The sequence below is a fragment of the Mesoplodon mirus genome (assembly GCF_964341445.2).
Source record: "Mesoplodon mirus genome assembly, chromosome: 5".
NCBI lineage: Eukaryota > Metazoa > Chordata > Mammalia > Artiodactyla > Ziphiidae > Mesoplodon > Mesoplodon mirus.
In genome coordinates this window covers 27,492,322-27,564,410 of record NC_138980.1, presented here as the reverse complement: position 1 = coordinate 27,564,410, position 72,089 = coordinate 27,492,322, and the positions used below count along the sequence as shown (strand labels likewise).

The window sequence follows — 72,089 nt, the reverse complement described above, 5'->3', positions numbered from 1 at the left end:
GATTTCTAGAGAAAGCTGCTTTGAAAAGGGAAAACATCAGCTCTCCTATGGCGGGGAGGGGCTGCTGTCTTGAGGAAAGGGCACATTAAACCAAAGACCTGGGTCCAGTCCTGGCTCTGCCACTGGGGGAAGCTGGCGACTCACTTCTCGCGTAAAACAAGCCTGTCACTCGGGAGTGCAGGGGTGATGGTAAGGGGAGGAAATAATTTTCTCACGTTCACTGCCAGCCTGAAACAAACTCAAATGCCGGCAGGCACTGAGCAGGCAGCGCGCTGGGAACTGGTCGGAAAGAAGCAGGAGGGTGGCTGGGTCCAGCCGATGGGGACGATGTGTCCGACCTGTCTCGTTCAGGGGCACGTCAGTGGGATGGCTGGGGGCGGAAGGCGAACAGAGCCAGGGGTGCCCGGCTCTCGGCCCGCCGGCGCCCACAAAGACCCGGCTCGCGTCTCTTGGGCCTGTGCCCCATGCCCCGGCGACGGATCCTCCCGAAGCCCGGTGCTCCCTCCCGCATCCTGCCTACCCCCCGCCGCTCACCTCGCCCAGGCATCGGGGGTTCCGCGGGCCGCAGGCTGGAGGCTCCGGAACTGCCACGGCCGGACAGAAGCTTCCGCTGGGGACTCCACGCGGTGCCGCCCTGGCGGACCTCTGGCGAGTAATTAGCTCAAGCCAACGGCAAACGCCCGACGCCCGACGCCACACGTAGCTCCGGGAGGGGCGGGGCAGGGACAGTCGCGAGCCCCTCTGGGAAATGTAGTCCATGCGAGAACAAAAGATTCTGGGAAATGTAGTTCTTCGAGCTTGTCTGCGAGGAGAGCCCTGGCTGAGCCTATCACTTGTCCAGACCCCATTCTGGGTTCGTGGTCGAGCTCCTTGGGTTGCTGGCTCCTGGGTTCCCGGTTCTTCCAGGAGGAAACCGAGGTTCCTACAGGGCAGTGACTTGTAGCTCTGCATGTGCGTAAATGAGAGCAAGGCAAGTAGACAACCGCCAAGAACAAACCTATTTCCCCGTAAGTCTTTCAACAAGAGTGTATGGAGGACTTCCCTGGTGACTAAGTGGTTGAGAATCCGCCTGCCAATGCAAGGAGCACGGGTTCGAGTCCTGGTCCCAGAAGACCCCACATGCCTTGGAGCAACTAAACCTGTGTGCCAGAACTACTGAGCCTGTGCTTTAGAGCCGGTGAGCCACAGCTACTGAGCCCATGTGCCACAACTACTGAAGCCTGTGCACCTAGAGCCCATGCTCGGCAAGAAAGAGAAGCCACCTCAATGAGAAGCCCACGAACCTCAACGAAGAGTAGCCCCCCTCACACCACAACTAGAGAAAGCCTGTGAGCAGCAACGAAGACCCAACGCAGCCAAAAATAAAGAAAGAAATTTATATTCGAAAAAAATGTATGGATCACCTGCTATGTGCCAAGCCCCATTGTAAAGGATTTGAAATACCTCAGTGGGCAAAAGAGAGATCGTTGCTCTGGAGAACAGTTTTGGGAGGTGGGGGTGGGGGAAGGAGGTAGAGAGCAGACAATAAGCCATGAATATCATTATATAACATTTTAGGAGATAAGTGTTATGGGAAAAAGTGAAAGAAGAGCAGTGTGGTGGGGATTTGGGGCTCATTTGGGAAAGTGAGTAGGGTGGCTCCTCGCAGGCCTCACTGAGAGAGTGAGAATGGAGGGAAGAGTCAGAGGCAGTGCAGGAGAGGAGGGCCATTTCAGGCACCGAGAAACCAACAAATTTTTTTTTGGGTAAAGAAACACATGGCCCATTTAGAAGGTTTGATAAATAAAATAAAGAAAGATGCACTTGATGCCACCACACAAAAAGAAATGGTTAACATTTTGGTGAACATCTTTTAGCAGCCCTTTGAACTCCATATTAATCTCTCTGATAGTAACACCAATCTGTTTTTAACAAAATGGAATATTGCAGATAGCAATTGTAACCTATGTTGGTTACATTTATGTGTGGGTTTTTTCCCCACTTAAGAATATGCCTTGAATATTTGAACTTGCCAATAAATATTATCCATCAGTAGTGTTTTCAGTGACTTCAGTACAAACCATTGCATTTAAATAAATTCTTTTGTTAAACATATTTAAACTTATTTATTTAAATGTATTTACCTAATATTTTACCCCTACTGTTAGTTATATTTTTTCTAGTTTTTTGCTCCATTAATATCCTTGTAGCTATATCTTTTAAAATTATTATTTATTTATTTATTTATTTGTTTGTTTGTTTATTTATTTATTTATTTATTTATTTTTGGCTGTGTTGGGTCTTTGTTTCTGTGCGAGGGCTTTCTCTACTTGCGGTGAGTGGGGACCACTCTTCATTGCGGTGCGCGGGCCTCTCACTATCTCAGCCTCTCTTGTTGCAGAGCACAGGCTCCAGACGCACAGGCTCAGTAGTTGTGGCTCAAGGTCCCTGTCACTCCGTGGCATGTGGGAACCTCCCAGACCAGGGCTCGAACCCGTGTCCCCTGCGTTGGCAGGCAGATTCTCAACTACTGCTCCACCAGGGAAGCTCGAAAATTCTTTTCTTTTCTTTTTTTTTTTTTTTGCGGTACACGGGCCTCTCACTATTGTGGCCTCTCCCATTGCAGAGCACAGGCTCTGGACGCGCAGGCTCAGTGGCCATGGCTCACGGGCCTAGCCACTCTGCAGCATGTGGGATCTTCCCAGACCGGGGCATGAACCCGTGTCCCCTGCATCAGCAGGCGGACTCTCAACCACTGCGCCACCAGGGAAGCCCGAAAATTACTTTTTAGTTTAAATTCCCTGAAGTTGAATTGCTGGATCAAGAACTGGTAGAATTCTAAGTACACTGACTAGTTGCCTTCCAGGAAGATTTTACAATTTATATTTCCATAAGCAGTTTCTGACACCCATGCCCACTCTGGGTTTTTTCTTTTTAACGATTTAAAAAATGTTCTTTTTTTATTTAATAGAGCAAAATTTTTATATTTAATTTGAAATTAAATATAATATTTATTGAACCATTCAGATATATTAATTGCCTGTATATGTACTTTGCCCATTTCCTATTGAAATGTTAAAACTTTTGGTATCATTTTGAAATACTGTATATGCACAATTTTTTAAAGAGAAAAGTGCTTGGTTGTTTATCCTGTCTATGAAAATAATGCATTCATTGTTAAAAAAATTTACACACAGTATATGGAATGAAGAAACATGTAATAAAGAAATAAATCCAACAGAAACATTGGTTACATGTTTATATGCTATTCATATATGCTGTTGTATGTGCATATACACATTTGTGAGTATGAAACAAAAATAGAATCATATTTCTCCTACTTTTAAAAATGTGAAATATACATACAGAAAGGCAATTAGAACATATAATCCAGTGTAACACATGATTATAAAGAGATCACCCCTGTAAACATCTATCCAACTTGAGAGGTAGCCCCTTACTAACACTCAGTACCTTCTTCCTAATCACTAATCAGCTACTATCATGACTTTTGAGATAGACCTTTTTGTGCTTTTCTTTATGGTTTTACTACCAACTCATACATCCTTACGTAATAGTTTTACTTGTTTTTAACTTTATAAAATAGAGTCATATAGTCATATTTTTTGTGTGCTTTGTTCTCCAAACATTTTGTCAGATTTATCCCCATTATTGCAGGTAGCTTTAATTATTATACTGTCAATGGACATTTGTGTTGTCTCCAAGTTTTATCTTTTAGGAACCGTGATAAAACAAATTTAGTAATATGTTATTGGTAGAATCTAGGTGATGGTATATGGGCGTTCACTGTAAAATGGGGCTACTTCAACCCTCTAATAACATGGGTTGTTCCCTGGCAACCTGCCCCCATCTTTAGGTGTTTTCCAAAAATTAGTTCATTAACATAAGGTCTGGTGTGGTTGACAAGAGCTTGTTATGAATATCAAAAGACACATTTATCTCTCTTACCACTTAGGAAATCCCAAGGGTTTTGGGAGCTCTGTGCCAGAAACTGGTTGAAGATCATATATATATTTCTTATTATAAATCACAATATCACAAACTGGCCAAAACAACAACTTGAAACAGTCATGTTAATGAAGCTTCTTGTCTTTTCATTTATTCTCTTTTTTAAATGCAGATTTGTAAGTGTACATTTTTGTCAAATTTGATAAATTTGTTTGACCCCAAATAAAACATGGAACATTCTCATTATCCCAGAAAGTTCCCTCAAACTACTTCCCACTCAAAACCACCCACCCAGAAGCAACCACTCTTCTGATACCTTTTGCTGTATATTAGTTTTGCCAGTTCTAAAACTTCATATAAATGGAATCTTATAGTATGTACTTTTTTGTGTCTCACTTCTCTCCCTCAACATATTATTTATGAGATTAATTTATTATGGTCTGTGTATCGATACTTCTTTTCATTACTGTGTAGTATTTTTTCTTTTTTAAAAAATACCCAATATCAATAGAATTTACATTCTTTTAAAAATATTTATTTCATTAATTTTATTTTTTGCTTCATCGGGTCTTAGTTGTGGCATGTGGGCTCTTCATTGCGGTATGTGGGCTCCTCTGTAGTTGCTGTGTGCAGGCTCTCTTAGTTGTGGCGTGCAGGCTCAGTAGTTGCACTGCACGGGCTTAGTTGCCCTGCTGAATGTGGAATCTTAGTTCTCCATCCAGGGATCAAACCCACATCTCCCGCATTGTAAGGTGGATTCTTAACCACTAGACCACCAGGGAAGTCCCACTGTGTAGTATTTCATTGCACAAATGTACAACAGTATTTATGCATTCACCTGTTGATGCACGCTTGGATTGTTTCTAAGTTATTATGAAGAAAGCTGCCATGAACATTGGTGCACAAGTCTTTTGGTGGGCATCGATTTATTTCTCTTGAATAAATACCTAAGGCTAGAACAACTGGTTGTGGGGTAGGTGTATTACTCTGCTTGGGCTGCCATAACAAAATACACAGACTGGGTGGTTTAAACAACAGAAATTTATTTCTCACTGTTCTTGAGGCTAAAAAGTCCTGGGAAGTCTGATCTGAGAAGTGTAAGGTTAAGGCACCAGCAAGGTAGGGTTTATTCTGAGGCCTCTTCTCTTGGCTTGTAGGCAGCTGCCATCTTGCTGTGTGCTCACATGATCTCTTTGTGAGTGCAGGAAAGAGAGAGAGAGCAAGCTCCCTAGTGTCTCTTCTTATAAGGGCCCTAATCCCATCATGAGGGCCCCACCCTCATGACCTCAACTAGCCCTGATTACTTCCCAAAAGCCTCATTTTCAAATGCCATCCACTGGGGGTTAGGACTTCAACATGTGCCTTTTGGGAGGAACACAAACATTCAGTCCATAACAGAAGGTGACGCTTAACTTTATAACAAACTATTAAATAGCTTTCCAAAGTGGTTTTATCATTTTACACTCCCAGGAGCAATGTAGGAGAGTTCCCACATGTTCACTAACACTTGGTACTGTCATCTCTTTCATTTTAGCCTTTTATTGAGTGTATAATGGCATCTCATTGTACTTTCAATTCGTATTTCCAAGAAGACTAATGATTTTGAGGCCCTTTTCAGGTGCTCATGGGCCACTTGTATATGTTCTTTTGTGAAGTATCAGCTCAAGTCTCTTTCAAGTCACTATCACAGTTTTCAAGGTCTCTGTGAAATATGATTTACTTGGTACCAAAGGATACAAGCAGAACTGAAGGGTGTCAGGAATTGCAGTGATGTGGGATGTCCTCCATCAGAGCTATTTTTCTTATTCTCCCAAACATAAATTAAATTTTACTAAACCTCTAGATGCTTTAAACTATCCCTTAGCCTTTTGGTCACAGTAACTGCTCCTAAACATTCCTTGGTGAATTTAGGTGTGCCAAACAATGGTTCTGTAGGTAGGGAATGCCTCTGAAAGAACTGGCTGAATTTCATCAAACTCAGATTGATAAAATTCATATCAAAACTGATATAAAACTCAGTTCAGTTATTTCATGCTGTTAAGAACTTTTATCCTGGGCTTCCCTGCTAGCACAGTGGTTAAGAATCCGCCTGCCAATGCAAGGGACACGGGTTCCAGCCCTGGTCCGAGAAGATCCCACAGGCCACGGAGCAACTAAATCTGTGCGCCACAACTACTGAGCCTGCACTCTAGAGCCCACAAGCCACAACTACTGAAGCCCGCATGCCTAGAGCCTGTGTTCCACAACGAGAGAAACCACCACAATGAGAAGCCAGCACACTGCCACGAAGAGTAGCCCCCAGTCGCTCCAACTAGAGAAAGCCCGCACATAGCAACGAAGACCCAGCACAGCCAAAAATAAATAAAATAAAATAAATTAATTTAAAAAAAGGAATTTATCCTGAGCACAGACTCTACATTCTCGCTATATGCTATGTTCATCGTTGCTCAGCTGTGTACCAGAGCTGTGGCACAGCTCTGTGTCTTCAGATGACCCCACTTGGAAGCACACTGCTTGCTCTACCACCAGTAGACTTCAGGGGTCACACTGCACGTCATCCCCATGGCTCCAGTCCTTACATCATCTTTACAATTTTTCCTATAAGAGGTTTAATTAATGAATTGTCTAATACATAACAACATGCATGTGTAATCAGTACTGCATACCATTATACCTATACCAATTAATAACATTGAAACCCAAATCTAATCTTGTGCTATAGGACTCAAATCATTGGCTAGGTTTAAGGAGCACATATTTTGAAACATTTAAAATTGATCCAGTTCTAACAAGTAATCCACACTTATTCTATTCTCATTCACATCATTTATGACATTACATTAATACTTTCTTTCATTTCTTGGCTCAGCAATACATCAGCCCAAGAAATGTGACTTAGCAAATTGTGGCATATTAATCTCTTGCTAGCATAGAATATATTTTGTAAAGATTTCAAGATACCCCTTACAGATTTCCTCCTGTGTCTAAAGCACTATGCTCATAAGGCATGTGATTCTGTGTGTTCTCAAGGCCTCCAGACACCAGGTAACAATGGCCCACACAGAAGGACAAATCTGAGAATAGTCTTTAAGTTGAAGTGAGCATTTTCTGTCCCAAGAGGTAAAGGTAAAAAATTATGATTAATAAACGTACCCATGCATCTTAACATACAGAAAAATTTAGATCTTATACCTTCTATCCAAGAATATATAGCTAAGATTAGATAGGTGTAACTTTGGGGCCATTATCCTCCACATCCTCCAAGTATCCAGAAGTATCTTCTGGCCCAGCAGCCATAATTTCAGCTGGCTTCACACCATTTTATTGTTTCATTTATGTTTTGAATAGATACAAGGAGTGCAGTGTGCCAGCTGGTCTTTGTCAGATATTTCCCTTCAGTGGGAGTGGTCTTTCCAGAGGTGCATACAACTATTCAGCAGCTGTCTCCTCAGATGTTTCAAATGATAGCTCAGGTACAAGGAAGCAAGACTCATGATGGCTTTGAAGCCCTAGGCCCTATCAGATCTAATGTATCTTGTAACAGCCTATGAGAACAGCTGAGTTTCCAAGGTTCCTGCAAGGGACTTGCCCAGTGTAAATACACTTTACCAATCAGGAGTCATTTTTATCTTAAGCAATGTTGCCTCATCATGCAGCTGATGAATCTTTTGAGCATGTTACCAAGGCAGTCAGAAACATAAATAAGATTGTTCAGAAACACAGTTGACATACTTTCTTGGGTGGTTACCAGGAGAACAGAGCTAAAATGCTATTCCAAGGTCAAATTCTTTCACAGAGAAAGAGAAAGGATTTCCTTATCTTATTACCTACCACCCATCCCATTGTTCTTTGGTTAATTGTTTTTTTTCATTAAACTGTATTTTGAGATCATTACTGATTCACATGCAGTTGTCAGAAATAACACACAGGGCTCCTGTGTATACTTTACCATTTCCCCAGTGGCAACATCTTGCAAAACTATAGTACAATAATGTGCTTGTTAGCTTTTTTAATACAGAAAAGAAGACAGGTTAGTATATACCTGGTCACCAGGACTTATATTGTAAAATGGGCCATTAACAACCACTTTATTTATTAAATAATTAGGTGATTTTTTTGATCAAAATAACTTTTTAGTATCCATAGTATTTTTATAGGAAATTTTCTACCAAATAATAGTATGACAGTATTTAACACACCAAACAGTGTTATTTGACAGAGTTAACAGTATCTCTTTCACCCTCTCAGCAAGTGTCTCTTTTAGGCATCTCAAACTTAGTATGTTTTAAATTGGATGTTTTATCTTCTCTCCCAAACCAGTTTTACCAACATTTTTAGTAGACTTTACTTTTTTAGATCAGTGTTAGCTTCACAGAAAAACTGAGCAGAAGGTAGAGAGCTCCCATAGACCTCCTACCTTACCCACATACACAGCTTCCCTCACTATTTTTTTTTATATACTGCAGGTTCTTATTAGTCATCCATTTCATACACATCAGTGTATACATGTCAATCCCAATCTCCCAATTCGTCACCTCAACCCTGCCCACTGCCACTTTCCTCCCCTAGTGTCCATACATCTGTTCTCCACATGTGTCTCAATTTCTGCCCTGCAAACCAGTCCATCTGTACCATTTTTCTTGGTTCCACATACATACGTTAATATGCGATATTTGTTTTTCTCTTTCTGACTTACTTCACTCCGTATGACAGTCTCTAGATTCATCCATGTCTCAACAAATGACCCAATTACGTTCCTTTTTATGGCTGAGTAATATTCCATTGTATATATGTACCACATGTTCTTTATTCATTCATCTGTCAATGGGCATTTAGGTTGCTTCCATGACCTGGCTATTGTAAATAGTGCTGCAGTGAACATTGGGGTGCGGTGCATGTGTCTTTTTGAATATGGTTTTCTCAGGGTATGTGCCCAGTAGTGGGATTGCTGGGTCATATCATAATTCTATGTTTAGGTTTTTTTTTTACATCTTTATTGGATTATAATTGCTTTACAATAGTGTATTAGTTTCTGCTTTATAACAGAAAGAATCAGTTATACATATACATATGTTCCCATATCTCTTCCCTCTTGCATCTCCCTCCCTCCCACCCTCCCTATCCGACCGCTCTAGGTGGTCACAGACCACTGAGCTGACTTCCTTGTGCTATGAGGCTGCTTCCCACTTTACATTTGGTAGTATATATATGTCCATGCCACTCTCTCACTTTGTCACAGCTTACCCTTCCCCCTCCCCATATCCTCAAGTCCATTCTCTAGTAGGTCTGTGTCTTTATTCCCATCTTACCCCTACGTTCTTCATGACATTTTTTTCTTAGATTCCATATATATATGTGTTAGCATACGGTATTTGTCTTTCTCTTTCTGACTTACTTCACTCTGTATGACAGACTCTAGATCCATGCACCTCACTACAAATAAGTCAATTTCATTTCTTTTTATGGCTGAGTAATATTCCATTGTATATATGTACCACATCTTCTTTATCTATTCATCTGATGATGGACACTTAGGTTGTTTCCATCTCCTGGCTATTGTAAATAGAGCTACAATGAACATTTTGGTACATGACTCTTTTTGAATTACGGTTTTCTCAGGGTATATGTCCAGTAGTGGGATTGCTGGGTCATATGGTAGTTCTATTTGTAGTTTTTTAAGGAAGCTACATACTGTTCTCCATAGTGGCTGTATCAATTTATATTCCCACAAGCAGTGCAAGAGTGTTCCCTTTTCTCCACACCCTCTCCAGCATTTATTGTTTCTAGACTTTTTGATGATGGCCATTCTGACCAGAGTGAGATGATACCTCATTGTAGTTTTGATTTGCATATCTCTAATGATTAATGATGTTGAGCATTCTTTCATGTGTTTGTTGGCAATCTGTATGTCTTTGGAGAAATGTCGATTCAGGTCTTCTGCCCATTTTTGGAGTGGGTTGTTTGCTTTTTGGTTATTGAGCTGCATGAGCTGCTTGCAAATTTTGGAGATTAATCCAACTGACAAAGTTGCTTCATTTGCAAATATTTTCTCCCATTCTGAGGGTTGTCTTATTTATGGTTTCCTTTGCTGTGCAAAGTTTTGAAGTTTCATTAGGTCTCATTTGTTTATCATTGTTTTTATTTCCATTTCTCTAGGAGGTGGGTCCAAAAGGATCTTGCTGTGATTTATGTCATAGTGTGTTCTGCCTATGTTTTCCTCTAAGAGTTTGATAGTTTCTGGCCTTACATTTAGATCTTTAATCCATTTTGAGCTTATTTTTGTGTATGGTGGTAGGGAGTGTTCTAATCTCATACTTTTACATGTACCTGTCCAGTTTCCCCAGCACCAATTATTGAAGAGGCTGTCCTTTCTCCACTGTACATTCCTGCCTCCTTTATCAAAGATAAGTTGACCATATGTGTGTGAGTTTATCTCTGGTCTTTCTATCCTGTTCCATTGATCTATATTTCTGTTTTTGTGCCAGTACCATGCTGTCTTGATTACTGTAGCTTTGTTGTATAGTCTGAAGTCAGGGAACCTGATTCCTCCAGCTCCGTTTTTCATTCTTAAGATTGCTTTGGCTATTCGGGGTCTTTTGTGTTTCCATACAAATTGTGAATTTTTTTATTCTAGTTCTGTGAAAAATGCCAGTGGTAGTTTGATAGGGATTGCATTGAATCTGTAGATTGCTTTGGGTGGAAGAGTCATTTTCACAATGTTGGTTCTTCCAATCCAAGAACATTGGTATATCTCTCCATCTATTTGTATCAACTTTAATTTCTTTCATCAGTGTCTTATACTTTTCTGCATACAGGTCTTTTGTCTCCTTAGGTAAGTTTATTCCTAGATATTTTTTTCTTTTTGTTGCAATGGTAAATGGGAGTGTTTTCTTAATTCCATTTTCAGATTTTTCATCTTTAGTGTATAGGAATGCCAGAGATTTCTGTGCATTAATTTTGTATCCTGCTACTTTACCAAATTCATTGTTTAGCTCTAGTAGTTTTCTGGTAGCATCTTTAGGATTCTCTATGTAGAGTACATTATCATCTGCAAACAGTGACAGCTTTACTTCTTCTTTTCTGATTTGGATTCCTTTTATTTCATTTTCTTCTCTGACTGCTGTGGCTAAAACTTCCAAAACTATGTTGAATAAGAGTGGTGAGAGTGGGCAACCTTGTCTTGTTCCTAATCTTAGGGAAATGGTTTCAGTTTTTCACCCTTGAGGACGATGTTGGCTGTGGGTTTGTCATATATGGCCTTTATTATGTTGAGGAAAGTTCCCTCTATGCCTACTTTCTGCAGCATTTTTATCATAAATGGGTGTTAAAATTTAAGTTAAAACATGCATAAGCCCTCTGACTTCCCCCATGCCTGAATATGTGCATATTTTCCATCATTTCCCCTTTTGATTGCAAATCTTGATAGAAAACAATGATGCTCAAAATGTCCATCCCTCAATGCTGGGGTGCTGGCTCCTACCTCAGGTTCAGATCATGTCCCTCGCTGTTAGGTCTCCTTTATATTCACCTATTCATTCACATTGGAGGAAAACTAATCTGATCTCAGGAACAGGCTCAGAGATATGTTAATGAGGAAACACTATATATGCTATACGTTTTATCACTTACACTCAATTGTCACACAAGAATTGCACATGTGCTATTAGCAGCAGACTTAAAGCAAGCAGTGTCACATTTCATGAGTAGTCATAATCTGTGAAAATTTCGCTAGATAATTTTCTTTCCATTCAGAACATCAGGGCAATAACATCAGACACAATAACTGTCATAAATACAGACCTTACCTAACAGAACTAGAATTTAACATCCCCTAAAATATAGTCTTTTTTCTCTCTGAAATAACCCTCATCTCCACCAAACACAGCAAATCAAAACTAGTTCGTTTGTAATTGATCATATCAGCTCCTTCAAACTGGCTGAGGTAGAAGTCCTCAGAAGTCTCAGACTGAATTCCCCAAAGGCCTCTCAAGGCCAGGAACACCATGACAAAAGCCTGCAATAAGCCTCCACCTCAGTGGATTTCTGTCTTCTAGAGGTATCCCAAATATCAAGATTCATGCACATGCCAGGAGACAGTCTTTCCCATTCACCTGATAAGGCTGCTCAGAAACCAAGAGTCCCAGGTTTTGGAGGGACTGGGCAGAGAGAAAAGGAAAATGTTTCCATTCTACCCTCAGAAGTAGTTTACCCAATTGCTGTAAGTCACAACTAACTTGAGGGGAAGGGCATCCCTCTATCTGGAAAACACAGATCAAAATTTTCCAGACAAAACCCATAAATATTATAACCATATTCACCAGTTCACTCAGTAACCAATCCTTCCATTAACTTTTTATGAAGCCATCAGGTTTTCCTTTAGGATTATGTAAATTCTTACCCAGTTCTGAACTGTAATCTGAAATTTTTCAGAGACCTGTTAGAGTCAAAAGGTCGTTCCTATGAATCTGGAAGATGAAGCACTTTTGCAAAAGCATCAGAGTACAACAATAACTGTCTACAAAAGACAAAAGACTTAAAAAGTCACAGTTAAACATATTATCACAATGTATGTGATAAAGAATCTTGGTTATAGTAACTAGAATTATGACTGGTTATAATCTTAACCCTTAAAAACCTTAATCTCTCGCAAAAACCAAGAAACAATTGTGCATTTCCTGGTTGGAAAGCTTAATGCTTTAGTCTTATTCTCCTAAGCAGGCAAAAGTAGTTAAACTTAGACCTGCCCAGGAATTAATGTTCCATTATTTTACCTTTTTTGAAATGACTTCGTCAATGAATTCTCTTCATGTAACTTAGTTTAGTTTCAAGTTACAAAAATTTGGAGAGTCTATTTTAGATAGACATTCCCAAAGCATAATTATTCCAATAAAGATTTTTAAAAACCTTGCTCCTTTTTGTTCATTTACTCTTAGAGATCACATATGATTAGATTAAAGTTCCTGAGAACCCAGGTAGATCATATACATCAGGTATATGATACAGGAAGAGAAATACCAATTCCTTCCAGAGAGCTAGCTTAACCAATTACAGAAGGCTCACTTTGATACAATAGCAGAGCCATGAGGGGCCATTGTTCTCCAGATCTCTTGGCAGCCCCCATTCATCATGCACAGCCACTACAGGGTCCCACATACTAGTAGACATCCACTGCAGTACTACCCCTGCAACTTTCAGGATTACCCCCTCAACTTTTGGACCCCACGTGTGAATGGCCGGCCACTCCGGGATAAAACCCACAACTTTCAGGCCCCACAAGCTAGTGGACAACCCCTGCAACATTCCATTCCCCATCCTGTGTTTCCCAACATCTCAGTGCTCACAAGAGTTTCCTTGATCTCCTGGCTGGCTCTGCCAACTGTTGGGCTGCACCCAGCAGGCCTCTAAGGCCTACATTTGCCCAGTTTAAGACCAAAGAAGAAGCCTGGAGTCAGCAACAGAGACATCAGTGGCTTAATGGATGGTAGGGGGTGTAGATTGCCAGTTATAGAGGGAATTACATCAGTTTGGGGCATTAGTTACCAGAACCCATACTACCCCTTTGATAAGGACAATCAGTAGCCTGGGCCTGGGGCAAGCATGTAGGAAGGTCAGTCGTGTGAGTAGGGTATAGGGGAAGCAGGCAATGGTTGAGCAGGGGATGTTCAGAGAGGAAGAGAACCCCTATCCTGAGTGGCCTGACCATATAAATGTCATCAGTAGTATACCATGTCCCTGTTCCCTCCTTCCTGATCCTCTCCTCCCCACTTCATGTAGTAAAGTCAGAGTAATTTATTTACCTATTTGGCTTTGAATGATTTCTTTACCAAAATATTATATTAGATATGACTTCTTGAGACTACTTTTGGCTTCATTATGACAATTTTTAAGGATATAAGCTGAATTTGTTTACGATAGAAATTTCTTGAAACAACTGGATCACTAGGCAGTTCTTTGGTCTTTTTAGGTTCTATAGGGAGTTTGTGTTGTAATCATGGCTTTGTATTGTGGGATTTGATCTGCATCATCAAGTCTGAATCCTTAAGGGACATCTGCAGCTACTTTCATGCAACAAAGATAACCTCACATCCTTCTTGGCAAATATATCCATCCACAATACAGGGGCAAGTTTGTGCCTTTATATCAGTTGTATCTCACATTTAGAAATCATGATGAACCTGAACCAGTAGTTTTTGACGAGCAACAGGATATGCCTGAAGTTTAGAATGAATAAAAGGTGGCCTGTTTTGACGGTGGGTTTGGCAATACACTGTGTACCTCTGTGTGGCTCACAAATGAAAAGTTAATCTAGAAAACCAGATTCATTTGGAATCAGAGTTCATAAGTTAGACATAGCCAGCTTTCAATATTCAAGTGACAAAAGGTCAATGCCTAGAACAAAGTCATCTACTTGAAGGCCAATTGACAATGTGATAGATAAAGTTCATATAAAGCCTAGCTTTCTTCCCTCAAGCACAAGGAGACAAGATATTACAGGCAGAACACTAAGAATATCTACTAGGCTACAATATCCAGGGAATAGCAGGAAGGGCTTCTTCAGCTCATGAGAGATGGTGCTGGACTCGAATGGAAACCGTGGCCTTGGAACAGACACTTGAAGGACAAGTTAGAGGAAAATGTTTCCATGAAACTTGAAAATACCTCCAATGGCTGTGACATGGAGCAAACCTTGTTCCCTCCAGGGAGAACAGTATCTGGGGAAATGTGCCAGGAAGAAGGATGAGCCTTTATTCCAACATCTTTGAGGTGAAGCCAAACTTTTCTCTCCATATGTTTTTTGTTTGTTTGTTTTTGTTGTTTTTTTAAACACCTTTATTGGAGTATAATTCCTTTACAATAGTGTGTTAGTTTCTGCATTATAACAAAGTGAATCAGTTATACATATACATATGTTCCCATATCTCTTCCCTCCTTAATCTCCCTCCCTCCCACCCACCCTATCCCACCCCTCTAGGTGGTTTGTGTCCAAATGGTTTTAATTGGCTCACAAAGAGCTGTTCCTGTTGGCTAACTAGTGCTAGATGGAAGTTGCCTGTGGGGAAGTGGGGGTGGTGTCTTTAGGGAGATTCAGCTGCAGAGAAGAGGCTCCTGGCAGAGGCCTGGCCTCTGCTAACTCAGGCTCTGGAGGGTGAACTCCCAGACACAATCCTGATTTCCTGGCTGCTCCCAGGGGGTCTCTGCCAGCCTGGCACTGCTTTGCTTCTATGGGCAGAGGTCCCTCGAAGCCCTGCATGAGGCTGAGCTTTCATTTATGACCACTTCATGTCATGTGTGACTCTCACATGCAGGAAACCACAACAGACTCTGATTCTACCTGGACCTTAGAGTAAACCCCTTTTCTTATTTCCCCTTCATTCCCCTTAAGTGGTTGAAGTAATGCAAGGAGCCAGTGAAGATGGAGTTGAAGGTGGTCCCCAGAAGTAGGAGGATTAAAGAGTTGAGGCTCTGGTAGAATTAAACAGCATATAACCTCACACCACAGCCAGTCTGAGCAAGACAGAGGCCTTTCCTCTTTCTGCTAACACCACACTGCTGAGATTTCTTTTCCCCTTCAGACAGGATCTTCTGTCTGGTGAATGATGATTTCTCCCTTGAGATGAACGAGTGGGGACCATGTAGATAGAGAGTGATTTTCCCTTTGACTTTGTACCCTATTGTAAGTTCACTGATTTCTCTCTATCCTCATGCTCCTTCTCACAGCCAACTTTTGACTGACAGTTGAGGGAGAGATGGATGAGCAATAAAACTATATCCCAAACATGGCTCTTTTCATTCAACCCTGCTGCTTCTTTGGGTCCCAGAATGCAGTGGAATCTTTCTGTGTCCTGGAGTAACCTTCTCAGTACTTTAGTTCCCTAGATTTAAATTTTTACCCTTCTGATTTTTTGTGTGTCTAGGAATGTTCACTTCCCAGTTTACCATTAGACTTGCCTACCACATCATCAGTGATTTTTCAATACATGATTATTTGGGATGAACAAAAACTCTACTGAGCATTGTATGGGATGTGCCCATGCATAATCTATGGTATTTTATCAAAGTGAATATGTAATGTAATAACCAGAGGAGACATGTATGCAGATATGGGTAATGCAAGGAAGAATATGATGAGACCAAAATGAGTCATGTAACCTTAAACACCAACATTAGTCCATGTTATTATATCTCAAACATTTGCACTAAACTACTTCTAAAATAAAACTTAACAGTTCAGAACACTACATTGATTTTGTCACATGTAGTCAGGTTCCCACTGGCACCAACATACATTTGGGAGTTCATTTACTACATCCAAGAAGAACTGTGTTGTGTGCTCAGTACATGTCTGTGAGATGTAATTAGTAAAGGAGTTAAGGGGAATGCACAATTATTAGAGTCTTTAAAAATCAAGGGAGGGCTTTCCTGGTGGCACAGTGTTTGGAAGTCTGCCTGCCGATGCAGGGGATATGGGTTCGTGCCCTGGTCCAGGAAGATCCCACATGCCGAGGAGCGGCTGGGCCCGTGAGCCATGGCCGCTGAGCCTGCGCGTCCAGAGCCTGTGCTCCACAACGGGAGAGGCCACAACTGTGAGCGGCCCGTTTACCACAAAAAAAAAAAAAAAAATCAAGGGAGTTTTTCAGCAGACGAATGAAAGAAAGAGGAAGAGAATTAGGAGAAAGTCATGGAACACATAATTATGTGAGTTGATGACAAACAAAGTTGTAAGTATGGCTCGGGGCCGAGTCATCTTGGGCTTGTATTTGAAGGTAATACTTGGATTTATCCTGGCCTCTTCAATATTTCTATAAGGAGTGGCTGACAGGATATCATCAATGTTTTAGGGGGATTAAACTGATCCTGTGTGCAGGACAGATATGTGTAGGGGGAAGCAGGAGGCAGTCAGAACCACGATAAGCCTGTTGCTGTGCTCATGGTAAGAGCTGGTCAGTGTTGGGACCAAGTGGGAAAGAAGGTGATAGTGAGGACAATGAGTACTGATTTTTCACGAGAGTAGAGAAGATTGAGAAAGGAGAGAAGGCCAATGAGGAATTGAAGGCTTTTGAAGAATGACCACTGGAGATTCAGGTGAGTGCTCCCTGGACACCAGGGAAGACGAGGTGGGAACCCTCAGGTGTAGAGTAGGAAAAGAGGCAAGGGCTCCTAGAAACTTTCCCCATGGATTGGAACAAACTCTGGACTTGGAGTCAGAAGTTCTGGGTTCTAATCCAAATCCTGTAATTAATTCATGTTTTCATGTTCCTAAGGTGTTATAGGAACTCTGGACAGTTTAGCATTAAGGGAACCTCTGCTTCTCTTAGCCCATCTAAATTTGAAGGGATACCAAGATTTATATGAGGAATTCTAGCTACTGTCTGAGGCTCGCCACCCTCTGATACCCATCCCTGACACCCATGCCAGGCAATAAACCACCAAGAAGTTAGATTGGTTGTGGGGGAAGAAGAATAGTGCAGGGCTAGGTTCTGAGCTGTGAGAGGAGAGGGTAGGCATTGAGCCTAAGACAGAGGAAAAGTTAACTAATTCAGTAATGACCAAAGACCCTGAAAGTAACAGCACCATTTGTAACCAATAATTGCTCGTTGTACAGCCCTGGAAAAGGTAACTTTTCTGTGACTCAGTAAATTGGGGATAATTTAACATCTCCTAATGTGAGGCCATAGAGGACAGGTGACACTGAGGAGAGCCAACTCTAAAGTTTTCTGAAATTCTCAGACCATATAGTAGCCACTGTCTCATAGGGTTGCTGGACCCAATCCTGTCTTTTCCTGAATTTTTGTTGTCTGTAAAATAAGTGTTTTAAAATCACACCTTTTTATACATAACTAATGGTTTTATGACTTATGAGCACCTATCAGCCTCATATTTAAAAGCATGACCATGATCACATATCATTAATTACAGGAATAGTCATGGGTAAATTTACACCTATAGGGACTCAGTTTCTTGGTCTGTAAAATGAAAAAATGTATGCTATCCAAGAGTCCTCTCAGTTCTAAAAGTTTTAAATTATAGAATATGAAATTAGTTTCCTTAAAGCTCCCTTCATGTCATGATTTCTCAAGCTGTAGATGAAGAGATTGATGAGAGGAGTCACCACTGTGAAGATGACAATAGTCACCACATCTTGCACTGAGTACGAGGATGAAGGGTGCTTATAGACCCCCAGGATTGCCCCATAGAACAGGGAGACCACAGTGAGGTGGGATCCACACGTGGACAGGGCTTTCCTTATTCCATGGGCAGATGGCAACTTCAGTACATTAGAGAAGATGGAATCATATAAAATGATGATACATGTAAATGGTGTCATAAATACCAGTTCACCCACAGTGAATACCATCAGGTCATTGATAAAGGTATTCAAACAAGAGAGTTTTAGAATAGGATAAGGGTCACAGAAAAAGTTATACACAGCATTGTTGGAACAAAATGTGAGTTGCACCATGAGAAGAGTCTGTAGGAGAGCATGCAGATTTGTACTGAGCCAAGATGCAGCCACCAGAAGGACACAGAGTTTGGGCCTCATGATCATGGTGTAGTGGAGTGGGCAACAGATGGCAGTATAATCATCATAGGCCATCACACTCAGGAGGAACCCATCTATGTTGATGAAAATGATGAAGAAGTAGATCTGGGTCGTACATTCCATGTAAGAGATAGACTTGCTTCACAGTATGTGATTCACCAGCTTCTTGGGGATTGTGACTGATGAAAAGCAGATGTTGACACAGGAGAGGTTGGCCAAGAATAAGGACATGGGTGTTTGGAGATGACTGTCACAGCTGATAGCCAAGACAATGAGAAAGTTCCCAATGAGGGTGACCAGGTACATCCATAAGAACAGCCCAAAGAGAACCTCCTCCTGCTCTGACTGCCCAGAGAGTCCCAGGAGAATGAATTCTGTGACTCCAGTCTGGTTGTCTCTGCCCATGTCTGCAGGGGAGAAGATGTGGTCAAAAGTAAAAGGAAATATTTATTTAATTAGGCTCCATATATTGTTTAGAGATTACAAGTTTTTAATGATACCAGATCCAAAATGTATTTCTTAATTAATAACACTTCAAATATAAAAGTAGATGAGATTGATAATGTCATCATTTGAGCAAATTTTTTATGATACTGTTTTGTCATTGAGAATTAATTCACATTAGATAATTCTATGAAGCGAGTTTTAATGAAATAAATAGCTGGTTAATTTCTATAATTTTAATTTGTGTTTAATTATCTTTGGTTTCATGCAGCTTAATTCATACTTCACTAACAGTTAATGAATATCTGGTATATACAAGTTATTTTCACATACACAATTTCTCTTAATCCATATCATTCATATATATATATATATATATATATATATATATATATATATTTTGGCCGCCTCACATGGCTTTTGGGATCTCAGTTCCCTGGCCAGGTACTGAACCTGGGCCACAGCAGTAAAAGCCTAGAATCCTAACCACTAGGCCACCAGGAACTTCTGTAATCCATCATTCATAAGTGAGGACCCTGAGAAGAAGAATCAGAGATGAAAAACCTGGGATTCAGAGAAATTAGATGATGACAGATTAGATTGAAAGAAAGCATAACATTTATAGTCTTGAAACAGCTGAAATGCCCTTTTCTTTATATTCCTCCCTAGTTTTACTTCCAAGTTTCAATTATCAACCATTTATTGAGACTATAACCAAGTGCCAGGCAGTGTCTTCCTGCCTTACATACATTTCTTACAGATTTAAAATATGTAAATTTAAAAAATAACAAGCTTCATTAAGCAGAAGGGAAAAATGAAGCAATGAGATTTAGCTATTTGTTTAAAGTCATAAGTTCTTTTACCCGAATAACTTTATACAACTCACTCAAATTCATTCTGGATCTCTCTTATTTTCTCAGGATTATACTAATTCTAGGCACTGAAGGATCTGCCTGGCAGTTTTCCCTCAACGTTGTAACTGGATAGCATCAAAATGTCATTGCAGTAGCTCACAAATGTTGGCTTGGATGAGCTAAGCATGCTAGTGAGTTTGCTATGTACTGCATTCTGTGAAGAGACTTCTTTTCTCCCTGTGCTGGCCAAAACAGGATCACTGGTATTTGGTATTATGTTTGAAGAGGAAAAGGAGATTCATAGAGAAAGTCAAGTTATGGGGGCATATCCAAGTGATAATCCCAGCCTTAAGGAATTCATGCAGGCAGAAAGAGTCAGATAGAGAATTTTGAATATGTAAGAATTCACAGTATTCGAATAGTAAAGAGGAGAGGAGATGGCATTTCAGGGGAGGAGATTTACAGGTTAAATGTCTTGACTGACTGGGATAAAGGGTGTCACAGGCAATACTTTTAGGAGAGTGGTTGCAGGATGTATATAGTATGGTGACTATAAAGTATCCAGCATTTTGAGAGTTAACTTAGTAAAACCAATGTAAAATTCTGAGATCTGAAGCCATTTTCTCATAAATTATATCACAGAATTAACAGGTAGAAAGGCAGTAGTTGGCAGTACCCAGAGCTATTGAAAGAAAGTACTTCAGGGAAAGGATGTAGAATGTAGAAGTGGGGTACAGGGGTTGCATCAAGGAAAAACCAAAACAATATTTGTGCAGACTTTTTCATTGTGCTCCAAAGAGTAGATGTTGATATTAGGGTCTTAATTGTAAGCTATTTCCCATAATGGAAATGGTAGTAGAAGGGGAAAGAAGTATAGCAGGATGGTGTAGGGTTTTTCCTATTGTCTGGGAACTGGCAAAGGCAAAAACAGGTGTACAGGCTCTAAATAACCCAGACTCTAGGTCGAGAGATCTGCCAGCATTAAGGTTAGCCACTTCCTGTCAATGTTTGCTGAGATAGTCCTACCAGGAGTACAATCAACGTTGGCCCCAACCCCCAAGTCAATATGGTAAGAGGGCCTGGTTTCATATATTAGTCCCTTGTGAATCTCTTTAGTTTGTGACTGTCCCTGAGACATCTCATGTTTTGCAGCATTAAGTGTTTGTGTTCCTGGACCTTAAAACTGAGGATGCTTCGTGCTTGGACTCCAGCTCAAGCTGACCCACCTCTGTGGGGTTCCATGTGGCATCCAAGCAACCTCCCTCTGAGACACTTCTCTAATGTGGTCATAGACCACAGTGAAGGTACACAAGGAAGCAACTAATAAAACGGTGGAGCTTAAGGGCAGAATAGGAGGGTCTTGAATGTCTGACAGAAGAGTCTCTTTCGTGAGGAAAGAGGGTGGCTCTTGGCTCTGAGCTTTTAGCCAGAATTTCTAAGAGCCTGCCATCACTGATCTTAGCAATGCTGCCCTTAGTTACCTCTTTCGTTTCCCACTGCTTAATTTTCTGTTTCCACCTTGGAAACATGCTTGCTCTCTTCTGCAATGGGCAGTACATCCTGAAAGAGGAAAGGCTTGTACATGTTAAACCAGGTGATGTTTCCCGTTTGAACTTGGTGAGATGCTGAAGCATTTAGTGTGTGTTTCTCCAAATGTAAATGTATGTGTTTTTGTCTGTGTGAATCTGTCTCTGTGGGAGATAACTGTGTCCTCACCTGCTTTCCCAGATTTTCTTACCTGGCTGCTCTGCTGCTGTGAGAGGCTATCATGGGACCCCTGTCTCCACTGGCTCCTTGCCTGACCCTGAATCATGAGAATGTCACAGCTAGTGGGGGAGTCAGAAAGATTTTCTCACTGGAGGAGAACACTTAGATTCAGACAGGTGGATTCCCCACAGCTCCTCATTAAAGGCACACATACTAAGTGTTCTTTGTTCCTATCCTCTCTGGAAACAGATATCTCAGCCTGAGGGGAATCAGTTTCGTGTTCAGACTTGTTGCTTCCCATTGCATCAAGTACATCTCACACCCATGTCACAGACAAAATATACTTGGTCCCTTGTTCTGTGCTCAGAATTGATCTGAAGAAAAATTGTGAAGCCAGTGAACTTGGCCCACAGATATTCACGGTAGCTCCATTCTTTGCTCTACACTGACTACCTTTTGTATAATCCTTAAGTCTTTAGGACTCTGCACTCTTTCTTCTTTCAAATAAAAGGTTTGTCAATTTATAGTAAGAAAGTAAGGTCTAAGAACAGACCCTCAATTCTGTCTCAATTAATCTCTGTAATAGTTGCTGTGTCCCTGACATAGGAAACCAGAGGTACCACTTAGAAATGCTGGCCTGTGGACGGGGGTAGGGAATACTGGGTGTGGGTTATATATGTGGTCATCTAAATAATATCTGTGGGCTATTGGAACTTGGATGTGTATTTTTAAGTTTCTATTTGTGTGCATATACATAGAAAAATTTTTACAAGGTGAGTTTTAAAACCAATTTTAAAAAATGAAAGAACACAAATATGAAATTGGGCAAAGGTGTGTTAGGCAAGTGCAAAAATTAGAGAACATTGGTGGCATTATTAATTACAGGTAAAGCAATAATTAAGTCAACTGAAAGCATAAATCACAAAAGAGGAATATTTGATGATAACAAAGGACAAATTCATAAAACTTAATCACAGTTATGAAATCAAACAAAACAATGTAGCAACTGTTTGCAATAACAATGTAGAATAGGAATAGGTTAGGCAAAGGTTTAAAAAAATTTTAAAGAAGTTGATTAATGTCTTAATGATGGACTTTAGTATACAATACCCAGAATTTGATAGATCAAGTATTTAGTTAAAAAATATGACAGAGATTTTGTTTAAACAACAAAGAAATTTGATTTGTACACAGGGAAATATATTCAATATTCTGTGATAAACCATAATGGAAAAGAATATTTAAAAATTGCATATATAACTGAATCACTTTGCTGTACAGCAGAAATTATCACATTGTAAATCAACTATACATCAGTTAGAAATATATATATAGGGCTTCCCTGGTGGCGCAGTGGTTGAGAGTCCGCCTGCCTATGCAGGTGACATGGGTTCGTGCCTCGGTCCGGGAGGATACCACATGCTGCGGAGCAGCTGGGCCCGTGAGCCATGGCCGCTGAGCCTGCACGTCCAGAGCCTGTGCTCCGCAAGGGGAGAGGCCACGGCAGTGAGAGGCCAGTGTACCACAAAAAAAAAAAAAAAATATATATATATATATATATATATATATACACACATATAAAATACACATATTTCCACCTTGAAAATAGAAAATATATACTCTTATTTTAAGCCCAGGGAATAATTACAAATGTTGGCCATTTTCTTGACTACAACAAAAACTTTATAATAGAGTTTTTGAAATGAAAACTGAATCAATGAAATCAAACATTGATTTCATAAGATATATTCTCTTATGGCCTTCACCACAAAGCCAAAAATTAGAAACCAGAAATCAAAATGTAAAAAGAAATGTTCAGTTGATAAAATTTAAAACAGTGTTCTTCATAATCCCCATATCAAAAAGAAAGTTTAAACCAAATGATTCATAAATTAGAGAAAAAATATAAAAAGCTATGGGAAAATAGACTTAAATGCTCTTATTAATAATAAAGGAATATAAAAACTGAATAAATCAAGTATTTAATCAAGAATTTTTATTTTAAAATTATTTTAGTCAAATAAATATATTAGCATAGCTTTAAAAGTTAAACAATTCTTTAAATGAGAAAGGTAGTTCACTACCTATCTTTCCACTCCATGATCCAACTTCCCAATATAAATACTTTTATATATTTCTAAATAATATGTTTATAATGCTATTTTTGATCATTGATTTACAATATATTGTCTTCCCATTTTGACAGGTGATGAGTTAATACCACTTCACCATCCCTTTTCCTCTTCCTCAAATGCTCCTATTATAGGCACATCACAATTTGGAGGTATGTCAATATCTATTATTGACTTTCTGACTCTGTTATACACTGTTTGTGTACTAATCCTTTTGTTTATCCTGGCACAAATATTGAAAGTTCCTGAAGTTAATAATTGCCTATTTTTTTCATTTGCTTATTTTTTTTTTTTTTTTTTTTTTTTGCGGCATGCAGGCCTCTCACTGTTGTGGCCTCTCCCGTTGCGGAGCACAGGCTCCGGATGCGCAGGCTCAGCGGCCATGGCTCACGGGCCCAGCCACTCCGCGGCATATGTGATCCTCCCGGACCCGGGCACAAACCCGTATCCCCTGCATTGGCAGGCGGACTCTCAACCACTGCACCACCAGGGAGGCCATCATTTGCTTAATTTTTATGCCTCTTTTCTTTCCATATTTTGAAATTAATTTTGGGGGGGTGAGTTATAATTGATAGATAATAAACATTACCCATTTACGTAACACTTCGATGAATTTTAAAATCATGTTGTCATGTTACCACCACCACAATCAAGAAACACAACAGTTATATCACCTTAAAAAGTTTTCTTGTTTCCCTTTGAAGTTAGCACCCTTCCATGACCAGGTAATCACTGATCTGCTTTCTTTCACTACAATTTTGTGTTTCCTAGAATTTAATATAAATGGAATCATACAGTATGTGGTCTTTTGTGTTTGAATTCTTTCACTTAGCATAATGCTTTTGAGATTAATCCATTTTGTCAATGAATCACAAATTTGTTGCATTTATTAACATTGTGTTCCTTTTCGTTCCTGTGTAGTATTCCATAGTAAGGAGATCCACAAATTTTATAACCATTCAACAGTTGAGGAAATTGGTTTGTTTCCAGTTTAGAACTATTATGTATAATATGTATGCATATCACTATATATGTATACAATGCGCATGTAATACTACCATGTATATTTCTGTAGAAGTTTGTGTGTGGCCATATGCTTTCATTTTTCTTGGAATGTGATTACTGGGTTTTATGGTAAATGTTTTAACTTTATAAGATACTGCAATACTGTTTTTGCAAAAACTAGCTGGACAGTTTGCATTCCTATCAGCAATATTTGAGACTTCTAATTGTTACACATCCTTATCAGCACTGGGTATTGTCAGTCATTTTTTTTTTTCGGTATGCAGGCATCTCACTGCTGTGGCCTCTCATTGCAGAGCACAGGCTCCAGACACACAGGCTCAGCGGCCATGGCTCATGCAGCACGTGGGATCTTCCCGGACCGGGGCACGAACCCATGTCCCCTGCATCGGCAGGCGGAGTCTCAACCACTGTGCCACCAGGGAAGCCCTTGTCAGTCTTTTTAACATTAACTATTCTACTGGATGTATAATAATATCTCATTGTGGTTTTAATTTGCATTTTCCTGATAACTAGTGATGTTGAGTATCTTATACTTATCGCCTATTCATATATCTCCTTTTGTGAAGTTATGTTCAAATATTTTCCCCATTTTTATTCGGTTGTTTGCCTATTTTTATTGAGCTGTTTTTCTTCTCATTTTTTGAGGGTTTTTTTTCTGGACTCAATTGTAAATTTCGCAAATATTTTCTCCCGGTTTGTGGTTTGCTTTTAATTTTCTTATGCCTTATGAAGAGAAAAAAATTAATCTTAATGTTCATCTTATCACTCTTCCCCCTTAAAGTTATGCTTTTTATGTCCTATTCATGAAATCTTTGCCTAAGTCAGTGTAACAAATATTTTGTACCATGTTTTCTTCCAGTAGTTTAATAGAATTTTGTCTTTAACTTTATGATTCATTTCCGTGAGTGAATATGATGTGAGGTAAAAATTAGAGTTAGTTTTTATCTATACTGATAACCAGTTGTTCCAACGTCACCTGCTAAAAAGATTTCTGTTTCCATATTGAATTATACTTGCACCTTTGTTGAAATTCAATTCTATTTCTGGAGTTTCTGTGTGTTGCATTCATTTCTATGTTTATCTAATGCCAATACCACACTGTCATGATTATTGAATCTTTATGTTAAATATTGAAATCAATAGTATAAGTGATCTGAACTTGTTCTTAATTTTCAAGGTTTTCAGTTATTTTAGGTCCTTTGCTTTTCAATATAAACCTTTAAATCAGCTTGTCAATTTCTTGAAAATTGTATGTTAGGATTTTGATTGGGTTGTATTGAATCTGTTGATTAAATTGGGGAGGATTAAATTCTAATCTTTTATTGCTAACATATAGACACACAGTTGATTTTGTGTATTCACCTTGTACTCTGAAATTAGCTTATCAATTCTAGGAATGTTTCTATAGATTCCATTGTGTTTTCTATGTACTTCAACATGTACACTAAGGCAAGAGTCAGCAAATTTTTACTGTAAAAGGCCAGTTACTGAGTACTCTACATGTTGCAATGTCACCTCTCCCATTGTAGAACGAGAGCAGTCATAGAAAATATGAAAAAAATGATGATGGCTATGTTCCAAAGAACTTGTTAAAAAAAGAAAAAAAAGGCAGAGGGCTGAATTTTGCTTATAGGCTGTGCTTTGCCAACTCTTGTTCTTGGGTTTTGCAGAAATGAAATCATATAACATGTACACTTTTGTCTGGCTTCTTTAACAGCATAATTGTTTTGAGATTCATCCATGCTGTAGTTGTAGTTTATTCCTTTTTATTGCAGGTAATATTCCATTTCATGGCTATACTACAACGGTTCATACAGGTGCCTATCTATGAAGACTTGTGTTGTCTCAGAAATAAAGTCACAGGCAACATTCAACTACAAGACTTGATATGGATCTTTGCTTTTTCTTCTCTTGGATTAATTAACTAGAAGAGGAAAGGCTGGATCATTTTAAGAAATTAACATTTTTAAGAAAATGCCAAACTCTTTCCCAAGGTTGTTGTATTGCATATATTTCCTGGTGAATTGCCTGTTCAATTTTTTTGCATTTTTAAAAAATACAATGTTTGTCTTTATATTCTTGAATTTGTATATTGGGCATAGTTAACCTTTATCAGATATATGAATTAACAGATAAATGTTCTTATTACATATATGATTTGCAAATGTTTTCTTCCAGTATGTAACTTGTCTTTTAATTCATTTATCAGTGTATTTTGAAGAGCAGAAGTTCTTACTTTGATGTTCAATTTACCAGTTTGTTCATTTATATATGGTCTTTTGGTGTCATATCTAAGACATATTTATGTAATCCAAGTTCCCAAAGTATTTTGTTTTTTGTTTTTTGTTTTTTTTTTTTTGCGGTACGCAGGCCTCTCAATGCTGTGGTTTCTCCCGTTGTGGAGCACAGGCTCCAGACACGCAGGCTCAGTGGCCATGGCTCACGGGCCCAGCCACTCCGCAGCATGTGGGATCTTCCCAGACCGGGGCATGAACCTGTGTCCCCTGCATTGGCAGGTGGACTCTCAATGACTGCGCTACGAGGGAAGCCCTCCAAAGATTTTTTACGTGTTTTGGAAGTTTTATAATTTTAGATTTTACATTCAGATCTGTGGTCCATTTTGGGTTAATTTTAACATATGATATGAGGTATGGATCCAAGTTCCATCCCCCCTCACCCCATATGATTTAGATAGCCAACTGGTCCAGCACCACTTGTTTAAAAAAAACTAGACGTTCTCTGCTAAATTGCCTTTTTATTTGGGTTTATTTCTGAATTCTTTCCTTTTCATTCATATATTTGTCTATACTGATGGCAGGACTCATGGCCAAGACTGATGGCCAAGAATCATTTGTCTTGAGTACAATCTTTACATAATAATTCTTGAATTTGGACAGTGTAAGTCTTCCAACTTAGATCTTTTTCAAAGCTGTTTTTGCAATGCTAGGTTTTTTGCATTGTTATATAAATTTTAGAATCAGTTGCCAATTTCTATGAAAAAGTCTGATGAAATTTTGAGACCACATGAAATGTTATCAATTTCAGAATTAACAATAATTAGTCTCCTGACCCAAAAGCATAGCATATTTCTTCATTTTAAAAGGTTTTCTTTTATTCCACTCATGAGTATTATTTTTAGTTTTCAGTGTACGGATTGCTCATATTTTTGACAACTTTAACACTAAATGTTTCATATTTTATGCTACTGTAAATGGTACTAAGTTTTTAATTCAAATTATTTATTATTTGTTGTTATATGATTATTTTTTTAATATTGGTTTTGAATCCTGAAACTTTGCTAAACTCACTAATTAGCTATAATAGATGCCTTATAATTCCATCAAAAATTCTGCATGGCAGATTATTGTGTCCACATACAAAGACAATTTTACTTTTTCCTTTCCAATCTAATTGGGTGCCCTATAATTTAATTTAATTCAGATACTAACTATTCTGACCTAAGACAGACCCCAGAGTTTAAGGGCTCAGTCCCACAAAGCTACCCCCATTCAGATGCCAATCAGAAGTACTGGGCCCCCAGGTTACTCATACTCTGTTAAACTTGGTTACACATCGGGGTTTCCATGACCCCATCCTCAAATTGGATAATTTGCTATAATGTCTCACAGAACTCAAGGAAACAGTTTATTTACTATTATTGATTCATTTTAAAGGATACTATAAATGACACAAATGATCAGCCAGAGGAAGAGGCACATAGGGACAGGCCAAGGTCAGGAAGGGTCCTGAGTGCAGGAATTTCTGTCCCACAGAGTTTGGGGTGCACCACCATCGTGGCACATGGATGCTCGTTCTTCTACTTTTCCTTCTTTCTCTGGCCTGTGGTGTGGAGATGATGACAGTACCTCCAGCTGCCACCCTGGACCATAAGATGAGGATGGAAAACTTACAGTAAGATAATGGGGTAGAAATTTCTGAGCTTGGGAGTCTGATGACATCTTAGATCCACTGTACCAGCCTTTGAATACCTACAACTGATCTTATTTTGTGGGTGATAGAAATAAACTTCTATCTTGTCTAAGCCAACATTTTATACATTTTTGTCTTTTGAAGGTAATAGTACTGTTCCAAATGGCCCCCAAGCATAGTGCTGCAATGTTGTCTAGTGTTCCTAAGTGCAGGAGGGCCATGAGGTGTTTAACGGAGAAAATAATCTTTGTTCAAGCATGAGTTATAGTGCTGTTGGCCATGAGTTCAATGTTAATGAGTTTACAATATATATTAAGTAAGGTGTATTTAAACTGAGACACACATACAACAATGTTATGTATTGATTGGTTGACCAAAAATATTGTGGGCAGAGGCTCACAGGAACCTCTTTCCCTTAGTAACAGTGGTTCAGTATTCACCAATTCAGTGTTTATCATGACTTTATGGAACAAAACTACCTACATAAAGAGAATTGACTGTATTATTATCCTTAGATGATAAAGCTGAGGTGCAGAGATACAAAGTAATGAGCCTGGGATCACATAGCTAGTAAGTGGTATAGCTGATATTTGAACCCAGGGCAGCCTGGCTCCAGAACCTGTATTCTTCCCCACCACACCATCCTGCCTCTGGTAGTGTGAGAGAACCCTGGGTATCAGACTTCCTTGAAGGTCAAGTTTGAGTGGGAATTAGGATGCCCTGGAAAAATACTCCTCCCCAGCCTACTAGGAAATAATGGTATCCTGGGATGTCAAGACAAACCTGTAGTGTCTCAATGTCTTGGGGAGCAGGGTAGTAGGTCAGAGTTTCTTTGTAATATCAGAGTGTCCTGGGATCATCAGGCTGCTTTGGATGGCTGGTCAGAGTTCCCTTATAGGGTTAGGCTATTTTGAGGCAGCAAGAGTATTGGAATTCAGTGTGTGCTTGTGGATCCAAGTTGACTACATGAATCTTGGGAGGCAGAGCTGTCATGCAGCTCGAGTTTCTCTAGGAGGTCACAGTATACCCTGGGGTGGGGGAGAGGGGTTGGCATCTTGGATCAGTGTTTTTCGACTTTTATGTTGTTATGATCTGAATGTTTGTGTCTCCTCACCACTTCATATGTTGAGTCCTAACCCCAATGTGATGCAATGATATTTGGAGGTGGGGCCTTTGGGAGGTGATTAGGGTTAAGTGAGATCGTGAGGTTGAGGCCACTAGATTAGAGTAGTGTCTTTATAAGAAGAGAAAAGAGACCAGGACTGAGTTCTCTTTCTGTCTTTTGAAGACACAGAAGGTGGCTGTCTGTAACCCAGGAAAAGTCTCTAAGGAACTGAATCAGCTGGCACATTAATCATGGACTTCTTAGCCTCCAGAACTCTGAGAAATGGATACCTGTTGTTTTAGCCACCTTACCTTTGGCATTTTATTATGGCAGCCAGAGCTGATGAAGACAAGTGTACAGTCAGTTCTCTTGGGGATCTTGTTACGGTGAAAATTCTGATTCAGTAGGACTGAAGTGAGGCCTCAAATCTTACATTTCTAACAAGCTCTCATGTGCTGCTTATACTTCTGATCCATGGAGCATATTGTAAGCCTCAGGATCCTGGAAGATTACTATGTTTTTCTGTCTTGAGTTGTTCTTTTAAAGAATGTGTGTGAAGGATTAGCATAACATTGGGGATCAGACAGTCTTATGAGTACAGTGTGTTCCAAGGGGATTAGGGTGCCCTCATTGATTCAGTCTATTCTGACATTTCAGAACTTCATGGCGGGGGACAGGGATAATCTCCTAGTTGAGGTTGAATACTCTAGGTTTCAGTGTGTCCTAGAGAACCCTAGAGTCCTAGGATATTGGGTTGTCTTTAAAGGGTCAGGATGTCCTACAGATGTCAGAATGTAGTTCCTAGATCTAAGTAATCTCAAGAAGCAGAGTACTGCGTGTGTCAGGGTGTCCTGACTGCTCAGCAATGGTGGGTATGTCAGGGTTTCCTTGAAGAATCAGAATGTCGGGATGTCATGGGAATCTCAGTCTTCTGCAGAGTCCTGAGGTCCAGGGAGATCAGGATGCACCTGGAATACAGATGCTCTTGAGGGTAAGTGTTCTCTGATGGTCTGGGTGACCTTGGAGGGTCAGGGAGTCCTGGGGGGTTCTGAGTGAATGAGGAGGTGACATTTGGGAGAAGAAAACAGAAAGTACTTGAGAACTATGGTGTCCGGGAGACTCATCCTATGGTTCAGGTTGTCCTGACGGGGTGTCCAGTGTATTCTGAGAATCAGGATATTTAGGAGGGGCCAGAATGTACTTGTGTTTTTAGTTTTTTAGTTTCCTGGAAAGAAGTCTGTGGGAATCACCCACGTACTGAGACACAAGGCAGGCCCTACTCCTCATCTCCATTTGCACAAACTCTCCCTCTCCCTCTCCCCTCATGATGAGGTTCTGAGGAGGAGTCTCAGGAGGAATGCATTTTCTCTTCCTTCCCCTGCCTGCTCCCAGGAGGGGATGTAACAGGACAAAAGAATTTGGTCCTCTGGGAATATGAGCTCTTGGCCCCAGTCCCTAGACCCTCCAACAGAGCACCTTCCCTCATCTGGCTTGTGATCCTCCCCTGATGATGGGGGCTCTGGCGACCAGGCAATGATTGGATGGGCTCACAGGGGTGAGGAACAGGTCACTCCTCCAAGGCTCAGGGAGAAAGAGTTAGTGTGGGATTGCAAGCTGGGAAAGTAGGCATCTGAGAGCAAAAGGAGAGAACGGCATCCCAGAGAGAGAAGGTGCAGGCGGAGAAAAGTGCAGACTAAAACAGAGAAACAGGGTGAGGGCAAGGCAGAATGAGATGATACTCAAGCAAAGGAATGGGGAATTAGAAATAGAAAGAAAAGTTAGAAAAAAGGAGAGAGAGAAAAAGGTCTATCTATCTATATCTACACAGGGAGAGAGATTCAGAGAGAGGTATAAACAGGGGGAAAGCAGTGAAATACAAGGCATAGAGGGGAACAGAAACAGAGAAAGACTGATCCAGAATCAGAGACTCAGGGACACGAGACTGGGCTGTCTTTGGTCTTTGTTGTGAGCCATGGATGCAGAAGGGAAGAGTGAGCAGGGTAAACAAAAGAAGGGGCGAGTTTGCAGCAGTCTCTGGCCCGAGGGCTATGCAGCCGCTGGGACTTTGACCTCCACGGTGGGTGAGTGAATCTCTGGGGTGGTCCTGAGGAGACAGCAGGTGTGCATGCTCCATGCCCAGGCTCCGTGGGGCGATGGTTCGCCACGAGGAAAGTGAAGAGGAGAAATAAAAAACCAGAATCCTAGAATGTTAAAAACAAGGGAATCTTAGAACACATGGGCCGATACAACGCCTTTGCTTTACAGAGTGGCACACTGAGACCCTGACGGATGAGGAGGCGGCAGAGGCTGAGCTAAAAGCTGTCTCCTCACTCCTGACCTCAGAGTTTGCTCACTGCACTGCTTTCTCCAAGGAAGAGAGTTGGAGGGGCCAGGGCTTTGGATCCGAGGAGAGCAGGGGGCTAAGGTGGACAGTGAGCACTGGGTAGGGACTACCGCCTGGGTCCCCATGGGGATGGGATCCTCACTCCAGATATCTTTTCTCAGTGTGTGCCTCCCAGGTGTTTCCTTTTGCTCCTATTCTCTATTCCCCAGCTGGCTCTCAGACTAATTAGTGTGGGAGCTTAGTGAGTCTGTAGGGAGAAGAGGCAGGCCTTTCCCACGAGCTCAGTTTCCTGCAGCCTGGTGGCCAGGCCAGGACTGGGATAGGGGAGAAGATGAAATGTATGTGTGAGGAGGGTGTGTCTGAGCAGAAGAGTGAGGAATGTTTCATCTTCCCAGGTGGAGGGAATAGGACAATGGGAACAATATAAAGGTTTAAGTTGCATGTGAACCATGAGAGCAGGGAGCAAGTCATAGGGGTCTTAGACAGAGACCTGGGCAGTTTGTTAGGTTGTCAGAGCGAATAGGAGATCCACAGGGTGAGACCCAGGAAGGTGGTATGTGTGCTGAGAGAGATGAAAGGCTATGGAGGGGCATGCCTTACATGGGGATGCATCTGGGGGAGTGTAATGGGGAGTGGGCACAAGGTGCAGAAGTGAGGCAGAGGGAGCGTGAGTGCCTAGGACAAGTGAGACTGAGGGGCAGACTTCATGTGGAGAGGGCAGCATGGGTTAAGGGAATCAGAAGTGAAGCAGGGCCAAGGCTGAGCTGGATTCAGCTAATTCTGAAAGCTGAAGAATTTCTGGTCAGTGCAGAGTATATGAGCAATACACTGGGTCCTAGTAGAAACTGGGGGTTCCAGCATATGTGGTCTGGGATGGATGGGTGGATCCATGCGGCAGCAAACTCTCCCTCCCCCCTCCTTCTCAGACATGAGCACTCAGCCCTACAGGAACCTCTCTGGTGTAGGAGTGGGGAGACCAAGTCTTTGCTCACAAGGAGAACAGAGGTGTCGCCCACACTCCTGGTGCCGCCAACGCACCACCTTCAGTCCAGCGCACTTGGAACAGCTGGAGTCAGCTTTTGGGAGGAACCGCTACCCTGACATTTGGGCCCGAGAAGGCCTGGCCTGGGACACAGGTCTCAGCTAGGCCAGAATCCAGGTGATGGCCCAGGATCCTCCGCCCACCATCCCCTGAAGAAATGCAGATTCGGTGATTTGGGAACTACTGGGGCATAAATTCTCAGGGCACTATAACCCTAACCCAAATGTTCACCAGAACAGAGTCTTACCCAACAGTCAGCATAACCTCATCTACGTCAGGAATTTCACTGGAGTTTAACCTTGGAGCTAACCTAATCTAACTTGAATTTCAATGTCAAACCCCAACCTTAACAGTGATGTGAACTCCAACAGAAATTCAATCCTAACTATTCACACACGTATGTAACCTTGTCCCTAACCATGGTCTTGAAACTCAACCTGATGCTTGCTCAATTCTAACCATAGAGTTACTTAATCTTAAGAATAAACTGTACCCTAAATCTAACCTGGTCTGTAACAATTAAACTCATCCATAGTCTTAGTCTCTAATAACCCTAGAGGAAATTTCCCATTCTCTGTGGAGGTGAAATGCCACTGTGTCATGTTTATCTCTTTCTTTTTACAAGTTGACATTTCTTACTCACCCAAAGTTGTAGCAGGGCAAATTTAGATATGGATTGGGGGAATGGTGTGGGTCTTGCTTTGTCACTAGTCCTGGTTCAGCTATGCCTTCTGCAAGAGCTTTACTTCCTCTGGGGATGTGGGGGAGTCTTATGCCCTGTACCAGTCTGTAGCTGCATATGACAATGCCACCTATTTGAGAGAGGGGCTCTAATGTGGCTATTCTCCCTCCTCCTCAGGTCTGGTTCCAGAACCGCAGAGCTAGGCAGAGGAAGCAAGAGCGGTCACTGCTCCAGCCACTGGCCCATCTGCCTCCTGCCACCTTCTCCGGTTTCTTGCCTGAGCGCCCTGCTTGCCCCTACTCCTACCCAACACCACCTCCCCCAATGACCTGCTTCCATCACCCCTACAACCATGCCCTTCCCTCACAGCCTTCCACTGGTGGTTCCTTTGCTCGACCCCACCATTCTGAAGACTGGTACCCCACCCTGCACCCAACCCCTGCTGCTCATCTGCCCTGCCCTCCACCCCCATCCATGCTTCCCCTCATCCTTGAGCCACCCAAGTCCTGGAACTAAAGTTAAACAAGTACTGATAAGGTAATTTCCCAGCCTGTGACCCTCACAAAACACAGAAAACTAGGTGGTTTCCTTTCCTTCTAAGGGCGCAGTAGAAATACGGTGAATGACAGCTCAGAGACTGGGAATGTTAAAATGGGAGATCATGATGAAGGCTCACTGAGATGATTAATTGAGTGAATTTAAGGAGGTGAAACTACTGGAAGATATAGGTAAAAAGCCCCAGTGGAGGTGACTGGTGGAAAAGTGACATTGAGGGAAGCAGTGGTTGCTGCTGGTGGCTGGAAATGGTTGAAGGGGATAGAACTTTTGGGACTTCACTCATTGAGATCACAGTTGAGGACCTTCATCCCCATTGTTTCTAGCTGATTTCAATAAGGCTTTTGATTTAATGTCTACCTATACATCCCTTCCCCATCACCACCATCCGAATCCATCATTAAGTTTTATTCATTCTATCCTGGAAATAGCTCTTGAATTCATTCCTCTCCTTTCTGTTCCAGCAGACACTTTTTTTTCTGGCCCCACGTTTTCTAATTAATCCTCCTCCTTGGTTCCCTTAGCTCCAGTCTTTCCCACTTCCAAAAGGCTTTGTAAATCTCATCATCAAATATTAGCTCTCCAGTGTTTTATAAACAATAAATAAGTAATACCTGATTTGCTAAGCCTGTAAGACTCCTCAGTGTTACCTTCAACGTAACTTTTAAGTCACCTGCATGTGGCTTTGTTATTGAGCAAGGGCTCCTGTGACTACAGCACCGAAAGCCAAACTCTGACAGCTGATGTTTGCAATAAAGTAAGGGTTTATTGCAGGGTGCCAAGCAAGGGAGTGGGAGACAAGCCTCAGATCTGCTCCAACTTGGCCTTTGAGTTGGGAGTGTTTTTAAAGAAGAAGAAAAGTGAAGTTGGGATTAACCATCATCTTGTGACATCTCTTAATCATAGTTGTGGAAGTCAGGATGTTTCCAGTTTACAATTCTCTAGCCACCTGGGGGATCTGTGAGCTCATCCTGCTCTGGAGAAACAACCTGATTTTGTGTGTTAATGATGATATCTACAACAGCAATTTTAGTACATTAATGATGTTATAGACAATAGCAATTTTAGTCATCTGATTCTGTTTGATTAGTGTTCAGTTAGCACAGGATTGAGGTCAAAAGAGGCAAACAAGGCAATAAAGTTTTGAGTAGAGAGATTAATCAGAAACTCACAAAGGGAACTCAATTTTAGAGGGGCTCAGTTTCAGTTTGTGATAGAGAAGAAACAATTTGATTAAGGGCAAACTTTTCCAAGAGCAAACCGTGAGTCTTGAGGTTCATAAGAGGTCATTCCCAGAAAAGACTCTGCTGTGAAGTGCCTTAGTCTGAGCTCTCCTAACAGAAACATGCTGTGGCCTAGTTGGTTTGTCATTTATATACCATATTGCTTATCATGTAGTTAGTTTACTCATAATTTACTTATTTATAAGTAGGTCTACCTCACTTATGGGCACATACATAGAAGAATTCTGAGGAAACAAGCCTCTGGGGATTTTATTGGCAGTTTTTTGTATGTATTATATTTTAAAAGTCTGGAATTGAAACCTCTGTGATGCACAATTCCATTTCCATGTAATTATCCCCTTGTGCCAGACTGCCTTCCTGAAAGATAAAACTGGTGTGCATGCCTCCCAAAATGTCAGTGTCAGTTTCAGCACATCCTTATCGACATTGATCATTTTGGACAATTTTTTGACTGAGAGTCATGTCTCCTAGTTGGTTATTTTTTTCAGTTTTCATTTAATCTATTGCTAGTGAATGTTAAAAATAGTTTCATGTTTATTGACAATTTACATTTTTTTCTCCTCTGCATTGCTTTTCTGAGTTATTTGTGAATTGATCTAGTCATCTCTTATTAGTGCTTGAGGAACCCCAAGTGAGAAATCTCCCCTTAATTTTACTGCTTCACCATGTTTTCCTCATTATTTGGATCAAAATACTATGCCTTGAATCATTTTAAATTTATTTTAGTTTGTGCCGTAGAATAGTCATCCAATTTCCCCTCAATCAGCTAGCTGGTTCTTCCAATATAATTTATTTAACAGTCTAACTTTGATCTGTAAAACATTTTTCCACACACTAAGATCTCATATGGGACAGTTGTAGACTCTTAATTCTTTCCCACCAATTAGCTTCTCTATTCTGATATCAGTACCATAGTGTCTTAATTACCAAAAATGTAAGGATCTTTAAAATGTTAAATTTTCTTATCCAAATACAAGGTGTGTCTTGTTATTTTTTCCAGATTTCTCTTATGTCCCTCAGGAAACTTCTTGGTATTTTTTATAAAACAAATCTTAATAAGAGTTTTATAAATTACAAAAGTTATATAGGGTCTTTGTAACAGTCAACCCCAAAGATTTATATACATATAAGACATATATATTATATAAATGAATATATATTATACATGAATATATATTTATACATATTAACCTGGATTAATCACAAAACCCCATGTTAAGCAAATTCACCTCAACGTGAGATAAACAACATTAGTAGTGTGTATCTTTCCACAACTTATTGTGCTCATAGAAAAATATACAGACATACACATGTAACAGGGAAGAACAAAATCTGACTCCACGTTGGATCTGTTTCTTTTACTTTAACCTTTGCTCTCCATTAATTTTTATTACTATAATCACTAAAAGGCTGATGTCTATAGCTATAGGCATACATAATGGCCTCCCTCGGGGAACCCTGACCCTCTGCCTGAATATTAAACTAAAGTGCCTTTGTTCAGCTCACAAGGAAACACCCTGACCCTGCCCAACTGTGAATGGCTGCAGAAAAGAAGAAATTAACACAGCCCCTCCCTGAGGCTGGCCAAAAACCAGGAGATATTTTGCAAGACTTATGGCCCTTTACTTTACTTCCTCACCTCCTCCCCTTCTCTGTTCTATAAAAAAAGCTAGCATCAAGACCCTGATAAGATGTTACTCTAGGATATTAGTCTGCCACCTTCTCATCTGCCTGCTTTCCAAATAAAGTTGCCATTCCTTGCCTCAACACCTCATCTCCTGATTTATTTGCCTGTTATGTGGCAAGCAGAGTTAGCTTGGACTCAGTAACACATACACTAATATTTTTTCCTTTTCAAAAATAAAAATGAGATCCTACTGTAAGTGGATACAGATATAAAAACATCCTTCAACTGGATCACATAGATTTTTATTGTTTTCATTCCATTAACTGGCAATTTTATGAGCCATTTAACCATTCTCCTATCATTCGAGATTCACAGTTAGATTGATATTTTGTTTTGTTTTACCACCACAAATGCCACTGTAGTTGTTTCATTAAAGGATAATTCTCAAAAAAAGGTAAATCCATGACTCTCATAGATATGTAAATTTTATTTAACTCTTTTAACTCATAAGGCAACGATAAAGATGTCAAAGCCAGTTCAAAGGACAAAGACCAGGCATATTTATAGATGAGGAATAGTGAAATGAATGTGTAAATGGAGCCAAAATTGCCTTCTTTCCTAGTTGAGGAGGGACTTCAATTAACCCTCCAGGGGATGGGATTTATTTACGTATCTATAGACAAGAATTTTTTTTGCATTGCCTTCTGTTATCTACAATTTACAGAGTTATAAATTAGCTCAAAGGCCAAGAAAGCCTCAGAGGGCACAAAGAATCAAAGTCAAATAAACTGGAAAGGTGGGCCCTAAACAGTGCATGGCTTTCCATTGAATCACATTTTCCCCCTACAGTTTCCTCTGGTCCAGGTGCTTTTTACTTCTGTAGGTTAGATGTCCCAAGGTTGGACTGCTGTGTTAAGTGTTATGTACATTTAAAATTGTAACAGATACAGCCTGATTAGTTTACCAAAAAGGGTAGCTTAGGAAAATGTCCTGTTGAGTTAAAAATTTTTTTCTTTAAGCCTAGAAAATACTTCGCCCTAATATTTCTTTAAAGGTTTGATTTTTAAAAAATCTAAAATAAATACAGAACCTACTTTTGTATATGCTGAGAATCAAGGGACTGAGTCTCTTCTAGATCAAAAGTAAAATATACCAGCGCTATTCATTAAACTACCTTATTCATTGAATCAAATTGCTACGTTTATCATATAGCATAAATTAAATTCGTGTGAGGTTTAAAAATCTATTCTTGGTTCTCTATTCGAGGGTCGGTTCTCCCACTAGCTTTTTAGGATCACGCAGGCAGCGGCACACACCCAGGGTCCCCCTCGGCCTCATCACACCTGCTGGTGAGCTGGCACATACGAGGTCAAGTTCTCTGTGCCCTTCACTCCGGCCTTCCTAGCCCCTCTCGGCCTCCTGTCCTGCTGCCTGGCCCGCGGACCCACTACGGGGGAGGAAGGGGCGCGAGCGAAGGAAGGCAGAGGGTGTTTCCGCACTACTGGCCCCCTCTCGCTGTCAGCCTGCACGGGTCCTGGTGCCTATAGTGCCAGGGACTGAACTGAGGGGCTGAGGCCGGTGAGGTTAACAAGGCATCTCAGCGTCCCTGCGGGTCTTAGAAAGCCCAAGAGGCAGGGCAAGGCGTACCTCGATTCTTCGGGTTCCCCTGTCCTTCCTTCTCGGGATTAGAGATACCCTTACAGTTCAAACTGGCAGAAGATTGGAATCTTTGCCCCAATTGGGGTTTCAAAAGAAAAAGAACTGTCTTGGAAGCAGCGACATCCCTTCTCTCATCCCCGCCAACCAAAGGGGAAATGCAGCCACGTGAGGGTAAAGAAGTCACGAATTCTTCTTTGCGTTGGGAAATCTAAATCCCTGGTTTTTCAGAAAGATCCATTCCCAGCAGGATCCAAATCCGAGTTCAGAAAACGAAATGACTTGGAGTCCGAAATGGGTGTGCAGGGCGTAAGAGCAGGAGCTCTGGGGTGGCATAGCGGGGCGCACTGCTCCAGGGGACTTTGGAAACAATTAGGGCGCTCCTGCAAGCTACTGAAGACCGCGGGGCTGAACCGCGGAGTTTCCGGGCGCTCCTAGAAGGCTGAGAGGTGAGGTCCCGGAGACCCTACTGGTCCGGGCTGGGAACGGGCGGGGCATGCTCAACGCAATGAAAACAACCAGGCCTAAGAAAGCGGAGGAGTTAAAACATTCAGCTCCTGTGAGAAACCCCCTCCCAGACACCTGGGGACTCGAGACCTGGGCCGCTTCTAGCTCTACCCGCCTCACCTTCCCGGGAGCTCGAGCAACGCGTTTCTAAGTGCTTCAGACACTTCTTGGTCCTGGGGTCTGGCTCCTCTCCAGCCCTCGGGCTGTCTGCCCAATGCAAACGACACCTGGTCCCTTCACGGTCGCAGGACCTGTTCTCTCGGTTCTGAGCTCGCGGTCGTAAGGGTCTTGAGAAGAGTTCCTCTCCGCGCATCCAGACCGGGGGCTTCTGGCTCCTGAGATTGGCAGGAGAACACGTGAAGACCCCGGCCCATTGCCTGCCTGGCGTCTGCTCCCTCCTATACCAGAGACCTCTTCAGTTCGCTCGTTCCCAGACTGCACATCTAGGCGCTGTCTGAACCGTCCACCTGCGCAAACAGCGCCCCCTTCGGCTCATTGACTCCCTCTTTGACTCAGCTGTCTTTCGGAGGATGAAACCTGGGAATGTGTTGCACACCCAGGAAGAGAGATAAGTGCCATTAGGTCAGGGAATCGCGGTACAGGGGACCTAGGTACTAGACCTAAGCGGGGGAAGGAGCTGGAGCTCCAGGTGGCAAGCACCCTGGACCCTGAAAGCTTCTCACCTGGTGGAGACAGGAGCAGCTGGATGAGGACAAGAGAGGGCCTTCAAACTGCTGGCTCCAGAGTAGGGGACCCAGTGTCAGGCTCTAAGACTGTACTGGGTGGTTTTTCCCCCGCAGGGGTTCCTCCCAATCAATCCTCCCGCTATTTTCCAGGTTTTTCCAAATTCTCCTGGAATTAAAATACTCACTCTTTTTCACGCTAGAAACAAAAGCTGAACCCAAAGTCCCAGTAACAAGAGCAGCTCGGAGACTCAGTCTCTTTTGAATTTGGTCAATTAGCTTCAGAGTTTTCCAGGTTCTTGCTCCAGGAGGTCCTTCCTCCACTCCCTACGACATGCCCCTCAGATTCAACTCCCTCAATACTAGGCATCTGAAAGCCTAGGGGGTCCCTTACAGCTCTCCTAACACCCAGCTAAGAAGCCCAAGATGGAATAAGGTAGGCGTCAGCACCACAGGGTGACTCATTGAAGGTGTGTGTGTGTGTATGTGTCTGTGTTAGCATGTGGGTGTGGGTCTTTGGGGGCTGCAGTGTCTGGATAGGCCTAGGAAGCCACATGGCCTAAGGCTTTGGAATTCAGGGTGCTCAAAATGTGCCCTTATCAATTTGTTTGCTGGACTTCTGGGTCCATCTGAGCCCTGGCATCTCTGTACCAGCAAATAGAACCTGAGGAGCTGGTATAGGGTATCTCAACTAGCAGCTAGAACACCTCTGGGAAATTCTGGCATTTTCTAGAGTGAGATGGCCTCATATGCATTCAGGGTAAGGAAGCCATGGGCACCTCAGAAACTCAGGCTTGGAGCCTAAGCCTGGTCAGGTGAGGGAGGTGAGGGGGAGCATGGGTAGAGACAGCTTCCTGTCCATCATATAAACTCTGCCATCACAGGGACATGAACCCCACGGTCAAAGAAGTCAGGTCCTCTTGCCCATCTCCAGAGGATAGAATTGACTCCTGACCAAGCTACCTGCCCTGGCAGCAGTGTGGTAGGGCAAACTGCTTAGTCCCCAAGACTTCCACTACCACCTCCCCCTTTGCTGTTATAAACATTTCCACTTTTTTTGTTAGACTTCTCAGTTATCAAAGCTAGAATTCTAATATCCTTATAGAATTCCATGCAAACATTTATTGGGTACCTTCCTAGTGCCAAGTGGGAGTCAAAAGCTGGAGATTCATCTCGAATCCAAGAAATTCCTGTCAGACATTGAGACATACCACGATAGGAGAGGACATGTGAACCCAGCCTCTGACAGAGGAAGAAAAGAAGTGTCTGAAAGGAGATTCCCCACACCCCACTTCAGAGGACTTGTCCTCGCTCTGCTGAGCTCCTCTCTGAGCTCACTTACAGGCGTTGTCCCCTCTGTGTGGAGAACAGAGGGTCGTGGAGAAAGGGAGGAATGTGAGGGTCATGGCAGCCACTGCTCAAGACAGGCACCCACAGAAGCCCTTGGCCTTGAAACCTAGCCACTCTGGACACAGAATCTCTGAGTATATGCTGGCCACCCAGGAGAGGTATTACGTTTGTTTACTGATCTCCTGCAGTGGACTCTGAAGATCTAATTGCGGTGCACTTCCTGACATCTTCCTGGGTAAGCTTGGTGTCTCCAGCAGCGCACGGGCCAGAGAACACTCCTGGCAGCAGAGCCTTCTCCCCGGTCCAGTGTAGGGCTCTGGGCGTGCTCAGAAGTCCCGCCTTTGCAAAGCCTTCAATTCAAGGAGGCTCCCCGGCTGCTTCTTCCTTGGAGGCCATGCAGGGTGTCCAGACACCGTTTTCTGCCCTCCCAGGACCACATTGGAAGCGAGAGGTCTGAGTGGGAAGGAGGTCCTGTGGCAGAGGGGGGCTGGCAGGAGAGAATGTCTCTGGGCTTGTCCAGGGGGGTCTGTGAGGGATGCGACACAACCTTGGCCCAATCAGGAAAAGAGAAAGTAGCTAACATGATCTATATATATCCCTCCCTTGTTAAACACTCCTTACCTCTTTAACCAAACCAAACCAAAAGAAAACAAAAAAGCTACTTCAGCAATTCCTCCTCCACACAGAAATTCAGTGTGTGAAAAATGCAAATTTCCCTCTGATGCCACTGTAAGCCCAAGGGACACTCCCTTCCCTAACCAGATGCTGCAGGTGCCTGAACATCTTCCCTAAGGACCAAATACCAACAGATAGGAATTGATCCCCAAGAGTATCCTGAAGAGGTGGCTGCTGCTTCTGGAAGTTGGCAGGGTGTATATTTAAAGTTAATAATAGTCATAATATAATAACAGCCTCAGTGGCTCAAACTTGCTGTTTTTCTTACTTGCAGAAGAGATAAAGCAGTAGCATTGACTGCAGGATCCTGGCAGAGTCCCAGGCCCAGCACCATGGTCAGGTGTGGGGGCAAGTCTTGCTTCCAGGATCTGGGATCTGTTCACAGGAAAGAAGTGGCCAGAGCCAAGACTGAGAGACGGCATGGGGGCCTGGAGGTGAGCTCAGGAGCCGCAGAGGGGGCTGGGGAGGATGGACTTAAAGGTGCAGCCATCCTCACTGTCTGTGCCCAGAAATGCTTGGTGCTGCCTGCACAAACTCCCACTAATTACAGTTGTGGGAATTAATTTTTATCACCCTTAAACTTGAGACATTCAACTTTCCTGGGGTAATGGATGAAAATTGGTGCTTGGGCTTCAGATTGACAGGGCAGGATCCCTGTGGGGTCAGCCAGAGTAGAGGTTTGGTTTTATAGTCCAGTGGACAGTGTTTTAACTTTTTTTCTTTTTAAGAGGAGGTGGTAGATACACTCAGGTCCAGCAGTTACTCTGAAGAGGAGAGGGGTGGAAGTACTGGCGTCCCCCTTTCACCACAGAGGCAAAGCACAGAAGCAAGGGAAGTGGGAGGAGCACAGGACCAGGAGCTGGGGCTTTGAGTCTCTTGTTTTTGAAGGGACCTGTGAAGGATGGATTTTCTTCCTTAGGGCTAAAAGCAAACCCCGAGTTCCCCCTTGCTGTTTTGTTTTGTTTTAGACTCTTCAAATCCCACCTCTTCCTCTGGAGCTTGTACACTCCTTCAGGGCACGTTGTCCTGGGCACACTGTCTGCTGCATTTTCCAGACCCCAGAACCCGCCCCATTCCTGCAAGTATCAGACCCCATTCCTGCAAGTATCAGAGCCAGCAGGGCCTAGTCCCAGGCCCAGGAAACTTGAATCTTAAACTCCTGCCTGTCCTTAGAGTGGAAGTCAGAGGTCTTCCAGGCACATTCATCCATCTGGGCCCTTGGCCCTCAGACCTGGTAGAGATGGTTCTCTCTCCCTTCCTGCATCCCCATTCTTTTCTATAATTGCCCTTCTCCCTCCTTTTTCCCAGGCTCACTCTGCTCTCTTCTTTATCTCCCCTACATTTATCCTTTAACCTTGGGTGAACTTGGTTCAGTCCTGCTTTAATAACCACAGCACCTGGACCAGGCAGGAGTGTGGGGCGGCTGCAAATGGTCTTTGCCTCCCTTGCTTCCTCCCTCCCATTACCTGTCTGTCCCTAGTGTGGGGGACTGAGACAACTTCCTACCCCAACCTGCCTTGAGTACAGGATGTGTTGGGAAGTAGGCAGTGGTGACATGAAAAGAGAAAAATAATCATTTGGGAGAGATCAGGTCTAGGGCATCTGGTCCAGCAGGGAGAGGAGGGCAGTGCCCATATTTCCTGTCTGTACAGTTCTGGGAATGTCCCCACTGGGATTGGTAATGCGGACTTGGCCCAAGTCAGGTCACCTCCTCCTATTCCTGGAGGCAGCTGCCTTTGGGTGAAGAGTTTACTTCCTGTGCTCAGATCTCAGAAACTTTTCCTTGCTTCTGGATCTGGGGAGGGGAAGAGGGAGGGACTGCAGGCCATCTGAGGTATGTCTACTCCATAACTTGCCTGGGTGGGGTGGGTCATATGAAGGGGACCCAGGCACCCACCTCACCTTTTCCCCCTCCCTCCCAGCTGGCTACCCTTCTTGGAAGCTATGAGGGTTGGTCACTGATTGGCATCCACAGTATTCATCATCACTCCAAGAAAACTTAAAGTAAGTGATTCAGGCTGAAAGACTACAATATATGTCAGAAATCTGAATCTACACAAAGAAATGAAAAACGTTGGAAACAGAATAAATAAAGGCAAAGTGAAATCTTTTTTTTTTTTTTTTTGCGGTATGCGGGCCTCTCACTGCTATGGCCTCTCCCGTTGTGGAGCACAGGCTCCGGACACGCAGGCTCAGCGGCCATGGCTCATGGGCCCAGCGACTCCATGGCATGTGGGATCCTCCTGGACCAGGGCACGAACCCATGTCCCCTGCATTGGCAGGCGGACTCTCAACCACTGCGCCACCAGGGAAGTCATAAGTGAAATCTTTTTATTCCTTACTTTTATCACTCTAAAAGCTAACTGCTTAAACAAAAGTTGTATGTATTGTGAATTTATAGCATATTTAAAAGTGACATGTATGACAACAATGGCAAAAGGATGGAAGGGAGGAATTGGGAATATACATATATAAGATTGTTACATTACATGGGAAGTATAAAGTAAGAGGTTTAAATAATAAGAAGTCAATAGAGGAGGTGAAGATAAATCATAAAATTAAATCCATAAAGGAAAGAGAAGAGGGGAAAAAAGAAGACAAATTGAACAAGTAGAAAACATCCAGTAAGAAGATAGATTTTAACCCAATGATATGAATAATCACTTAAATGTGAATGGCCTAAATAATCTCTGTTAATAGATTTGGAAAAAAAAGCAAGATGGAAGTAAGATCTATAAGGTCTCTAAGAAACATACTTTAAATAAAAAGACATAGGTTAAAACAATAGTTATAAAGGAGAGTGGGGTAATTTTGCTCACGAGGCTACAGTTGGCAATGTTTGAAGACATTTTTGGTTTTCAAAACGAGGAGGTGCTACTCACATCTAGTGGGTAGAGGCCAGGGACACTGCTAAATATTCTAAAGTGGACAGGACAATCCCCCACAACAAAGAATGATTTGGCCCTAAATTTCATTAGTACCAAGGTTGAGAAACCTTGGCTTAAAAGTTAAAAATTTGAGAGATGTCATGAAAACAGTAACCAAAAGAAAGCTGAGGTCATCATATTTATTCAAATAAATTAGACTTCAGAACAACAATACTGTCAGGGATAAAGTGGAGCATTACCAATGAAAAAGAGGTCCATTCTCCAAGAAGATCATAACAATCTTAAATGTGTATGAACCTTCACACATACACAAACTTCCAAATATATGCAGCAAAAGCCAATAGATCTGAAGAGAGAAACAGATAAATCCACAATAATAGTTGGAACTTCAATACTCTTCTCGCATTAGCTGAAAGAACAAGTAGGCAGAAATTCAGTAAAAATATGGATGCCTTGAACAGGACTATCAACCAACTTGACCTAATTGGCATTCATAGAACACTCTAGGCCCAAAATAGCAGAATCTATTTTGTTTTTGTTGCATTTGGAACATTGATCAGGATACACCATGTTCTGAGAAATAATACAAACCTTAAAAAATTGAAAAAAAAATAAATTAATAAAAAAGTGTGTTCTCAGCTGGAGCTTGGTCAAGATGTAGGAGCAGGAAGATCCTGAGCTCACCTCCTTCACACCAAAATTACCACTGTTTACAGAGCAACTATTGATGACAAAGACCTTAATCTAGCAGAAAAGATCTTCTACAACTAAAGATATAAAGAAGGAACCACAGTTGAGACAGGTAGGAGGAATGGAGTTGTGGAATAGTCAAGACCCATACCTCCAGGTGGGTGACCCACAAATGTGAGGATAATTACAACTGCAGAGATTTCCCCAAGGAGCAATGGGTCTGAGCCCTGCAACAGGATCCCCAGCCTGGTGATCCTGCACTGGGAAGATGAACTTCCAGGAATTTGCTTTGAAGGTCAGCAGGGCTTACTTTAGGGAGACCCAGAGGGATGTGGGAAATAGAGATTCTATTCTTAAAAGGCACACACAAAATCTCACACACTCTGGGACCATGGGCAGAAGCATTAATTTGAAAGCAGCCTGTATTAAACTCACCTGCTGATCTTGGGGAGTCTCCCAGAGAGGCAAGAGAAAACAGGAGTTCACCCTGGGACACAGAAATTAGTGGCAGCCACTTTGGGGAGCTTATTCTACCATGTAGACCTGATGCTGGCAAGGGCCATTTTGCAATCCCTTTAGCTTATTAACACTGGGACCTGGGCCTACCTGCCATCCCGTCAGGACCAGTACTGGGATGCTTCAGGTCAAGCAACTAGTGGGGTAGGGCCACAACCCCACCACCCAGCAGAAAGGCTTCCTTAAGACGCCCTGAGCTCACAGCCACCCCAGGATATTGCCCTGTCCAGGAACTGGCCCCACACACCAGTGGGCAAGCACCAGCACCAGGACCCTCTGGGCCCCAGCCGCACCCACCAGTGGGCTGACACACCAACACTGGGACCCCCAGAGCCCTGCAATCAGAGACCCTAGGACCCAGCTCCACCTACCAGAGGGCTAGCACTAGCCCCAGGACCCAGCTTTATCCACAGGTTAGTAGGAAACAGACCTGTGTTCCCCTGGGTCCTGATTCTGCCCACCGGTGGGTGAATACGAGCCCCAGAACTAGTGCAGCCCCACAGCCTGAGATGGTAGGACACAGCCCACCCACCAGCAGGCCACAACAGTCCCCAGAACCCCCTGAGTCCCTGCTTCACCCACTAGCATGCCAACACCAGTTCTGAGACACCCTGTGCCCTTCAAACAGCCACCTCAGGATCTAGTCCCACCCACCAGTGGGCAGGTACAAGCTTTGAGACACCCCAGAATCCACAGCCAGTTGTGTCAGGAACTGGCCCTGCCCAACAGCAGGCAGACACCAGCCCCAGGACCAATGTATAGTCACAGTGTACCTTGTCAGGACCTAGACAACACACCAGCAGGCCAACACCAGCTCCAAGATACCTTGAACTTCTCAGCCAGCTAGGGTGGGATCAAGCACATCTCACATGGTGAGTGGACCAGCACCAGCTTTGGGACATCCCAGAAACCACAGCCAGCCATGTCAGGAACTGGCCCCATAGCAGGATGACACTAGGTCTGGAAACCCTGAGCCCTTAACCACCTATCCCAGAACTACCTCTGCCAGCCAGTGAACCAGCAATACCCCAGAAGCCCCCGGGTTTCCAAAGACAGCCACCTTGTGACCTGGCCACTCCAACCAGTGGCCAGCAGTCTCCACACAAGGAAGGGTCTGGCAAGCAACCAGACCAGGGACCAAAAACGCCTACCAGACCAATGACAGCAGTTGGTCTGCCGCAAAAGAAGCACCCATGCAACCCACATATGGGGCACCACTAGAGCATTTAGCTTTGGTGACCAGAGAGGTGTGTGCTGTTGGGTTGCATAGGATATCTCGTACAAAGGGTCACTTCTCCAAGGTTGGGAAATGTAAACAACCTACCAGATACATAGAAATCAAACCAGCAAATTAGGAAAAATGAGGTGACAGAGGAACATGTTCTAAACAAAAGCACAAGATAAAATTCCAGAAGAAAAACTACTCTAAGTGGAGATAGGTAATCCCAATGACGAGTTCAAGGTAACCATTGTAGAAATGATCAAAGAACTTGGAAGAATGGATGAACAGAGGGATAAGTTAGAGTTTTTAATGAAGAGATAGAGAATAGAAAGAAGAACTGAAACGAGATGAAGACTACAGTAAGCGAAAAATACACTAGAAGGAACCAACTGTAGATTAGATGATACAGAGGAACAGATCAGCAAGCTGGAAGACATAGTAGTGGAACTCACTGAAGCTGAACAGAAGAAAAGGGACTAAAAAGAAATGAGGGCAGTTTAAGAGACATCTGGGACAACATAAAGCATACTGACATTTGCTTATATGGGTCCCAGAAGAAGAAAGAGAGAAAGGTGCTGAGAACATATTTGAAGACATAATAGCTGAAAACTTCCCTAACCTTGGAAATGAAACAGACATCAAGGTGCAGGAATCACAGAGAGTCCCAAACAGAATCAACCCAAAGAGGAGCTAAAAAACACACATTGCAATTAAAATGGCAAAAATTAAAGATAAAGAGAGAATATTAAAAGCAGCAAGGGAAAACCAACAAGTTAAATACAAGGGAGCTCCCATAAGGCTACCAACTGACTTTTCAGCAGAAACTCTGCAGGTCAGAAGGAAGTAGCATGATGTATTTTAAGGGATGAAAGGGAAAAACATACAACCAGGAATACTCTACCTGTCAAGCTTTTCATTCAGTTTTGATGGAGAGATTAAAACGTTTACAGACAAGCAAAAGCTAAAAGAGTTCATCACCACTAAACCAGCTTTATAATATTAAAGGCATTTCTCTAAGCAAAATAGAAAAGGCCAAAACTAGAAACATGAAAATTATGAATGGAAAAAAGGTAACTATATAGTAAAGGTAGTAAATCAATGATGTACAAAGGTAGTGGGAAGGTTAAAAGACAAAAGTAGTAAAATCATCTATATTTGCAATAAGTAGTTAAGGTACACACACAAAACAGATGTAAAATATGATGACAAAAACAGTAATCATGGGGAGAGGGAAGGAAAATGCAAGTCTGTTAAAATGCTATTTAATTCAGAGATCAGCAACTTGAAATAATCATACATATATAAAACTCATGGCAACCACAAACAAAATATCTAAAATAGACACACAGAAAGAAAGGAATCCAAACATAGCAATAAAGATATTCAAACAAATCACAAGAGAAGAGGACAAAAGAAGAAAGGATCAAATAAAAACTGCAAAAGCAACCCCCAAACAATTAACAAAATGGCAATAAGTACAAACCTATCAATCATTACTTTAAATGTGAATGGACTAAATGCTCCAACCAAAAGACATAGAGAGGCAGAATGGATACAAACAAGACCCATATATATGCTACCTACAAGAGACTCACTTCAAATCTAAAGATGCACACAGACTGAAAGAGAGGGGATGGAAAAAGTACTCTATGCAAATGGAAATCAAAATAAAGTCAGAATAGCAATACTTATATCAGACAAAATAGACTTTTTGTTTGGGACATTTATTTTCATTTCATTTTGTGTAATTGCAATTGGTTTGTTTAAGAGATTTGTACCTGGCATTTCATACTCCATAGAGTAGCACTTGAACTATTATCTGGCCTCTTTCACTGCTTTCCATTATCACCATCTGACTTTATAAAAGGAAACTTCCTTTTCATACAGTGTTAGTGGTAATATAAAATTGGTACAACCTCTTTGCAGATCAATTTGTTCATTCTATTAATTTTTTTTAAAAAGTACTCTTTAATTAAGCAATTCCACTTCTAGAAACTGATACCTGTACAAAGTTGAATGGACAAGGATAATCAAAGCTGCATTGTTTATAAACTGAAAAAATGGCAACAACTTAAAAATGTCTATAGAATGGACCACATCAATCATGATGCATCTAGCTGATAGAATTCTCTGCAGCCATTAAAAAGAATGAGGTAGAGTTTCTTTACTGCCACAGAAAGGCCTTCAAGGAATAAAAAGTGAAAAGAGAAAGGTTGCATAATCATAATGATAATAATAGTAATTATTATTATTACAAACACTTGAAAAGTGTGTACTATATTCTAAGCATTTAACTTTATTATGATTTTTTTACATCTTTATTGGAGTATAATTGCTTTACAATGGTGTGTTAGTCTCTGCTTTATAACAAAGTGAATCAGTTATACATATACATATGTTCCCATATCTCTTCCCTCTTGCGTCTCCCTCCCTCCCACCCTCCCTATCCCACCCCTCTAGTTGCTCACAAAGCACGGAGCTGATCTCCCCGTGCTATGTGGCTGCTTCCCACTAGCTATCTATTTTATGTTTGGTTGTGTATATATGTCCACGCCACTCTCTCACTTTGTCACAGCTTACCCTTCCCCCTCCCCATATCCTCAAGTCCATTCTCTAGTAGGTCTGTGTCTTTATTCCATCTTAACTCTAGGTTCTTCATGACATTTATTTTTTCTTAAATTCCATATATGTGTTAGCATATGGTATATGTTTTTCTCTTTCTGACTTACTTCACTCTGTATGAGAGACTCTAGGTCCATCCACCTCATCAAAAATAGATCAATTTCAGTTCCTTTTATGGCTGAGTAATATTCCATTGTATATATGTGCCACATCTTCTTTCTCCATTCATCCGGTGATGGACACTTAGGTTGTTTCCATCTCCTGGCTATTGTAAATACAGCTACCAATGAACATGACCCTTTTTGAATTATGGTTTTCTCAGGGTATAGGCCCAGTAGTGGGATTGCAAGGTCATATGGTAGTTTTATTTGTAGTTTTTTAAGGAACCTCCATATTGTTCTCCATAGTGGCTGTACCAATTCACATTCCCACCAGCAGTGCAAGAGTATTCTCTTTTCTCCACACCCTCTCCAGCATTTATTGTTTCTAGATGTTTTGATGATGGCCATTCTGACTGGTGTGAGAGGATATCTCATTGTAGTTTTGATTTGCATTTCTCTAATGATTAATGATGTTGAACATTCTTTTATGTGTTTGTTGGCAGTCTGTATATCTTCTTTGGAGAAATGTCTATTTAGGTCTTCTGCCCATATTTGGATTGGGTTGTTTGTTTTTTTGTTATTGAGCTGAATGAGCTGCTTGTAAATTTTGGAGATTAATCCAACTGACAAAGTTGCTTCATTTGCAAATATTTTCTCCCATTCTGAGGATTGTCTTTTGTTCTTCTTTATGGTTTCCTTTGCTGTGCAAAGCTTTGAAGTTTCATTAGGTCCCATTTGTTTATTTTTGTTTTTATTTCCATTTCTCTAGGAGGTGGGTCAAAAAGGATCTTGCTGTGATTTGTGTCATAGAGTGTTCTGCCTATGTTTTCCTCTAAGAGTTTGATAGTTTCTGGCCTTACATTTAGATCTTTAATCCATTTTGAGCTTATTTTTGTGTATGGTGTTAGGGAGTGTTTTAATCTCATATGTTGACATGTACCTCTCCAGTTTTCCCAGCACCAATTATTGAAGAGGCTGTCCTTTCTCCACTGTACATTCCTGCCTCCTTTATCAAAGATAAGGTGACCATATGTGCGTGGATTTATCTCTGAGCTTTCTATCCTGTTCCATTGATCTATATTTCTGTTTTTGTGCCAGTACCATACTGTCTTGATTATTGTAGCTTTATAGTATAGTCTGAAGTCAGGGAACCTGATTCCTCCAGCTCCGTTTTTCAGTCTCAAGATTGCTTTGGCTATTCGGGGTCTTTTGTGTTTCCATACAAATTGTGAAGTATTTTGTTCTAGTTCTGTGAAAAATACTAGTGGTATTTTGATAGGAATTGCACTGAATATGTAGATTGCTTTGGGCAGTAGAGTCATTTTCACAATGTGGATTCTTCCAATCGAAGAACATGGTATATCTCTTCATCTATTTGTATCTTCTTTAATTTCTTTCATCACTGTCTTATAATTATCTGCATAGAGGTCTTTTGTCTCCTTAGGTAGGTTTATTCCTAGATATTTTATTCTTTTTGTTTCAATGGTAAATGGGAGTGTTTTCTTAATTTTACTTTCAGATTTTTCTCCATTAGTGTATAGGAATGCCAGAGATTTCTCTGCATTGATTTTGTATCCTGCTACTTTACCAAACTCATTGTTTAGCTCTAGTAGTTTTCTGGTAGCATCTTTAGGATTCTCTATGTAGAGTATCATATCATCTGCAAACAGTGACAGCTTTACTTCCTCTTTTCCAATTTGGATTCCTTTTATTTCATTTTCTTCTCTGATTGCTGTGGCTAAAACTTCCAAAACTATGTTGAATAATAGTGGTGAGAGTGGGCAACCTTGTCTTTTTCCTAATCTTAGTGGAAATGCTTTCAGTTTTTCACCATTGAGGACGATGTTGGCTGTGGGTTTGTCATGAATGGCCTTTATTATGTTGAGGAAAGTTCCCTCTATATCTACTTTCTGCAGGGTTTTTATCATAAATAGGTGTGGAAGTTTGTCGAAAGCTTTCTCTGCATCTATTGAGAAGATCATATGATTTTTCTCCCTCAATTTGTTAATATGGTGTATCACGTTGACTGATTTGCATGTATTGAAGAAGCCTTGCATTCCTGGAATAAACCCCACTTGATCATGGTGTATGATCGTTTTAATGTGCTGTTGGATTCTGTTCGCTAGTATTTTGTTGAGGATTTTTACATCTATGTTCATCAGTGATATTGGCCTGTAGTTTTCTTTCTTTGCGACATCCTTGTCTGGTTTTGGTACCAGGGTGATAGTGGCCTCTTAGAATGAGTTTGGGAGTTTCTTCCCTCTGATATATCTTGGAAGAGTTTGAGAAGGATAGGTGTTAGCTCTTCTGTAAATGTTTGATAGAATTCGCCTGTGAAGCCATCTGGTCCTGGGCTTTTGTTTATTGGAAGATTTTTTTTTTTTTTTTTCTTTTTGCGGTATGCGGGCCTCTCACTGTTGTGGCCTCTCCCGTTGCGGAGCACAGGCTCCGGACGCGCAGGCCCAGCGGCCATAGCTCACGGGCCCAGCCGCTCCGCGGCATATGGGATCCTCCCAGACCGGGGCACGAACCCGTATCCCCTGCATCGGCAGGCGGACTCTCAACCACTGCGCCACCAGGGAGGCCCTATTGGAAGATTTTTAATCACAGTTTCAATTTCCGTGCTTGTGATTGTTCATATTTTCTATTTCTTCCTGATTCAGTCTTGGCACATTGTGCATTTCTAAGAATTTGTCCATTTCTTCCAGGTTGTCCATTTTATTGGCATAGAGTTTCTTGTAGTAATCTCTCATGATCTTTTGTATTTCTGCAGTGTCAGTTGTTACTTCTCCTTTTTCATTTCTAATTCTATTGATCTGAGTCTTCTCCCTTTCTTTCTTCATGAGTCTGGCTAATGGTTTATCAATTTTGTTTATCTTCTCAAAGAACCAGCTTTTAGTTTTATTAATCTTTGCTATGGTTTCCTTCATTTCTTTTTCATGTATTTCTGATCTGATCTTTATAATTTCTTTCCTTCTGCTAACTTTGGGTTTTTTTTTTTTCTTCTTCTTTCTCTAATTGCTTTAGGTGCAAGGTTAGGTTGTTTATTCTAGATGTTTCCTGTTTCTTAAGGTAGTATTGTATTGCTATAAACTTCCCTCTTATAATTGCTTTTGCTGCATTCCATAGGTTTTGGGTCGTTGTGTCTCCATTGTCATTTGTTTCTAGGTATTTTTTTATTTCCTCTTTGATTTCTTCAGTGATCACTTCATTATTAAGTAGTGTATTGTTTAGCCTCCATGTGTTTGTATTTTTTACAGTTTTTTTCCTGTAATTGATATCTTGTTTCATAGCATTGTGGTCAGAAAAGATACTTGATACAATTTCAATTTTCTTAAATTTACCAAGGCTTGATTTGTGACCCAGGATATGATCTATTCTGGAGAATGTTCCATGAGCACTTGAGAAAAATGTGTATTCTGTTGTTTTTGGATGGAATGTTCTATAAATATCAATTAAGTCCATCTTGTTTAATGTATCATTTAAAGCTTGTGTTTCCTTATTTATTTTCGTTTTGGATGATCTGTCCATTGGTGAAAGTGGGGTGTTAAAGTCCCCTACTATGAATGTGTTACTGTCGATTTCCCCTTTTATGGCTGTTAGTATTTGCCTTATGTATTGAGGTGCTCCTATATTGGATGCATAAATATTTACAATTGTTATATCTTCTTCTTGGATCGATCCCTTGATCATTATGTAGTGTCCTTCTTTGTCTCTTCTAATAGTCTTTATTTTAAAGTCTATTTTGTCTGATATGAGAATTGCTACTCCAGTTTTCTTTTGGTTTCCATTTGCATGGAATATCTTTTTCCATCCACTCACTTTCAGTCTGTATGTGTCTCTGGGTTTGAAGTGGGTCTCTTGTAGACAGCATATATATGGGTCTTGTTTTTGTATCCATTCAGCCAGTCTGTGTCTTTTGGTGGGAGCATTTAATCCATTTACATTTAAGGTAATTATCAATATGTATGTTCCTATTCCCATTTTTGTAATTGTTTTGGGTTTGTTATTATAGGTCTTTTCCTTCTCTTGTGTTTCTTGCCTAGAGAAGATCCTTTAGCATTTGTTGTAAAGCTGGTTTGGTGGTGCTGAACTCTCTCAGCTTTTGCTTGTCTGTAAAGGTTTTAATTTCTCCATCAAATCTGAATGAGATCCTTGCTGGGTAGAGTAATCTTGGTTGTAGGTGTTTCTCCTTCATCACTTTAAATATGTCCTGCCTGTCCCTTCTGGCTTGCAGAGTTTCTGCTGAAAGATCAGCTGTTAACCTTATGGGGATTCCCTTGTGTGTTATTTGTTGTTTTTCCCTTGCTGCTTTTAATATGTTTTCTTTGTATTTAATTTTTGACAGTTTGATTAATATGTGTCTTGGCATGTTTCTCCTTGGATTTATCCTGTATGGGACTCTCTGTGCTTTCTGGACTTGATTAACAATTTCCTTCCCCATATTAGGGAAGTTTTTAACTATAATCTCTTCAAATATTTTCTCAGTCCCTTTCTTTTTCTCTTCTTCTTCTGGAATCCCTAAAATTCGGATGTTGGTGCCTTTAACGTTGTCTCAGAGGTCTTTGAGACTGTCCTCAGTTCTTTTCATTCTTTTTTCTTTATTCTGCTCTGAAGTAGTTATTTCCACTACTTTATCTTTGAGGTCACTTATCCGTTCTTTTGCCTCAGTTGTTCTGCTATTGATCACTTCTAGAGTATTTTAAATTTCATTTATTGTGTTGTTCATCATTGCCCGTTTCACCTTTAGTTCTTCTAGGTCCTTGTTAAATGTTTCTCGCATTTTCTCTATTCTATTTCCAAGATTTTGGATCATCTTTACTTTCATTATTCTGAATTATTTTTCAGGTAGACTGCCTATTTCCTCTTCATTTGTTAGGTCTGGTGGGTTTTTATCTTGCTCCTTCATCTGCTGTGTGTTTTTCTGTCTTCTCATTTTGCTTATCTTACTGTGTTTGGGGTCTCCTTTTTGCAGGCTGCAGGTTTGTAGTTCCCGTTGTTTTTGGTGTCTGTCCCCAGTGGCTAAAGTTGGTTCACTGGGTTGTGTAGGCTTACTGGTGGAGGGGATTAGTGCCTGTGTTCTGGTGGATGAGGCTGGATCTTGTCTTTCTGGTGGGCAGGTCCACGTCTGGTGGTGTGTTTTGGGGTGTCTGTGCACTTATTATGATTTTAGGCAGCCTCTCTGCTAATGGGTGGGCCTGTGTTCCTGTCTTGCTAGTTGTTTGGCATAGAGTGTCCAGCACTGTAGCTTGCTAGTCATTGAGTGAATCTCGGTGTTGGTGTTGAGATGGAGATCTCTGGGAGATTTTCGCTGTTTGATATTATGTGGAGCTGGGAGGTCTCTTGTGGACCAGTGTCCTGAAGTTGTCTCTCCCACCTCAGAGGCATAGCACTGATTGCTGGCTGCAGTGTCAAGAGGCTTTCATCCACATGGCTCAGAATAAAAGAGAGAAAAATAGAAAGGAAGAAAGAAAGAAAGAAAGAAAGAAAGAAAGAAAGAAAAGATAGAAAGAAAGAAAGAATAAAGAAAGAGGATAAAATAAAATAAAATAAAGTAAGGTAAAATAAAATAATGTTATTAAAATAAAAAAATAATTATTAAGAAAAAAAATTTTTTAAGTATAAAAAAACAAAAAGTGGACGGATAGAACCCTAGGACAAATGGTGAAAGCAAAGCTATACAGACAACATCTCACAGAGAAGCATACACATACACACTCACAAAAAGACGAAAGGGGAAAAAATAATAAATCTTGCTCTCAAAGTCCACCTCCTCAATTTGGGATGATTCGTTGTCTATTCATGTATTCCACAGATTCAGGGTACATCAAGTTGATTGCAAAGATTTAATCCGCCGCTCCTGTGGCTGCTGGGAGAGATTTCCCTTTCTCTTCTTTGTTTGCTCAGCTCCCGGGTTTCAGCTTTGGATTTGGCCCCGCCTCTGCATGTAGGTCGGCGGAGGGCATCTGCTCTTTGCTCAGACAGGATGGGGTTAAAGGAGCAGCTGACTCAGGGGCTCTGGCTCATTGAGGCCGGGGGAGGGAGGGGTACAGAGTGCGGGGCAAGCCTGCTGCGGATGAGGCCAGTGGAACGTTGTACCAGCCTGAGGTGCACCATGCGTTCTCCAGGGGAAGTTGTCCCTGGATCCCGGGACCCTGGCAGTGGCGGGCTGCACAGGCTCCCTGGAAGGGAGGTGTGAACAGTGACCTGTGCTCGCACACAGACTTCTTGGTGGCCACAGCAGCAGCCTTAACATCTCATGCTCGTCTCTGGGGTCCGTGCTGTTAGCTGCAGCTAGCACCCATCTCTGGAGCTCCTTTAAGCAGTGCTCTTAATCCCCTCTCCTCATGCACCAGGAAACAAAGAGGGAAGAAAAAGTCTCTTGCCTCTTCGTTAGGTCCAGACTTTTCCCCAGACTCCCTCCCAGCTAGCCGTGGTGCACTAACCCCCTGCAGGCTGTGTTCACACCGCCAACCCCAGTCCTCTCCCTGCACTCCAACGGAAGCCAGAGCCTCAGCTCCCAGCCCTGCCCACCCCGGCGGGTGAGCAGACAAGCCTCTCAGGATGGTGAGTGCTGGTTGGCACTGATCCTCTGTGCGGGAATTTCTCCACTTTGTCCTCCGCACCCCTCTTGCTGTGCTGTCTTCCGCGGTTGCGAAGCTCCCCCTCTCTGCCACCCACAGTCTCCACCCGTGAAGGGGCTTCCTAGTGTGCAGAATCCTTTCCTCCTTTACAGCTCCCTCCCACTGGTGCAGGTCCCGTCCCTATTCTTTTGTCTCTGTTTATTCTTTTTTCTTTTGTCCTACACAGGTACGTGGGAGTTTCTTGCCTTTTGCGAGGTCTGAGTTCTTCTGCCAGCGTTCAGTAGGTGTTCTGTAAGAGTTTTTTCCACGTGTAGATGTATTTCTGATGTATCTGTGGGGAGGAAGGTGATCTTCACGTCTTATTCTTCCGCTATCTTCCCACTCTCTGACAAAACAGGCTTTAAAACAAAGACTGTAACAACAGACAAAGACAAGGGACTTTACACAATGATCAAGGTATCAATTCAATAAGAAGATATAACAATTGTAAATATACATGCACCCAACATAGCAGTGCCTATATATATACATAAAGTGAACATTAACAGACAGAAAAGGAGAAATTAGCACTAACCCAATAATAGTAGGGGACTTTAACACCCCACTTACATCAATGGACAGATCATTCAGACAGAAAATCAATAAGGAAACTCTGGCCTTAAATGACACATTAGACCAAATGGAATATATATATAAGATTATATATGTACAAGATTTCATCAAAATGCAGCAGAATACACATTGTTTTCGAGTGCATATGGAATATTCTCCAGGATAACTCATGTGCTAGGCCACAAAACAAGTCTCAGTAAATTTATGGAAATTGAAATCACATCAAGCATATTTTCTGGCCACAGTGCTCTGAGACTAGAAATCAACTACAAGAAAAAAACTGCAAAAAAAAAAAAAAACACGTAGAAGCTAAACAATATGCTACTAAAGAATCAATGGATCACTGAAGAAATCAGAGAAGAATTTAAAAAATACCCGGGGAAAAATGAAATAGAAAACGTGATGATACAAAAATCAATGGGACACAACAAAAGCAGCCCTAAAAGGGAAATTTACAGCAATACAAGCCTACCTCAGGTAACAAGAAAAATCTCAAATAAACAACCTAACCTTACCCCTAAAGGAACTAGAAAAAGAACAAACAAAATCCAAAGTAATTAGAAGGAAAACAAATAATAAAGATCAGAGCATAAATAGAGGCTAAAAAATAGAAAGATCAATAAAACTAAGAACTTGTTCTTTGAAAAGCTAAACAAAATTGATAAACTTTTACACAGACTCATCGAGAAAAAAAGACAGGGCCCACATTAATAAAATCAGAAATGAAAAAGTTATAACAGACACAACAAAAAAACACTTGTAAGAGGTTACTACAAACAGTTATATACCAATAAAATGGACAACTTGGAATAAACAGATAAATTTCTAGAAAAGTACACTCTCTGAAGACTGAACCAGGAAGAAATAGAAAATATGAACATGCAAGTTATGAATAATTAAATTGCACCAGTAATCAAAAAACTCCCAAAAAACAAGTCCATGACTAGATGGCTACACAGGTGAATTTTACCAAACATTTAGAGAAGAGCTAAAACCTACTCTTCTCAAACTATTCTAAAAATTGAAGATGAAATAATGCTTCTGGCATCACCCTGATTAACAAAACCAGTGAAAGATATCACAAAAAAATTACAGACTAATATCACCAATGAACATAGATGCAAAAATCCTCAACAATATATTAACAAAAGGAATCCAATAATACTTTAAAATGTTCATAACATCATGACCAAGTGGGATTTATCCCAGGGATGCAAGCATGGTTCAATACCTGCAAATCAATCAATGTGATGCACCATTTTAACAAACTGAAGAATAAAAATCTCATGATCATCTCTACAGACTCAGAAAACGGTTTTGACAAAATTCCACATTGTTTGTGATAAAAACTCTCCACAAAGGGGGTATAGAGGGAAAAAAACCTCAACATAATAAAGGTTATATATGATAAGGCCACAGCTAACATTGTACTCTATGGTGAAAAGCTGAAAATATTTCCTGTAAGATCAGGAACAAGACAAGTATGCCCACTCTCACCACTTCTAGTCAACATACTATTGGAAGTCCTAAATACAGCAATCAGAAAAGAAAAATACATACATAGTTTTTCATATTCTTTTCCATTATGATGTATTACAGGACAGTGAATACAGTAAGTCCCCTACATACAAGAGTTCCATTACGAGAGCATGTTTGTAAGTCCAATTTGTTTGTAAGTCCAAAAAAGTTAGCCTAGGTACCCAACTAACATGATCAGCTATATAGTACTGTACTGTAATAGGTTTATAATATTTATCACACAAACAATACATAAGAAACACAAAAAATAAAACATTTTAAATCTTACAGTACAGTACCTTGAAAAGTACAGTAGTACAGTACAACAGCTGGCATACAGGGGCTGGCATCAAGTGAACAGGATGCCAGGAAGAGTTACTGACTGGAGGACGGAGAGGAGGTGGGAGAGGTAGAGCTGAAAGATCGGCAGCAATAGGAGATGGAGGGCAAGCTGCAATTTCACTCATGCCTGAAGCTGATGGAACGCACATTTGCCTCTTTGAAAGTTCACAACTTGAAGGTTTGTATGTAGGGGACTTACTGTAGTTTCTTGTGCTATACAGTAAGACCTTGTTGTTTATCTATTTCATATATTGTAGTTTGTATCTGCTAATCTCAAATTCCTTATTTATCCCTCCCCACCCCCTTTCCCCTTTGGTAACCATAAGTTTGTTTTCCACATCTGTGAGTCTGTTTCTGTTTTGTAAATAAGTTCATTTGTGTCATGTTTTAGATTCCACGTATAAGTGATATCATACAGTATATGTCTTTCTCTGTCTGACTTACTTCACTCAGTACGATAATCTCTAGCTTCATCCATGTTGCTGCAAATGGCATTATTTCATTCTTTTCTGAGGCTGAGTAGTATTCCATGGTGTATATCTACCACATCTTCTTTAACCCTTCATCTGTCAATGGACATTCAGGTTGCTTCAATGTCTTGGCTATTGTAAATAGTGCTGCTATGAACATTAGTGTGCATGTATCTTTTTGACTTATAGTTTTGTCCAAGTATATGCCCAGGAGTGGGATGGCTGGGTCATACGGCAACTCTATTTTTAGTTTTTTGAGGAACCTCCACACTGTTTTCCATAGTGGTTGTACCAATTTACATGCCCACCAACAGTGTTGTAGGTTTACCTATTCACACCTTCTCCAGCATTTGTTATTGTAGAACTTTTAATGATGGCCATTCTGGCTGGTGTGAGGTGGTGCCTCATTGAAGTTTGATTTGCATTTCTCTAATAATGAACAACGTTGAGGCTCTTTTCATGTGCTTATTGGCCATCTGTATGTCTTCTTTGGAGAAATGTCTATTTAAGTCTTCTGCCCATAACTTATTTTATACCTATAAGTTTGTACTTCTTACTCCTTACCTCTGAATTGACCCTCCCCCTTTGCTCTCTCCACTGGTAACGACTAGTTTGTTCTCTGAGTCATGTCATCTGTAAATAGTGACAGTTTTACTCCTTCCTTTCCAATTTGGATTCCTCTAATTTATTTTTCTTGTCTGATAAATCATACCAATATTTTCTTAGGTCAGTCTCCCAAGGCAATAGAAATAAAAGCAAAAATAAACAAATGGGACCTAATCAAATATAAAAGCTTTTGCACAGCAAAGGAAACCATAAAAAAGACAAAAATACAACCTATGGACTGGGAAAAAATATTTGCAAACAATACGACCATAGGGTGTCAATTGCTAACACCCACGCTGGAGAAGGGTATGATGTTTCCTAAACATTCTAAAAACTAGAGCTATAGGGACTTGCCTGGTGGTGCAGTGGTTAAGAATCCAACTGCCAATGCAGAGGACACGGGTTCGAGCCCTGGTCCGGAAAGATAACACATGATGTGGAGCAACTAAGCCCGTGCACCACAACTACTGAGCCTGTGCTCTAGAGCCCGTGAGCCACAACGACTGAAGCCCAATGCCTAGAGCCCATGCTCTGCAAGAAGAGAAGCCACTGCAATGAGAAGCCCATGCACTTCAACGAAGAGTAGCCCCAACTTGCTGCAACTACAGAAAGCCCACGTGCAATAACAAAGACCCAACACAGGCAAAAAAAATTAATTAATTTAAAAAAGTAGAGCTACAGAGCATATGGCACTTCCACTCCTGGGTGTAAATCTCGGGATAACCATAAATCCATAGGATACAGGCACTTCAACTATTAGTGCAGCCCTTTTGCAGGAGCCTCGACTTGGAAACAATATAAATGTCCTTGGAAGGAAAAAATGGATAAAGAAGATATGGTACTTATGTACAATGGAATATTACTCAGCCATGAAATCAATGAAATAAGGCCAGTTGCAGCAACTCAGGTGGACTTAGGTACGATCATTCTAAGTGACATAAGTCAGACCCAAAAAGACACTTAGCATAAGATATCACTTATAGGTGGAATCTAAAAATGGCTACACATGAACTAAATTATAGAACAGAGTCACACATTTAGAAAACAAACTTATGGGTGCTAAAGGGGAAAGGTGGGGTGGGGTGAGGCATAAACCAGAGGGTTGAAATTAGCACAGATAGGGTTCCAAAGACCAAATAGGTAATCGACAAGACCTACTCTATAGCTCAAAGAACTGGACTGGGCACACTCTAGTCACCATAAAAGAATATATACGACTGGTAAGAATCTGAAAAAGAATTTATGGATGTCTCTCTGTAAGTGAATCAAGTGGATGTGCAGCAGCAAGAAAGACAGCATTGAAAATCAGCTATACCCCATTATAAAAATAAATTACAAAAAAAAAAAAACACAGGGAGAAACTGTTACCAAATTCCTTCAGGGGCTGTGATGAAACCTGCATTGACCCCATCTAGATCTACAGCTAAACGGGACAAGAGCAGAGAGCTCAATCTCTGTCTTTACGTTTACAGTCTAATGCGAGCTCAAGTCATTTTACCTCTGTTCATACACTGCTGATTATTTTCAACAAATCACAAAGATATCGGTGTTTTATATTTACTCTTTGGTGCTTGAGCTGGAGTAGCAGGCAGCACCTTGAGTATATTAATCCTGGCTGAGCTATGCTAACCTGGAGCACTACGTGGGGATGCCCAAATCTTTAACGTAGTCATAACAGTCCCTGAACTTGTAATAATTTTCTTTATAGTTGTACCCATTATGATTGCAGGGTTCAGAAACTGACTTGGGCCACTAATAACTGGGGCACCTGAGGTAGCATTTCCCCAAATAAATCATGTAAACTTTTGACTACTTCCCCCATCGTTCTTACTCCTACTCATATCACCAATAGTAGAAGCTGGTTCTGGTACAAGTGGAACTGTATATTCAGCTCTAGCCTGCAATCTGGCCCACGCAGGAGCCTCTGTTGACCGAACCATTTCCTCCCTACATTTAGCAGGTGTCTCTTCAATTCTTCATGCTATTTCTTGTATTACTATAGTCTTTAATCCAAAACCAGCAGTCATATCCCAATACCAAACACCATTATTTGTTTATTCTTCCCTAACTATAGCCATATTACTATAATTACCACTCTCAGTCCGAGCAGCCAGAATTGCCACACTGTTAAGAGATAGAAATCTCAACACTACATTCTTTGACCCTGAAGGAGGAAACCGAATCCTATACCAACACCAATTTTGATTCTTTGGTCACCCTGAAGTGTGTATTCATGCCCTACCAGGGTTTGATATAATTTCACATATCATTACATACTATTTAGGACAAAAACTGCCTTTCAGCTATTTGGGAATATTATGAGTCATGTCCACTGGCTTTGTAGGATTTCTCTTGTGGGCCCATCTTATATTTACCATAAGGATAGCTGTCGATTCAGTAGCATACTTTGCATCAGATACCATAATTACTTCTATCCCTACAGGAATAAAAGTATCTAGCCGATTAGCAACTCTTTATTTAATTTATTTTTTTTGGCTGCGTTGGGTCTTTGTTGCTGCACACCGGCTTTCTCTGGTTGTGATGAGTGGGAGCTACTCTTCGTTGCCATGCGTGGGCTTCTCATGGCGGTGGCTTCTCTTGCTGCAGAGCACAGGCTCTAGGCGTGTGGGCTTCAGTAGTTGTGGCTCACGGGCTCTAGAGGGCAGGCTCAGTAGTTGTGGTGCATGGGCTTTTTGCTCCACAGCATGTGGAATCGTCCTGGACCGGGGACCAAACCCGTTTCACCTGTATTGGCAGGCCAATTCTTTACCACTGAATCACCAGGGAAGTCCCTGATTAGCAACTCTTCACGGAGGTAATATTATATGAGATCCCACTCTATTATGAGTTTTAGGCTTTATTTTCCTTTTTACAGTAGGTGGTTTGACAGGAATCATCTTAGCCAACTCATCCCTGGACACTGCCCTCCAGATTACATACTATGTAGTAGCACATTTCCATGACCTAGTGTCCATGGGAGCAGTCTTCACTATTATAGGAGGCTTCCTACACTGATTCCCACTATTCCCAGGTTACACAGTTAACTCAGCAGTAGCAAAACTCACTTCACAGGTATATTTGTAGTAGTAAATATGACTTCCTGCAGCACTTTCTTGGCCTCTTAGGGAGGTTACTACGTTATCCTGAGGCACACACAACATGAAGTATTTTGTCTTTAGGCTCATTCATCTCAGTAGCAGCAGTAATGCTAATAATCTTCATACTGTGAAAAACATTTGTGTCCAAACGAGAAGTCTCAGCAGTGGAAACTGCTACTTCTAACCTAGAATGGTTGCATGGATGCCCTCCACCATATCCTATATTTGAAGATCCTACCTATGTAAATGTAAAATAAGGTAGGACTCAAGTTCTTTTCAAGCAGTTTGTAGACAACAGCATAACAATTATGTCTTTCTCAATAAATGAGATAAAAAATGTAAACTTTTCAAAGTTAAATTATAGGCTAAAATAGTGTATATCATGAAGGCATAATTTCATCTAGTTTCTCAAGATACAACATCACTGATTATGGAAAAAGTTTTACATTTTCATCACACACATTAATAGTGATTTTAAAAGAAGTTCTCTAGTCCTCTATATTATTTCACTAATATTGTCAACTAAACTAGCTCATATATGTACAATAGATGCACAGGTAGAGAAAATTTGAACATTTTACCAACCATTATTGTAAGCTTCGCTGCTCTATCATCATTGTGAATCCTTTATATGATACATGAAATCAATAACTCTTCCCAAACCATAAAAACTATGGGTCAGTAATGATACTGACACTACAAATACACAGATTATGAAGATTTAAATGTTGACTGCTCTGTAATCCCCACATCAGGGCTAAAACCAGGAGAATAATGATTAATAGAAGTCAACAACCTAGCAGTATAGAGACAGATAGTCATTGAATATTAGTTTCATCTGAAACTGTTGTACACTCCTGAGCTGTTCCTTCTCAGGCCTAAAAAGAGCTGCTCTCCCAGGACGCCTAAATTAAAGAATCTTAATACCGACAGGACCAGGCCTATGTTGTGGACAATGATCAGTAGAGGCCATTTTCCTGAGTTCAAAGACAGGACAGGGGGTTATGGCTGAGATATGGGGTGAATCTGGAGCCCATGGGGATGCACTCTCCGAGCTCCAGGATTGGAATGGGGCCTCTGGGGTCCCAGGCCACCCACCACGCCCTCCCGAGCAGGACATTGGCAACATTCCTGTCAGTGATGAGGCAGCCATAGCACTTGTCATGCCCCAATGCTGTGTCCTATGTGGGCCCCATGCTCTTGGGACCACACCCACACTCTGCAGGTCCATGCTGCAGGGTCCTTCGTGCCTTAGGAGTAGAGACCACACAGCAAGCAGTTTCCTCCCCAACCAGCAGGAGGAGGGAAGGAGAGCAGGGGCACCAGGGGAATCTCACTCAGACAACAACACCCCAGCGGTGCCAGCGGGGTCAGTGATGATGCAGATGAGGCACAGACCAAGAGATGGAACCAGAGGACCCAAAAGGCAGCTGGTCAGGTCCTGGCTCATCTGCACGCCGGACACCTTTGTCTCTCATACACCCCCTTCCTCATACACCCTCTCCTTAAATGGAGATTCTTCAGAGGCAAACAGGCAGAGCTTCAGACTGAAAGTCACCTCTTCCAAAGTGACCTGTCAACAAACGCTGCATGATTCCACTCCAGTGGGCACCCTGGAGTCGACAACTCGGGACTGCAGTGGATATCAGTGCCAGGGGCAGTGGGAGGAAATGGGGAGTGAGACGTTCATGGTTGTGGAATTTTGGTTTTGCAAGATGAAAAGTTCTAGGGATGGTGGTGATGGCTCCACAAGAAGGTGAATATATCTGATGCCTCAGAAACGTGCACTTAAATTGGTGATGGTGGTAAAGGGTATGGGATGTGTGTTTTATTTCACTTAAAATAAATTCTTAAAATAATGTCTTGTTAATTGAGGTTCCATTTCGACTCCCCTTCATCACAAATGTCAGAGGCCCAGACACAGTCCCCTACCTTAGGGCCCATCATGGTACCCTCACATGGCACATGGGAGACCATTCTTAGGTGGGGCTAGTCTGTGCTCACCTGACTTCTGTCCAGGGGGACCCAGGCATTGGTGACCCCCATAGATTAGACATACGATATGATATGATATTAATATGATACCACCAAGTGTTGTCACTCACCAGAACACAGAGCAGCAACCCACTCAAACATGCCTGACCTCACGTGAATGTGAGAAGATTAAGAGAAGAAAAGGTAGCACAGGTTAATCAGGGCAACACCCTTAATGCAGAGATTGGAAATCTCAAAGGGGAAAAGACACACTGCAGGCAAAGAGCACATATGGGGTCTCCCCGTACATGTGATCCTGACCCATGCAGGTGTGGTGAGACCCACACAGTCCCCACACCCTTTACCTGGGGTCACACGTCCACACTCACCACGGTGACCCCACCTCCCCAGACCCTGCACCTAAAGTCACACGTTCTCTCTCAACAGGTGACCCCTCCTACCCAGACCCCTCCACCTGAGTCACATGTCCACAGTCCCAGGGTGAACCGCCCTCCCCAGACTCCCCCAACTGGGGTCACATGTGCACAGTCTCCAGGGTGACCTCACCTCCCCAGACCCTGCACCTGGGGTGACATGTCCCCTTGGTCAGGACACCATGGCTCTGCTGGTGGCTTCCCTAATGTGGAAACAAGCTGTGTTCCTGGGGCCTCCTGGGATGGGAAAATTGGCAGGTGGGTCTCCTCTCCCCACACTTGTACCAGAGAAGTCCTCCTCTTTTCAGTTTGATTCTGTTGATTTTGCCTGTTTTTAAAGCTTTCATGCTAGAGTTGAACACTCTACTTGGTTCTGGCAGGCTCAGTCCTTTCTTGTCTCACATGCTTGTTGAGATAACTCACAGGACAGCAGGGCTGAAAGCCGAGGGGCAGCTCTGGAGGCCTCTGAGTAGGGACGGTAGACTGGAAGGAGAGCTCAGCAGCAGCCTCAGCTGTTACCCATCGGGCTTTTGCCCGATCTCTGTGCCCTGCAATCAATTCACCAGCTAAACCTGCCTCCCTACGCACCATGCACGTGCTGGTGAATTGGAATTATTGCCATGTAGCCCTCCTGTGGATTCTCCACGAGCCCCAGGGAAGGTGAACCTTGCAGGGATTAAGACTAAGGCCCCGACCATAGCACTGACCCTTGGGAGGACCAGGTAACCACACTCAGAAGAGAGGCTGTTACTTAGACAAGCCCACCTCAGCTCCAGACCCCAGACAGCTAAGCACTGACCTTCAGATGCAGGCACGGTGCTTCCCAGTACTGAGGCCAGGCCGGGTTTCTACCCAGGTTCCCATAGTCCAAGCATACACAGAACATGGTCAGGTCTAAATCTTCTTATTATAGACAACACATGGTCAGCTCTAAACATAATCAGTAGACAGGACATGCAGAGGTCTAAATCTACCGTGTAGACAGCACTTGATCATGTTTAAACTAGCTTAGGGCTGATCTCATAGGAGGTACAGGTCACACACATGGGTCTCTCATCTTTGGACACCCACATCAGGAAAGTGAACAAAATCTTTGTCATTAAACATTTCAACAGGCAAAACAGAAATGTTACCAATATCTCTGGCCACCTGATGGTCAGGATCCACGGGTGAGCCACGAACTTCTGAGAGTGCAGCCTAGTCTGTTGCCAGGACAGACAAGAAGTGGCCTGATTCCAGCCTCCCAGGCTTCCAGAAGGAAGTGGCCGCATGGGAAGCCCAGGCAGGACAGTCCTGCATGGTCCGGGCCGGAAGATCCGGTCTGTCCATTCCGCTGGCTGATTCCGGGCAGGGCACTCAGGCCCGCTGAGAGCCCTGCACTCAGGTCCTGCATCCCTGTAGCGTGTGTGTGTGTGTGTGTGTGCATGTGTGTAGAGGGGGCAGTGGCTGACGGTTCCCATGGCTCCCGTCCCAGGCACCGCGCTGTCTTCGAGGGGAGGCACGGGGAGAGGTAGGGGCACAGAAGTCGTTGGAGAGGAGAACCCACAATGGAACACCTTGCACACTTGCTCGCCCCACCTGGTGACCCACCTGCCCATCGTGGCCTGCATGTCACCCCCCAGCCCCCACCCCCGAGGGCAGGGCACCTGCTCTTTCAACAGCACAGGGTCTCACATGAAGGAGACCCAGTGGGGACTGTCACACTCCCACTCCTGATGCTGAGTTTGGGAGAATGAACCCCCTTGACTGGGCGATGGGACCCTGTGAGGAAAGAGGTGGCGGCCCCATCCAAGTCGCGGCCTGGCTGAGAGATGTGAACACAGGAGCCAAGTGCAGAGCCTGGAGGCCAGGCCAACAGGAGGGGCACCCCCATTCTTGGCCAGGCTCTCCAACTGTGACACTGTAGCTTTAGGGGACCTGGGGCAGGTGACTGAATGTAATGGGGGTCTAGACTGGACCCTGAATGGGGCTTAAAGAAGGTGTGAAGGATGTTACTGAGACCGTGACAGTTATTGGAAGACAGACTCTGTCAGGACATCCTGCTCCATCCATTTAAATCCCTTAGATCTGTGACCTTTACGTGGCTACACAGGATTGTTAGAGCAGCTGCATGTGGATATATCTACAAGTGGTTCCAGAAAACACACAGTTGTGTGCACAGGCGGGCACAGCACACACAGAAACATATGCAGGTGCACAGCACAAATATATTCAAATATATTCACACACTAGCATATGAACACACATGCACACATATGCCCATGCACACACTAATGTGAGCAAGTGCACACTAACGTGTGCAAGTGCACATACCTATGCACATGCACAACATATGTATGCAAACAGGCACATGCACATGCATGTACATAGCACACACACAGGGAATAAACTGAATCCATAAAGTGAATCCGTAAAGCATTAAGTCCTGAACACAAGTGAAGCTGACATGTATTTTTCCCTTTTCTTAGCTTTGATGTTTTTCACAATAAAAAGTTTAAGAAAAAAGTTAATGGCAAATGACTTTGGATTCATAGGACTTTCTGATGTTATTCCACAAATATTATGACAGGAGAAATGAATGTAGATATTACATGTGTCCACTAATGGATGAATGGAGAAGAAAAACATGGTCCATCAGTACAAGGGAATGTTATTCAGCCTAAAAGGGGAGGTAATTCTGACACAGGCTGCAGCAGGAATGAACCTTGTGGGCATTATGCTCAGTGATGTAAGCTAGACACAAAAAAAACAGTGTTTGATCCACTCATACAAGGCCCCTAGGGCAGTCGGAAACATAGAGACAGAATGTAGGATGTTGAGTGCCAGGGGCTGAGGGAGGGACAATGGGGACTGAGTGTTTAATGGGGACTGTTTCAATTTTGCAAGATGAAAAACTTCTGGAGGACAATGGCAGTCAGGTTTGCACAACAGTGCGAATCACTTCTTGACCCTGAAATGTGCACTTAAAAACAGTTAAGATAGTAAAGTTTATGTTTTGTGTATTTGACCACAATTTTTAAAACTTTTTAAAAAACAACAGGAAGTAGTCCATGAATACCACAAGATGCACAACTTCACTAACAACCGAGGGATTAAAACCATAAGAAAATTATTGTGCACACACCTATCAGAATGGCAGACATGAAGACACAGTATCAAGTATCAGCAGGATGTGGAGCAATGGAAAGCCTGGTGTGCAGCGGGGGGTGCAACCACTTCTGAAACAATCGGGCTTCAGAGAGCAAAGTCCGTGCACACAGACCCACAGTTTTCCTCCCAACTGAACACAACCCCCCACCCCCAGCCCTGAACCAGGACACAAGGACATGGACTCTGCAGCCATAGGAGCCAAACCTGAAGGAACCTGAAGGCCATCACAAGCGGATGCAGAAATGAACCATGCACGCTCTTATGAAGGAATATTCCACAGCAATGGAGTACATTTTGTTTAAAGGTAGTAAAACTATAGAAATTATTTTTTTTTTAAAAACTATATTCACAAGATGAAAGAATCTATAATTCTGGCACCTAGGGATTGTCGACTGCTCCTAAAAATAGATTGTTGTGGAAATGTTTATTATAAGGAAATTGACATATTCTCTAGGAAGGATGGGGTGAATGGGACTGCTATATTTTCTACATTGGAGACATATACAGGTTTGGATTCTACTTCTGTTAAATCAAGAGGGGCTTCATTGGATTTCTGCTACTGTGGAGATAATCAAATTCTGCGTAGGGGTCAGGAGACAATTAGTCATAGGTGTTTTCGTGTAATAATTACTGTTGAAAGTGTAAATGATCCATTTATCCGTAGGACTGAGAATAGAATAACTGCTACATTACTTCATATGAGATTGTGTGTGCTACTGTCCCTAGAGCTCCAGTGAGTGAGTATTTTGAATCTGAAGCTCATCCAGATCTGAGGATGGAATAAATGGCTATGTGTGATATGGCTAATATAAATAATATGCCTACATTTATATTAATTAGTGGATAAGATATGGGAAGAGGAATTCATGTTGTGAGAGCCAGGGTTAAGGCTAGCATTGGGGCAATAATATAAAAATTGATGCTGTTGATGGACATAGTGGTTCTTTAATAAGTAATTTGAATGACTCAGAAATGGGTTGTAATCATCCACGGGGGCTGATGATTTTTGGCCCTTTCTGGATTTGTATAGAGCCTAGGATTTTCCATTTAGTTAATATGAGGAATGCTATGGTGAATTAAATTGGGTCATTTGTGAAAGAATGTTGATTATAAACATATTATTAGGAAGAGGACTTGAACCAGTGCAGATTAAGGTTTCAGTTTTACATAATTACTGGGCTCTGCCACCGTAACAAACCCTGTTCTACATTAGGGTATGTATAAATTAATTGAATGTAGATTATATCATCATTTAGTTTGAAGACATTTTGTAAAGTAAGCCGTATTGCCCTTGTCATTTCATACTGGAAGAAATCTGCAATAGACAGAAAGCAACCAGGATGACTCCAGTCTGAACTCAGACCACGTGAGACTTTAATCGTTGAACAGACAGTTAATAGCAGTTATACCATTGAAATGTCATGATCCAGCATCAAGGTCATAAACCATATTGCCGATATGAACTCCAGAATACAATTACACTGTTATCCCTAGTAAAACTTGTTCCATTGATCAGGGTTTTAGAAGAACAGGTGATAAAGCATTTTGACTAGCTGGTCTAAATTTTGATCACTCAGAGGTGGTTTTATTCTCCAAAAAATAAATGGCACATGGGCTCAAGGTGCATGGGCTTCAGTAGTTGTGGTGCACAGGCTCAGTAGTTGTGGCCTACTGGCTTAGTTGCTCCGTGGCAAGTGGGATCTTCCCATACTGGGTATCAAACCCGTGTCCCCTCCACTGGTAGGCGAATTCTTAACCACTGCATTACCAGGGAAGTGCCAGAATTGCAGTCTCCCTTCTAATATACATTAAGCCCAAAGAATCCATGGAAAATTGTTACAGAAAATAAGACAATAAAACATTGTAAGGACTATAACAGAAGCATATAGTACACAGTTCATATAGACACAGCCCAAGCAGTTACAAAGTATATTAAAAGGGAGGCTGCAATTTTATTTTATTATTTTATTTTTTTAAACATCTTTATTGGAGTATAATTGCTTTACAATGATGTGTTATTTTCTGCTTTATAACAAAGTGAATCAGTTATACATATGCATATGTTCCCCTATTTCTTCCGTCTTGCATCTCCCTCCCTCCCAACCTCCCTATCCAACCCCTCTAGATGGTTTGTGCCCAAATGGTTTTAATGGGCTCACAAAGAGCTGTTCCTGTTGGCTAACTAGTGCTAGATGGAAGTTGCCTGTGGTGAAGTGGGGGTGGTGTCTTTAAGGAGTCCCAGCTGCAGAGAAGAGGTTTCTGGCACAGGTCTGGCCTCTGCTAACTCAGGCCCTGGAGGGTGAATTCCCAGCCACAATCCTGATTTCCTGGCTGCTCCCAGGGGGGACTCTGCCAGCCTGGCACTGCTTTGCTTCTAAGGGGAGAGGGTACTCGATGCCCTGCATGAGGCTGAGCTTTAATTTATGACCACTTCATGTCATGTGTGACTCTCACATGCAGGAAAACACAACAGAGGCTGATTCTACCTGGACACTAGAGTAAACCCCTTTTCTTATTTCCCTTTCATTCCCTTTAGGTGGTTGAAGTAATGCAGGGAGCCAGTGAAGATGGAGTTGAAGGTGGTCCCCAGAAGTAGGAGGATTAAAGACTTGAGGCTCTGGTAGAATTAAACAGCATATGACCTCACACCACAGCCAGTCTGAGCAAGACAGAGGCCTTTCCTCTTTCTGCTAACTCTACACTGCTGAGATCTCTTTTCCCCTTCAGACAGGGGATATAAGCTCTTGGGGATGTGCCCTGGCACTTTCCACTCTAATTTGCAGCCTACTAACACGATTTCCAGGAAGGCTCTGCTGCCCAAAAACGCAGTTGGAAATGTAGAAATGCTGCTGCCTTGTGGCCTTTTCCCGCAAGAGCGCCTTTAAGCCCACAGCTAATGGTCTCTTAACATTCCCAAGGACTCAGGGCTGTAAAGGACACCTGCCCTAAACAATTGAGCTGAGGTAGGGAATGGACAAGAAAATTCAAAACTGGCCAAATTTTCAAGAAGATACTATGAAGAGGTAAGTTTGACTGACTCTCTTTTTTTAAAGAAAACAGGAAAATGGGTAAAAGCTCAACCTCAGGAATTATTAGACTCAGGCAAATCTAATCTGCAAAAAGGTTTCAACTCACACAGGTCGACTGACCATCAACAAAAAGCCTACAAATAAAGAATGCTGAAGTGGTTTTTGAGAACTGTGTACCCT

General features: G+C 41.9%; 2 protein-coding genes and 1 pseudogene across 4 annotated transcripts in view; 1 reads left to right on the top strand and 2 right to left on the bottom strand.

Annotated features, from left to right (window-relative positions):
- LOC309804038 (zinc finger protein 354A-like) overlaps positions 1-683 on the bottom strand; it is a 7,892-nt gene extending 7,209 nt beyond the window's left edge. For both annotated transcript variants that reach the window (XR_014294042.1, XM_082621042.1), the window contains exon 1: positions 535-683. The gene's annotated coding sequence lies outside the window, so the exon portion shown is untranslated. The remainder of the gene's footprint in view (positions 1-534) is intronic.
- Positions 684-17,962: 17,279 nt separating this feature from the next.
- On the bottom strand, positions 17,963-18,895 carry LOC309805693 (olfactory receptor 1f45-like; the record flags this gene model as incomplete). Its single annotated transcript, XM_082623819.1, is given in 2 exon segments — positions 17,963-18,631; positions 18,635-18,895. Coding segments are annotated over 2 exon segments (927 nt in total). The 3' UTR covers positions 17,963-17,965.
- Positions 18,896-31,660: 12,765 nt separating this feature from the next.
- Positions 31,661-34,272, top strand: LOC309804323 (homeobox protein prophet of Pit-1-like; annotated as a pseudogene). The gene is made up of 3 exons: positions 31,661-31,769; positions 32,959-33,191; positions 33,934-34,272. The product of its transcript is annotated as a homeobox protein prophet of Pit-1-like (transcript).
- The last annotated feature ends 37,817 nt before the right edge of the window (positions 34,273-72,089 follow it).